The following is a 72,089-nucleotide window of genomic DNA, read 5'->3' as shown; positions in this document are numbered from 1 at the left end:
GTATCAAAGCACCTCACAAAAATAAAATTCTGTCACGTATCAAAGTGAGAAAGTGTGAGAAGCATCAACCTGTCGGTGGGGTGAAGGGAGCGAAGGTACGTCCCCAGGAGACTTTGCTGCTCCCTTGAATATTCACTCTCTGCCTCCAGGATGTTTTGTAGCACCTATTGGAAATGAGATATTACAAAAAAGAATAGAATATCATGTTTTTACCTTTACTTGCTTTTATTCAGTTTTTATTTTATATCAATGTATTGTTAAGTTCATGTAAAGCGTGTAAATTATGTAATATTAATAAACGTGCATTGCCTTAAAAAAAAATAACATTTCATAATTGCCTGTGTTTTCTAGGAGTCTAATTATGAAAATCTACAAAAAGCAGCATTAAAACATTAAATTTCAAATCCTCCCTTCGATCTTCTAGTCACCAGTGAGAAAACAAGCATTTTTCATATAAAATGCAAACAAAATGTGTGCAAGGTTTAACGCTTTAACGCACCTTTATTATGCAAAATTCTTTTTAGAAAGATTTTGTATCTGTCATGTCAAAGCTGTGTATGAGATTCACAAATGGGGGTGGGGGGAAGAAAGCATCTCTCTCAATGCCTTTCTCCACCTCTTGGCGAATTTGAGCTCAAAAACACTATTTCAAAATCAGCCCTTCCTAATGTCTTTTGGGGGATCCGCATTGCACAGATATTGGCAGATTTTCACATGACTGTCTATCAGGCCGTCATTATGAAAATAACCAATGTCAAGCATGGATTTTTTTATTGATGAGTTTTTTATCTGAGCGGACATGTATCTTTTTCCTGCAATTGATCCATTTTGGTTTTGGTCAAAGTCCCCAAAACAGGGAGACAAGTCAACAGGACAATAGAGGGAAGGGGAGACAGCATTTTGAGCTGGAGCCTAGAATCCACAGGGGTGGATTGGATCTACCTTATCTGCCATATCTGCATTATAAGGCAGCTCAAGAGGAGAACAAAGAAGCAAAGCCAAAGATCTGATGAAGTCCCACCGAGGAAAACAAAACGATGAAGTCGGGTTAGAGGTTACTAATAGGTGGGAGTAGGGCAAAGGTACATTTGAGAAGCCCAAAATGGGGAAGCTAGTGGCTGGGCGGAGCTAGCATTTAAAGGCTAACTACTGGAGGTGGAAGAATGACAGCTGGGGATCAGATGAGCCTACTGGGCAGAGCAGGTGGCAGAGCAAAAGAGATAAGGCGACTTCTGGTTGGTGTCTGCATTGGAGTTAGGACCACAAAACAGACTTTCTATGGCTAAATTTAAAAGGCATTTTTAAAAGCCAGTCGCAATTATCTTAGCATTCCCCTCTTTATCCTTTGTCATTATTTTATCGATCTTCCATTCTGATTTAAAAAGCTCATCTCAACTGCCTCCTTCACTAAAACATTGGTCAAGTCATGATACTTTTCATCTCCTATAGCAGGGAAACCAATTAAAAACCAGCGGGGTCCGAATAAAGAAAATCAACAACCAGTAAAGGTCCGGAGACATTTTTTATTATAATCCGTTACTTTAAACAGCTCTTAACACTGAAATAAAATCCAGATGTTTATGCATCCATGTTTTGCATTGAATTTAAACAATATATATATATATATATATATATATATATATATATATATATATATATATATATATATATATATATATATATATATATAAAAAGAACGTTTCTCCATTTTAAAATCTATGTTTTTGAAGTAGAAAACAGCAATCTTTCAGTTTGGTATAGAGACAATTTCCTGGCTCACTTTTTAAAAAAACACCTGAACTGACCTTTTTTTTTTTCTTTCTTTCTTTTTTATGGCCTAATGAGAGAAGTGGGCTTTAGGCTGCCCTGCAAAGAAATCCTGGTGGGCTCATTGTCAGCAGCTTTTATTTTCAAATGTAGAATAACATGAGACATTAAAGAATCAACTAACCCTCCTACCATTAAAATGTAGTGATCTACGACTAGTCAGGTAAACAGATCGATCTATACACCAACCAACAGGACTAGATGAGATAAGTAGAGTGGTTCTCTGGAAGCTGTTGGATTAGCTCTTATAACTCAAAAACATAGGTTAAAGGAGAAGGTGATGCTGAAGAAAAATGGACCTAAAGCAGCTCATCTTTAAACTGCAATCAAAACAACTTGGACAATGTGCAGGCTAAGTTTATTTTTATATGTTTTTAATTAAGATATATATATATATATATATATATATATATATATATATATATATATATATATATATATATATATATATTTGGTAAACAAAACAGGGCAGGAAAGTTTCTGTGAATTTGAGAAAATAAATGAAATAAAAATGCCCAAAGCAGACATTTTTTACCCATCTAAGCTTCTTTCCTGCTGTTGCATTAGCGTCTAGGAACAGTTTTCACTTCAGGCTCGACCAGTTTGCCTGTGTATAAAGAACACTCAGGAACCTCGACCATAGATAGCACGGTCTGCATAGACTGCAACATCTTGCTACATTATTAAAAACACTCTCGCACCAGAAAGAGCCCACCCCGAGGCAAGGCTGCCCCAGAAACCACTGGGATGGAAGGAATAACCTACATTAGAGTGGCCGCACTCTGTCACACAAAGCTGACGATGCCATGTGGACTCCACGAATCATGCCATGCTTATACGCACACACAGACATGCTTATAGGATCAGTGATTAAAAGTGTAAATTAAAAATAATTGATTGTGGCAATCCACAATAGGAGAATCAATCTTTAGCTGCCTAAAGTCCAAAGATGGACCAAAAAACAAACAGTTTTTTAACATTAAATGAAAAAATGTAATGCTTTTAGATTTAATGTTCAAACCAGTTCTTAAATGTCCCTGTTTGAGGCTTTCAACAGATTTCACACTAGATGTTTGACTTAAAAAAAACATAAGGAGCCAACAATAGCAACATAAAAACACTCACCACATTATAGTAGGTCTTGGAGATGATGGTGGTGTCAAAACCTTTTGGTGGACTTTTTAGAGTCCCACACTTTTGCTTGTCTGTTTTGTCTGAAAATACCAAAAAATGCAGTTCTTATTTTTTGTAATTGAAACAGAAGATGTGACGTGTTTAAGGCTAAATAGATGCATCCTCATATATAATACATTAAATGAAAAGTATTTTTTTCCATTCATTTCATTAAATTAGAGAAACTCCTAATATATATATATATACACACTAATTAGACATAGTGTGATACATTTAAAGAGTGTATTGCTGCTGATCATAAGGGGTTAATGAAATCTCCAAAACTTATTTTCCCAGAATATCTAAGTATGACAAAAGTATATGTAATATTCATTGCAAAAAGAAAAAAAGAAAAAATTGATCCCCATGTCCGGTAACCAAGCGAAACAATGCAGAGTCGAGTGGAAGACAAAAGTGTGGTAAAAATAAAACCCATCACAAGAAACAAGAAAGACAGAGAAAACTGTGAAGAGGAGCTAATTGAGCAATCTTTAAACTAAATTCTCTAGCAGTAGATTTGAAGCTAATAATTTGATTCATTGATTATTTAAATAATACAAAACTAAATTAGTAATCATGTAGAGACTGTAAAACATAACATATGCTAAATTCAGACATGAAAACGGGTCAGGAATGAGAAAGATGAGAGGGATTAAAACCCTTTAGGAAGATCTGGGGAATGCTCACCTGGATGAAAATGTTGTAATTTAGAAAAAAAGTCATCAAAAAGCACCAATCTACAAAAAACTGGGTAAGCAAATCGAGCGCGCCTTAGACCTTAGAGAAGGCGCGCTCGATTTGCTTACCCAGTTGTCCACGTTATACTTATTGCGTGGCCACGAAGTAGTATTTCGTGCGCACGAAATACTACTTCGTGGCCACAATTAAAATTTTTTTTTGACCATGTCATCAGAGGGGCTCCGTACCAATCTAGCAAACTCTAATGGATTAATAAAGCAATGTTACAGGGCAGTACAACTGTAAAGCATTAATACATAATCAGGGCAAGCTATATTGTTTTCTAACTCCCTTCTAAAATAATTTCTTATAAATCTAGCATTTCCATTTTTTTTGTTTTAATTTTTAATTATTTAACAATAAATGCCCTGTTAAAATTACTACCAGGAATAGTGATTTTTTTTTTCTCAATTTTCTTTTATTTTATTAACTCTATCTTTGCTTGGTACAACACTGAAAGAACTATTTGTTGAAAGACAAATGTAAAAATTAGCACTCTGGATGAACAAAACTAAACTTTCATGGTTGCAAATTCAAACAGAGTCTACCTCATTGTTTTGGACTCTGATAGCAGAGCAATTTGGACCAGCAGTTAGAAAAGTCATGAAGGACAGAACCAAAGGTAAGTGTGATCAGGTAAGTTTCGTCTCTATTTTGGTGCTTATTAACTATTAGCTTACTTTGCTCTGGTGTTTATGGGGAGCTTAGAAGGCTGTAAAGCAGCGATCTGAGGCAATAAACCAATTCAGCAGTAGACCAGAACCTTAAAACAGCAGCCAGCACTGAGCAACAATATTGCCCAAGTGCTAAATATTGATCTGAAAAATAATTTAATACAGCTCTGAATAAAATAATACTTGGTAAACTTTATGTAGTATGGCTTTAATCAATGAATAAAATAATCAACAGCTGGAGGTCTAATTAGCAGCAGCGTTGGACATCAAAAATCGATAATCGGTTGGAACCGGTTCTAACCTTTCACCCAGGATAGTTCAATTCTATAGTTTTTTTAATGCTAGTTTCCAAGCCCAGTCCACAGACTCAAAAAACAAGCTGCCTAATATCAGTGAAGAAAACTCGACAGGAAAAGTGAGCAACTATCGGTTTGAGCGGTGGCATTCGAAAGTTCAAGCCAGCGACCTGCAATGCTGACGATGGGATTATATTATGTAAACGACAGCGCACGCCTGACATATTTAATGACAACTGGAGTCAGAATGAGAGCGTCTTCTGGGCTGCACTGGTGTTGTGCTAGCTAGCTTCCCTCCTCTTAATTCATAGCACACATTCTGCAGGGAGAGCGTTCCTTTTCATTTCTTCCTCTTATTTTACATCTTAAAACAATACCTGCCTTGTTTCCTACGCATTCTGGATAGAATGTAAAGCACTTTAAGGTAGAGTTGCCAAACTTATGAATATTTTAAGCATCATTTCATCTGTTGTTTATTTTAGTTCATGTGGGATTCTGTTTTGTATGATAAAACCTAATAACTGAACAATAGACAGGGAAATCTGGTCTTTCCGCAGTCCACAAAATGAAAAAAATCCCCACTTCCAAGTATAGCTGAGCTGAACTGAGGTGCAAATAAAAAAAAGAATTGAGGATATTAACTCTCGTCAGGATGCCTAGCTGCTGTGCCGCTTTATCCTTCAGTTCAGATAATCAGCCTAGAACCAAACCAGGGTCAGAATCAGGTAAATAAATAATAAAATAGTCTTATACGGCTAAGGGACCCGCAGCATCGGAAGCTGGATATGGGTAAAAGTGTTTTAATGAGCTTTAAAACAATAAAGCTCCATGTTCAAAAGTAACTTTGTGAAAAGAAAATTTATAAAATTATATTAGAACTGATAAGTTTGATTTTCCTATACTGGTTAGAATGAGAATTAAAACAAACAAAAATAAAGACAATAATAATCCTTCTGTTTGTAATAAATCTTTATATTTAAGTGAATTGCTGCCACAACTTTTAAGAGAGTGAGCTGAACCTGTACATTTAAACTCTTAAATTGGAGTCAAAAGCCCCATTATTTCCCCACAGCACTTGTCTTTGTAGATGATATCATGTTAAAAGTAGCTCATTCCATGATGTCATGATCTTTCAGAATTATTTTGGGTTTTACAGCTAGCATGCTGTCTTGCAGACATTTTGTTATGTTTATTCCAGCTAAATGTTGAATAAAACCATATAAAGATGGATATACTTTCTAAACAATTAGTATCTCCAATACAATAAGAGAAAAAAAAAGCTCAAACTAAGTATAAGAGTTTCAACAGATATGTATCCTGCGCCTGCTGTTATTGTAGTTGTTGTTTCTGCTGAGATGGAAGTCAGGAAGTTCTTTTTTAAGCAGCAGCTCAGGAACTTCCTTTCTTTGTGTCCATGTGGAGCTTCCCGTCTCCCCTTATCCAGAAGCAACACAGCAAACCAAGACGTTTGACAATGACTGCAGAAGGCTGAACAGAATCACTAACAAGCTCAGTTCTCACACTTTCTTTATGCCCGATCAAAGTTATGAAGAATATTTCTGACAAAGGAAACTATTTATTTAATAGTTACCAAGTTAGAAAGTGTGAATACATATACACTGGAAAAAATTGAAACTAAATAAGTGATTTTTTTCTTAAAATAAATGCTTTTGTTCCTGAATTGAGGAGGAAAGTGAGACACTTTGCCAATGGAACAAGACAATTATCTTATTCTAAAAAAAAAATTCTAATTGCATTGGCAGATCATCTTATTTACCTACTCAAATTAAGGGTAAATACAATTAATTTAAGAAATGTTCACATATTTCTTGATAGTTTTTGCAATGTAACAACTTAAAAATCCCAGTATGTTTACAGGATAATTTCACCATTTAAGTAATATAAAAAACAAAAGAGTTTATGAAGTAATTATAAGTAGAAACATCATTGCAAGATGCCAACTTGCCAATTGCTTTTATTACTGCTTAAGGAATAAAACTGTTTGTAAAGTTTGGTTAAAAAAAATATGTGCATACAGCTATAAATTGTTTAGTTTTAAATTTTTATGTTAATTTCACAGCATTTTCATTTATAACCAACCAATATTAACACTTTAAATAGGTGTGACACAGCTGTGGAAGTTAAAGATGACACTCTGAAATACAGAGAATCCTGACAAAAGTTGCACCCACCGCTTCCTCTCAGCTCCCGAACATAGTTACTGGGGAACCACCCAGTCTTGCCTTTCAGTGAGCCTTCCCACCAGCCCCCCTCCTCCTGCCTGGTCACACAGATGATGTCACCCTTGGAGAAGGAGAGTTCATCCTCATTGGTCGCCTGGAAGCAAAAACGCGCTTTGACCAGCAACTGGCCACACACGCTGCCATCGGACATGTCCTACGGAGGAGCAAACATGAAGACATGACGCTTCTGTTATTGTAAAAGATGAAGCTGTGATGTAGACACTGGTACTGTGACTCACCAGGCTGCGGTACTGAGGCTGCTGCAGCTTAGACGAGCGACTTTGAGTGTTCAGAGAGTCAAACGATTTGATTCTTAAACTTGAGGAGTGCGGCGCGCACACACCGTCTCCAGAGGCGCCCAGATCTGCATGGAAACAACAAACTCAGACAGGGGTTGCAGAGATATTTGCCCATTTTGGCCCTAAACACCTCACTCCTACCTTCAGTAGCTTTGTTAAGAGCGACTAAGGAGTTCAGTACTTTGGAAAAGTTCAGTCCCTGCAGGAGGTCGTTCACTTCAAAAGGCTAGGAAAAAAACATAAATAACTTTTATTAGTATTTAATACTTAAAAAGAATAAAGGATGGAGCTAGAGAAAGAAACAAAATTAAACATATACAGTTGTGCTTGAAAGTTTACATACCTTTACATTAAAGAAAAAAAAAATCAGCTGAAAAATAAATAGTAATTGGTTAAAAAAAAAATTAAAATGGAACTCATGATAACGATTTTGAATATATAAAATTTTCAGTAAGACTTTGTCACTTGTTGACAGGCATGTTGGGTCACTGTTCATAAGCAAAACACTTTAATTTGTCTGGGACCGTTTTTCTTCAGGGCTGTCCTGTCATCGTTCCTGTTCGTAACCTTTATGGACAGGATTTCTAGGTACAGCTAAAGGCTGGAGGGGATCTGATTTGTGGACTAGCAGACTTTGCAGATTATATGGCTCTGCTGGCTCCCTGCTGCCAAGAACTACAACATGCACTGGGTCGGTTCACAGCAGAGTGTGAAGCGGCTGGATGATAATCAGCTCCTCCAACCAGAAAAAAGGTTGCTTCTCCCCATTCAGGATGGAGGAGAGTTCCTGCCTCAAGTGGAGGAGTCATCTATCTTGTAGTCCTTTCTACAAATGAGGGAATTATGTAGTGTGAGAACAACAGATTGATCAGTGCAGATGCTGCTATAATGTGAACTCTGCAGCTGTCTGTTATGGTGAAGAGAGAGCTGAGCAAAAAGGCAAAGCTGTCAATATAACTGTGGGTCTACGTTCCAACCCTCACCTATGGTCCTGAAACCTGGATCATGACTAAAAGAACCAGATCCCAGATGCTAGTGGCTGAAATGAGCTTGATCTGTAGGGAGGATGGGCTCTTAGAGATAGGGTGAGGAGTTCGATAATTCGGGAGAGACTCAGAGTATAGCGTTACTCCTCCACATCGAGAAGAGTCAGCTAAGGTGGATCAGACAGCTTTTTAAGGCGCCTCCATCAGGAGGTGTCCCATGCACGTTCCACTGAGTGGAGCTCCAGGGGACGACCCAGGACACCATGGAGTATGTCTCTCGACTGGCCATGGAGCACCTTAGGTTTCCCCCAGCAGAGCTGGAGCAGGCGTGGGAGGTTTGGGAGTCTCTACAGAGACTGCTCCCCCCGTAACCCGGTCCAGATGAAACAGGAGAGAAAAAAATTAAAAGTCAGTATTTCCTTTTCTAAAACTTTCATTTAGTAAACTTTTATTTATTGCTACTTTTTCAGTTTTGTGTCATTTGAATGATTAGTTTGAATTTATTATTTTCAGGGTATGTAAACTTCAAGCACAGCTGTATATAAACACAAATATAGAATCTGACCTAAACACGTTTTAAGTTTTGCTTGTGTGTGTTTGACTGGTGAAAGATTTTGATTGGTTTTATTTATGAGTAAATGATTTTAAACCCTTGTGTTTGATCGCACAGATACTAATGGAGATTAGTTCCAACCATCCAGCTTTACAACACAGACTAGGAACTTATCACCTGGTTTTGTGAACAGGATGAAAGACTTGGATTACCCACCTCTGTGGACAGAGAGGGCTGAGAATCAGTATTTGTTCTTTTTTGTGCCACACTTTTAGATCATCAGAAAAAGTCATATTAGAAGTTGATAACCTCATGATCATCCACATCATATGAACTGGTGGGAAACTAACTGCCAAACCTTGTGAAATAAAAGTATTAGCTTTTATTTAACATTATTTTTAAAGGATAATTTAAGGAGGAACACCAAGGGCAACCTGTTTTCTAATCCTGGAGAAGTCTGAAAATAGTGTAAATGAAGCAGTTTAAATGTTTGGTTTTGGTCAGTCTGCACTTAAAATCCTTAAGATGCTGTGAAGTGATGATAAAACGAGTAAATATTCAACAACCGTCTGAAGAAATTAAACTCTAAATTTAACAGAGGTGTGGGGAAAGAGTCATCCAAATGAAAAAAATGAATTATTAGTTCCCACAAGGTGGCACAACTATTATTACTGGGCTGGTATGAACCTTTTTCATGCTTTTTCGCGTTCACATGGATAATGTCCTCCCTTTGAAAGTGTGGGTAGATCTGCAACCAATGCAAACACCATAACAAAAAGAAGAAATCTCCACCGAGGCAGAAACCTTTTCTCTGCACTCAAACTCTCAAGACAAATTTGTCTTTACAGACTGCTTTAAAAGTAATTGTTTATAATGTTGCTGGATTAAAAGTTCATCTCCCTATAAATCAAGCAAAAAACAGAGCCAAATGGAGCATTAGTGCTCTGATCCAACTTCAGCTGGAAGGAGGATTAAGTCTGAGCTGCCTCTTGTAATCGCTCAATCGCACACGTTACTGGAAACACACAGAGCCATGATCCAAACACCTCAGAAGCTGCTAATCCTGTGTAAACCACACACTCTAACAAACGTCTGTATTTCTTAGTGTGAAGATGAAGCCATGTGGGACTTTAAATTACTTATTTATGTCAGATCTGCAGACAAAGTTTTTGGTTTTTGCAATTTTTTTATACTTATAGTTTAATTTAAACAGCTTAAAGCATCTACTGTGTAAGGCAAATTAGATTTTCTCGCACAAAAACACAAAACCTGGGTATAACAAGTATGTGGCTCTTGACTGATTGCTAATCGCCATGGTAACGCTCTCTCTTTAATATGGCTCTGCTGACTTAATGTTTGTCTATTTTCCCTGATAGGAACCCTTACAGATGCAGATTTGTTTTCAGGATGGATTTACTGTGTAATTTCTTCTTTATATGACCTTATCTGCAGATTTCCAAATTAAAGTTTTGGAATACAACTGAGAGAAAACTAAAAAACTAAACAAAAACAAAGTGCATCCCTATTTTTAGTTCTAGTTTTAGTGGTAAATATAAAAAAATCTGTTCCATTTTTGGTAGATTTTTTTATAATATGTCCATGCATTAATGTTTATATTAACAAATAATTCAAACACCTTTGTTTGGATTTTCTCTGAGGTCGGGTTCGTTGCAATTGTACACCAACAGATCCAATTGAACAGAATACTGACAAAGAATTTCATTAACTGGGAATCAGTGGGAAAAAGAGTTTGTTTATTGTGCCAGTGCCTGGTCAAAACTTTTTTCTTCAACTTATACTGCATATAAACTGTCAAATGTTGTTTCTAAACAGCCTGTTTTTTACTGGGGATCCATTAAAATCAAGAGGTGCTGCTTGTTCACTATAAAAAAATATACATAAGTAGGTTTTTCTTTTGCTATTCTAGCTTTGTATAGATTAAAAACAATGCATGCAAATTATATTTACTCTTTTATTAAACATTTAAAGATAAAAGTTAAGTGACATTTGTGTGCAGGAAAAAAAACTCTCTGAGCTCATACCAAAGCTAACTCAAAACTCAAAGGAGAAGCTAGACTTTCTAGTTGAAGGTGAGCTATTGAAAGCGAGATAATATTAAGTAAAAGTGGAATTTTACCAAAATAAAGAATTAACGGCAAAGAGATCTCAACAACTTTTAACCTTTATCTCTCATTTTTTCTACAGTTCAAATAGAATTGAATACATTGCAAACACTTATATGAAAAATGGCTCGTAGTCTAGAAGGCAGGCTGCTTGTGCAGCCATTGTTAATCGCAGCCTGAGTCGCAGACGCTCTCGCCGCCTCTGGCCGTCTTCTCTTTAATCCTCTTCAGTAGGACTCTCAGTCTGGCCTTTTCCTCCGCCTGCTTCACGACTGTCTGGGCGAATTATTCCTGACTGCTCGTAACGGAGACCTTGGCTTCCACTGACATGGCTGCCATTCCTCTAATCAACCTGATTGGAAAATCCACTGGATGCCTGGCAGAGTACATTACATCAGCCCACCCTTCCCTTCCCCCTCAATTCATCTTTTTTATGCTCTCACCATTACTCCTGGAAGAGTCATTTTTTTTTTTTTTTTTTTAAGACCATCTATCTTGTCTCAATTACCTTTCAAATCCAGAGTGAAACCTTTTTTAGAAGTGCAGCATGATCTCTTCCATTATCATCCCACTGCCTTTTTCCCACAGCTAAGATCAATAAAGTGTGAGTTTGTGTGTCTATGTTGGTCTTTCGTACAGTATTCACCAGATCTCCCTGCACACTCACTGAGAGGGAGGTCATAACCTGTCATGACCTACTTAGAAATGCAAACAGACGCAGAAACACGCCCTACGTTGAGCTTTTGAACTCTGATAGAAACACAAACACTGTGCTGTCCTTGGATTAAAAACATCAAACTGCACTATGATCCTCTTCAAAACATAAACAAGACCTGATTATTTGATAATCAGCTCCACAGACTGAATATTTCTGCCAAGTAAGAATAATAAAAAAAAAAAAAAAAAAACATCTATCAAAGTGAATCTGTGTCTCCTGTTTCCATAACTACCATGAACCACAGGCAGTGCATACATATTTTGGGAACAGCCAAAGTGAGGACTAAAATAGTCTTCCTCGCTTGTTTTAAATCAAAAGCAAGAGCATTTGCTTCCCCACAGATTCCTTCTGTTGTTTTTTTTTTTTTTTTTGGTCACACTTAAAGGTTTCAGATGAAACGATAATAAACAAAGGTAAACTTAGTTAAAAACCCAAATGTGTTTTATATAAAAAAAACTGAAACGAATAAATGGTAATGCGTCTTTCATATTGTGATTATTCGATTATAAAAATAATAGTCAACTAATTGAGTAATCGATTAATCGTTAATTTGAGTATAAAAGCTAACTAATGCTAATAGCTTTAAGAGCAACCAAATCAGAGCAGGGATGATGTCAAAAAAAAAAAAGAATGATACAAACACTTTGTATTTAAGATATGATGGTTATGTTTAATCCAGAACTCATCATTCACTTGATTTAAATTCTGCATAAAAGCTTCTTTAAGGCACCTTCTGCTATCTAACTATTAATCGAAAAAAATAATAAACTAGTAAAACAATCATTAGTTGCAGCCTTAATTTTGAGCCCCTCTTCTCTGCAGAACTGGTTTAATTATCGACATTAGAAGGTTTTTGAACGTGAAAAGTCTGATGAAGGTCACACACCTAAAACTTAAAATAGGATTTAAAGTCTGAACTTTGACTAGGCCACTTGAAAACCTACAGTTTGAGTTTGTGGTTCCAGTCATTCAGTGCAAATGACTTTCCTGCTCCTTTACCCAAATTTGCTTCATCTTGAAAACTTACATTTGCAGATATTTTTGGTTTTTCTGCTTGACTTAATTTATGATCCCAATAGAATAGAAAGTCATCTAGACCCCAAACTTAAAAGCAGGCCTACCATAACACCACCATCAGTAAGTTGGACTATGTCTATTATTTCTTTGGTTTGATTTTTTTTTTTCCCAAAATGCTGGTATTTTATTAGCCTGAAAAACCAGACTAAATCTGAGATTAAATGTGTAATTTAGTCTGGCCCCGATGAATGAGACATCGGAAGATTGTTGATGAGAACAACCAGTTGTTCTTCAAACCTTGTCTGTGCCTATTGGCCAATGCTCTGACCAATGAGCGCAACTGACTGTGACGTAGTAAGCGCAACAGAAAGCTGGTGGGGAGTGTAAACAAACAGCCTGTCGGTAAAACGCCAAATACGTCCTTCTCTAAAAGGAATGAGCGAAGTCTAATCCTTCCAAAACTGATTCCAAAGCTGAGGCAAACGACAACTGTTCAAAAGTTGTTGCCATCTTCCTTGTTGTGCTTTCTCCAGCGTCGCGCTGCTTTGTCATCATGCTCTCAAAACCCACCCATTTCGTATCCGGAAATTTAAAACACATCTCTGCATTGTGATTGGCCCGCCAGTTATAGGGCCTTGGGCATTGACTGAGGCTAGACTACTCGCAGGCAAAATTATTTTAGCCGCTGGTGGGTGGGGCTAGTTTACTAGACTAGTAATTTATCCCAATTGTAAGATGAATACCTTCAAACAAACAAAATAAAAAAAGAATATTTTTGAAAAGTTAGAGAATACTCTCACTGTTTTCTGGGTTCGTTTGTGAGGTCTTAGATTGGTTGTTTATTTACCTTTATAGTAATTATTGGCTGGTAAACTTCCCCACTTTTTTTTTTTTTTTTTGCTTTCTTTAATAGTGCATCATGGCTCCCTGTCTTAAACTTTTTGAAATCTCACCCACATCCTTTCCAGATTTATCAATATATACAAATATATTCCTTCACCTTCACTGTCCTGTTGTTTTCTTAAGTTTAACACCTATTGCTTTTTAAGACACTTTAGCCTACTTTGGACAGTTTCTCGCTTCCAAAAGTCTGGAAACCCTTTTTCAAAAGGTAAGTCTGCTCAACAACGGAGCAGATGTTTTAAAAAGCTTTGATGAGGAAAAAAACAACAAAATAAAGCCTGAAGTACTTACTGGGACAGTATCAAACCTCTACTTACACACATATTATTTTCCAATGGTGCCTTTAGAAACATCTGTGTTGTTTTTTTGAGTTTTGTTTTGTTTTATGTAAATCAAAGTGATTAATAAAAGGCAAACCAATACTAAGTATACAGCGTAAAACTAAAAACATTGATATATTTCCAGAGAAAAAAAAACTCCCGTTGCTGCAGTAACGGCTCGCGCTCTCACTGCTCAGTAGCTTGAAGACACCATGAATAAACCCAAGAAAAGTCGTTTTAAAGAAGGGTTAATACATAAAAAAGCAGAGTTAAACCAAGTATCCCGTTTAATGAATAAATATAACTCACCTCCACACCGAAAGCTCCGCAGCCGTTTATAAACTCCGCAATGTTCCTTTGACACTCGCCGTCGCTCCTTGGCTCCTGGAAAAACTATTCATTAAAGAAAGGGTTCAGACTCAGATATTCCTTTAAATCTTTAATTAATTCAAACAATATATTTCAAACAGGTTTTTTAATTTAAAAAGTATTATTTTTTTTATTTATTTTTTACCCCAGGCGTAGTGGGTGCACTTGCCACTTGCTGCTTTCCAGGATCAAGCAAGCTAATAAGGACAACTTCCGGTTTAAATTTTAAGAATAAAAGTACAAAAATCCTAAATAACCTTAAAACGTGATTTTTGTTGTTGTTAAGTAATTAATACATAAATATTTCAATGTATCTAGTAGTTAAATATGTATTATCTACAATAAACATAACAGGAAATACTATGGTTTTATGAATAAGAAGCGGTTGCTTCTATTGATATCTGGTAAGATGTTTCTCGGGATTTTATTTTGAAGGGCAAATTCCCGCACCCCGTGGCTTAGTGTTGGGGTTTTTATTAGCTGTGTTGTGTTGACAGAAGCTACTTTAATTCAAGTCTCCAGCCAATAGCTCAAGCGTATCTTTACTGCAACTGGATAAACTGGAGGAGGATGTGACGTTGACAGGTTCATGGTCCATTGTTCATGAGTTTAAGAGGCGTGGTTAGATATAAAGGTTTGTTTGTGTAATATATACATGCAAAATGCAAATTCTTTTATTTTTTTCCCCCTGCAGTTTATTTTCAGAGAGGTTAATTTACAAGACGCTGTATTTCCTTTTTAATGATTATTCATGCAGCTCGTTTTTGTCTCTATCATGGTGATTTTTCAAACTAATTTAAGTTTAAACAGCTGACCTCCATCAGGAATATGTGTTTTGCAAAAAACATGAACCATTAAAAGCTGACAGCAATTAGAATAATAGTCAGCTGGTCATCACTGAATTCAAGAAAATCATATAGGGTCACATGCTCTCATGCATAAACAGAGAAAGTCTTGTACGTCTTTCATTTATCTGTTGGATTTAGAGATACAAGCACAAACCATCTTCTTTTTTCACTTCTATATATGGAAGAGGATTAGGGCCACTGAAAAAATAAAAAAGTTAACTGATTTTTAGATTATATTTTAGTTTAATATGGGAAAAAGTCAGAATTCTGACCTTTTTTTCCTCAGAATTCCGACTTTAATCTCAGAATTCTGACATCAATTTCAGAATTCTGACTTTTTTTTCTCAGAATTAGGACTTCAATCTCAGAATTGTGACTTTTTTTCTCAGAATTCTGATTTTTTTCCCCTGAGAACTCTGACTTTAATCTCAGAATTCTGATTTTGATCTCAGAATTCTGACTTTTTTCTCAGAATTCTGACTTTTTTCCCCATATACAACTGAAATAAAATGTAAAAATCAGTTAACTTGTTTTTAAGTGGCCCTAATCCCCTTCCGTATATACATGGTGGAGTCCCTGATAGAAAAAGAAAATAGGTCAAAATTGGATGCGGCAGGTCAGACATCATATTAAGGGGTGATCAGTGTATTTCTAATAAAGTATATATTTTTTTCTTGTTTATGTATATATTTGATTGTTCACACAGTGATTCTGCATTCCTTTTTTTTTTTTTTTTTTTTTTTTTTTTTTTACCTTTTTCGTCTTTCTTCCATATTAAATAATAAACATATAATGGAGGCTCGTTTTCAAAATAGATGCCATTAAGTACCCCCACAACAAGTTAACAGTGATCTGAACGATAATTGTGATTTGTATCGTTTCCTTTTTTGTTCTGCAAATGTAAAAGAAAAACTCCCTTTTTTCCTTATTCAAGCCCTAGATTTACAGATAAATTTAACTTATTTTGCTGCATAATGTTTTATTTTATTTTTTCCAATCTCATTTTTTTCCCAAAGTAGTTCATTAAAAGCCAACCTATTAAAAAAATAAATAAATCAGCATGTTTAGATGAATCACTCCCCCTTCTCTCTGTCTTACTTTGTCCACCGTCCCAGGTCTGAGCCGCTCCAGCAGCTTGCACAGCACGGCTCCATCCTGCAGAGACGCCTGGAGGAAAGCCTCAGGATCCGATACGCTTTTCTTAGGAGACTCCAGGACCCCCAGAGTAATTAGCCACGTTACCGTCTGCTCGGTCGAAGTCATGTTATTTTTTTCCTTTTCTTATCAGATTGTCCTGAACCAGCAGCCCTGATGATCCAACAGAGGCTCAGTCCTCTCAGCCTCTTTTAAACATCAGGATGAAATAAAACCTCAGCTTGTATCCAGAAGGACAGAGATGGAACTAAGAAATAAGATCCTTTCTGCTTCCCCCTCCTCTCTCTTCCTCTCCCTCCCAGAGGATGTTGGTATCACCTTGCCTTGTGGACAGCTGTAAAAGCCAGCAGACTCACAATCAAGCCAGAAGCTGAAACCAAGCCTCTCCTTTGGCAGTTTACAAAATAAAAGCCTCCAAGCAGCGATGTGAAACGCTGTACTGACTGATTCATATTTTCTTTTATAACAGGAGGAAAAGAAAGATAATTTTTATGTTGATTGATCCAAGGAATAAAAAAAAATTTAAAGCATATGTCCTGCATACATCTTAAAGCTCCAGTCGGTCCACCTGATAATATCCACTGAATTACTGGTTATATGTTGGAAAGACTGCAACATTTTGTCAACAAAAAAGTTGGTCAAGCATTGCTGTATACTTAAAGAAAATCGATTGTGCAAAAAAATAGCTGTCAGACAATAATTCAAATAAAATATTGGTATGTCTTGTATAGGCATTTGCATATCTTTAAATAAAAATATGGTATCCTTTAAAAGTAATCAAATTTTCTGAAAAAACAAACAAAACTGAATACTTGTTTTTTTTTAAAGCTGCAGGAAATTATTAAAAGTTTATTTCAAATAAACACTTGAAATAAATCACTCCTTATCTCACAAATTAGTTTAAAATATGACTTTTATTTTTCTGATTGATTGATTTAGATGCATAAAACCAATAAAATACAGATCCTTTCTTGTTTTAATTCGACATACAACTTACAGCTCGCAAGGGTGTAATTTGCAGGAGGGCAAGGAGTTTATGAGCTCCTCAAAACTCTGACTCAGTCATTATAATATCGAAATAATATCACTGCATTATTCAGTTATAAACAAATCTTGCATGAATGATTGGTTTTATTTTTATTATCAATATACCCAAAATCTTGGTAACACCCCACCAGTTTAGCAAGAATTCACCATTAGCTGTATTTTTGACACAATTACTAGTTCCAATAGCTGCAATTTGAAAACATGAATGAAGGCTTAAAAAGCAAGCAGGATTTTTTATATATATATATATATATATATATATATATATATATATATATATATATATATATATATATATATATATATATATATATATATATATATATATATATATATATATATATATACATATATATACATATACATATATATATATATATATATATATATATATATATATATATATATATATATATATATATATATATATATATATATATATATATATATACTTTTGGTTGCTTTTCTAAATAGCCCCAAAGCTCATGGAAGAGGATGTTTTACAGAATATGTCTCTAAAAAGATCAAATAAGCCTAAGTTTCTACTTTGATCAATTTATTACTTTCCTCTACTGTAATCACTGGCTGCTTGACCAAACTTGAATATAAGTCAAACTAAAAAGAAAACAAAACAATGGATATTTGCAAAACACAGAGAACTTGACTTTGTGTTCTTCATAAATGGAACAATGCATGCCTAACTACTCGATTGGTGGACCCAAAGGTCCCCCGCTGAACACAACAGATGATTCAGTCGAACATAAGGATTTAAAAAATTATCCATCTGAGGTTGGAAAACTCCAACTTCACCTGTAAATGTAGTATGCACTGCAACATTTTTTAATCTAAGTAAGTCATTTTTTCTTAAAAGAAGTGTATTTTATCTTGAATTGAGGAGGTAAATGAGACATTGGAACAAGACAATTTACATTTAAATTAGAAACCAAAAAAACCTAACTGCATTGTCTTATTTCAAGTTCACATTATCTAATTATCTTATTTTAAGAGTATAAAATCTCACTCCATTGGCAAATCATTTTTACATATTAAATTAAGAGTAGATGTACTTAATTTAAGACATTTTTTCTTATTTCTATATCGTTTGGGTCTTAGGGTCTTTAAAAAAAAAAAAATTAAAAATAGCTTTGTGTTCTTTCCCTTTTTAACAGATTTTATCAACCTAACTTAGGAATAAAAAATATGACGATATGTTATTTTAAAAAAATGAAATCTTTTATATTCAAAAACTGTTTAAAATAGTATTGCACAATTTTTTTGTAGCTACTTTTATTTTGAAATTAACTCCACCCTGTTTCCGCTCTGCTCTGTAATTATGACGTTTGGCAGCGCAGACATGGAGATACAGAAATGTGTATGCTCTGATGGATTATGTTCTACAATTGTTCCATCAAATTACTTTTGTAGCATTTATAATGTTAACACCAAAGTTATAAATAAACAGCAAGAAAAATTAAGCAAAAGAGAAATTGCTTTGGAGCTCAAACCAGCAAAAATATTAGTGGGCATCAAATGTTTTAATAATGACTAACAGGAATTACAAAATGATGGGATGTGAGGAAGTAATGTATCAGCTGGGGCATTGAAAGCGACTCTACTGCCCTCTAGAGGACATTTTAGAAGTTTCCAAGCCCTAAATCTGATTTCATTTTTCACAGTGATCATGGTAGGTAGAACTCCAACTCAGTCTGAAGTCTGTTGTAGCCTCAGACCATTTTACTCTAGGATTTCACAGTTTATGGCTCCACCAATCTTCTCATTGACTTTGACAAATAAAAGCAATGCCCCCATCATGATGCTCCCACCATACAGTGTCACGGTGTGCCCATGGTTATGCTTAGTGTTGCTTGCCTGACACAGTGTTTTGCAGAGAGATAAATAAATAAATAAATACTTCATAGTTTGCTAAAAATATATATCTTTTTTTTAAAGTAACAATAAACAGAAATTTTATTCTGTGATGACTTTAACTGCATAACTGCACCACCAACCCCCAAGAATTGAGAGTACAAAGTGCTGAAATAGATGTCAGGAACATTCAGAAAGTGTTAAAACACCCAACTTTGTTTTACAGTATGGTGTGATATCCTGCGTGAAGAAATATTTCAATTCTATTCATTTTATTTATATAGCGCAAATTCACAACAGAGGTGGCACTTCAAGGCACTTTACAATTCAACCAGATCATACAGTCAAATTGATTAAAAGTCTTCTATCTAAGGAAAACTTGTTGATTGCATCGACTCATTGACTCCAAAGCAATCCCTCACACTAAGCATGCTTGTAGCGACGGTGAAGAGGAAAAACTCCCTTTTAACAGGAAGAAACCTCCAGCAGAACCAGGCTCAGTGTGAGCGGCCATCTTGAGGTCGACTGGGGTTCAAGGAGACAGAAGTAGAGATACAAAAAGCAGCTTTAAAAGGCAGCCCCGTCCAGGAAACACACAGCCAGGCCGACGAGCTCCGAGCTCCCATGTCAGAGGATGAAGAGAGCACATTCAGCCAGTCACGGTCAGAAAGAGAAGACTACACTGAAAAACAGGCCGATCTCCAGCATCTATAAACAATAGATGCTTACAAACATGATACAGAGTCTTGATTAGAGTATTAGCAGTTCAGCAGTCTGATGGCAGCGGGGGGAAAGCTGTGCAGAACCTGCTGTACCTGCATCAAATGCTGCGAAGCCTTTTCCCAGAGGGGCGCAGGGAGAACAGTTCATGGTGAGGGGTCGCTGATAATGTTACAGGCTCGGGCCATGCAGCGCTGGGATGACATTTCTTTAATAGAGGGCAGAGGAGCCCCAATGATCCTCTTTGCTGTTCTCACTACTCTTCTCACCTTCTTCCAGTCTGAGGCGCTGCAGCCTCCACACAGCATGGTGAGACAGCTGGTCAGAACGCTCTCTATGGTGCTTCTTTAGAAGGTGGTGAGGATGGGTGGGTATATGTGGCCTCTCCTCCTTCGCAGGAAGTACAAACACTTCTGTTCCCTTTTGACCAATAAGGTGGTGTTTACAGTTAGGGTGAACGCCACCTCAAAGCCTTGCTTTGAATATCAGTGTACAGGGGATCTAAATACAGCTTGCAAAAATTGTTTCCATTTCACATTTGCACACCATCACAAGAAAACAAATGTAAAAAAGAAAAAGCAATTTAAAAAAAATGATAGCTAAAAGCAAATGAGAACTCATTTTTAGATCAAATGTACAACTTTTTTATAGGAAAAAAAAAAATGTTCTCGGTGGTTTATAATTGCAATTTCCAAAATTAAACCAAAACATACACTTTTTACATATTTGAAACCAATCCCACAAGAAGATGTTAGATATTTCATATAAAACTAATAAAGATTTGATTTACTCGACTCCAATCTTGATGTCAATAGCTAATGTGTTCTAAAATGTCTTAAACGATCTGAAAAGAAATCTCTAAAAAAGCAAAAAAATAAATAAAAATAAAAAACAGTTTAAATATCATAAAAGCTAATGAATGTTTACAATTTGATGAACTCGAAGGAATGATTCAAAACAACATAAAGGGCAGAGAAAATAACACAGAAATGTAATTGGAAGCACAGCTGGCCAATTTAAAGCCAAAGTTGGGGGGAAATGTTTACGCCGCCTGGTGGTAGAAAGAGGAAACTATCAATGGCTGCTGCCATCAGGTCTCTGAGGAGGCAGGCAGAAAAAAACAAAAAAAAAAAACAGATCAATGCCAAAAGGTAGTGAAAAGCTCAAGACAGGTTAACTGCAGTTTGTTAAAAAACTAAAAGTAGAAACACACCAAAGAAGAAGGATTTCAATAATGAAACAAAACGGGAATGTTGTCGTTAGATATTTGAATAAAAATAAATGTAAATGTCCTGTACTTATATGGCACTTTTTCAAGTCAGACGACCTAAAAAAAAATCTGATGAAATCTCTAGGGGCGGTTGTAGCAGGTAAACGGAAATACTTGGAGGCCTTTGCTCATTAGAAGTAGGACCAAGATTATTTAGGAACCGTGTCTGAAGAATCACTGCAGCAGGTTATCACAGCAACTAAAGATGCTTGTCATGAAGAAAGGTAGGAATTACAGGTTGGGTTTTGCATCTAATGTAGAGAAACGACGTGCTCTATGCATTTAGTTAAGGTAAAATAACCATTCGTTGATGATTAATATATTGCAATCAGCTTTTACTTTGTTCCACTCAAATCTAATTTTGTGTGTCTGAAGCAGCCCACTCAATCATACACTCAGACAGCCACTGCCCCCTCCTTACCAAAGGTGAATAGAAACTATGGAGGTGGAACCTGGTGTTTTATCCAAACACAAAAACAAACATTCATTTATTTTCAAAACCAAGTGCAGGTCATAATTTCCCTGTCCTGCAAACAGTTGATTATGTTAAATAAAACCGGGTTTTTTGCTGTTATTTGTAATGAGGTGAGATAATAACAGCAAGTTACCTATTTTCAAAACTTTTACAAGAGGAAGTGAAAGTTCTGTGGGCAGAGCTGTTGTAGGTATGATATTTAACTGTGACACTGCACGAGAAAACAGGCGTTGACACAGTGGTTTCATCAGTCATGTCAGTTTTTTCTGTAGCTGCTCCTCAACTTCCTTATTTAGTCCCTCGGTACGTTTCCTCTTTCGACAACTGATAATATTCCTCGTTAGAGCTCTGCTTTTTGATGATTCTCTGTCTTGGAGCTGAAAAATACGTCTCAGATCTACATTTGTTCAGGGGATGTTAGAGTCTGTGTCGTTGGGTCTACGTTTGGTCCGGTTTTAGAGCTCCAGAAGAGGATCTTTGAGGCGTGGGAGGTGAGGAAGGCGATTGAGAACAAGAGGAACGCAGCAGAGACTATATAACCTGCTGACATGTTTTTTGAAATCTTCTGTGCCTTCAGATCTGATGCTGCCGTTCAGGCTTTCCGTATGAAAGAGAAGGAGGCCTCAGATTGAAAAGTTTACAGTTATGTGCGTCTCTCTGCGGTAGTCTACATGTTCTGTGTGTCCGGTTCTCTGAGCACCATGTCAGATGACATCAAGACTTTGACGTGGAGGAGCATGTCCCCCATCGGCCGGTCGGATTCCTCAGATATGTCCCCCACCACTCCTGTCGGCAGAGAAAGCATCTTCACAGTGAAAATCATCAAAGTCTGCTTCCTCAGCAACAGCTCCAACCTAGGGAAGAACTTCAAACTGGTCCGCTGTGAGGAGGGGTGGACTATCAAGGTATGCTCCTCTTTGACTGCTTATTTTAACCTCTTATAACTACTGCAAATAAGATGGAGGAAATTGCTTAATTCAGCTGGTTAGCTAAGTCTATTTTAATCAACAACAACATTCCAAGATGTTTTTTGCATATTTCTGTTTATATAAAGCTGCTTTGGACTTGACCTTTTGACGTTTACAGTTCTCATTCAATTCAGCTTGCATATTTAGGCCCAACTCTTAACGAACCAAAATAATTACAGTTAACCCTCCAAGAGAAGTAGAAACAATTTACATTTAGAAATGTACAATAAAATCTTTGCTTTTATATGAAAAGGGACAATTATGTAGTTACATGCAATTCAGTCTGAACCATATTCCGGTAAAGTTTGGTTACGACACCAAAGATAAACAGAATTCAGAACTTCACAGCAATTCCTTTTGGTAAGAAAGCAAAAGGCGAAAGTTGAAAGAAATGACTCTCTTTGAAGAGGATGGAGAAACTCGCTGTTTTTAACAAAATAATTAACGTAATATTCAGAAACTTAAGTTTCCCATGAAAATGTTTTGATAGAAACATGTCTTCAATATGAATATCAACATTTGTCAGCCAACTTTAGGCAACCTGAATGTCTATATGATTTCACATGCTTCGCATGTTACACTGGAAAAACGAGATAGCTTGCCAATGGAATGAGTATTTTTACTCTTAAAATAATATAATTAGATAATATCCAACTGAAATAAGACAATGCAACTGTGCTTTCTCATTTTAAGTGTAAATTGTCTTGTTCAATTGGTAAAATGTCTCTTTTACCTCCCCGATCTGAGAACACATGCAGTAATTTTAAGAAAAAATGACTTATCTAGATTTCGATTTTTTTCCAATGTAGAGATGTGCTTCAGATTGCTTGGATCCTTTAGAAACAAAAACCTCAGATCAGAAGAGGTATTTTCCTCCAACAGTCAAGATGATATAGAAGCACAGAACACGAACACATGTGGGTCCATGAAGTAAACGCCTGGTCTGATACAAAGTAAAATCCCTCCCCGCTCTGCTCCTGGACTTCTGGCCTATATGCTGGTCGTCCAGCCTAAAGGTGTTTAGGTCCTCCTCTGCCTTATCCAATCTTTACATCTAAATGCAGAAATATTACCTGTCAAATTATATTCCTCTTTTAAAAATATCTTAAAAATATCTGTTCTAACTTTTAATCATCAACCCCTGTTTTATATAATTTATGTTTAGTTTAGTTTTGCCCTTCAGCTAATTAGAATGGCTTTGTCTAATTATATTAAATCAGTTAAAGAAGTCTAAATCCAATATTCAGGTAGACGGATCAAACTAAAGTCTGAGGAAATTAGACAGCAGGTAAAAAAATCAGGGCATCATTTAATTTCTGCTTATATTATACCTCATTTAGATGACTAAATTAAATGACTAAATGTTAATGATCTTTGATAAAATGTTAGCAAAAACTCAGAAGAGCACATTTCAAGTTTTAGGAGCAATTCATTGCCTACCTGATCACTTTTGGATTGATGTTTATAGCTTTGCCTGACTGAGAATCCGTCAGACCTGCTAAATCTGGGGGTTCTTTTTCACTCAGAATGGCAGATCAGCTTGTGTTAGTCACACAGAGTGCAGTACGGAAGCATATTGCATTCACCAAAGAAAAAAAAAATCAGCTGCTTAACTCATAATTACGAGATTAGTATTTCATAATTGTGAGATCTTGTCTAATAATTACGAGATAAGATCTTTTTTTTTTTCTTTCAAATTTCTTTTTTGTGAATGTTATGTAACATGCTTCCTTTTGTATTTATTTATGGATTTTTTTAATGGCAGTGTTTTTATGTGTGAATGCAATGTGAGACATAGTTTGGAATATGTAGCAGCCAGAGTCTGTACCCAAATCAAATTTTCTTTGGGACAATACAGTTCATCTTATCTTATCTTATAATTACGAGATACTGATCTTGTAATTATGAGAAAAGATCTCATAATTCTGAAATAAGATCTCAGAATTACGAGATCTTATCTATTTGGTCATAATTACTTGAGCAGGTAATGTAGCATCTCTCAGAAATGCTCTTTATGATTACTTAAGAATATGTGCATCTGTTCCACTGAACAGTTCTCTGTTCCAAGTTCTGAACTGATACACGTTGGAGTTCAGCTCCCGTTTTCCACTTCATCAATAAAGTACCCAGCTATAACCCTGGGATTACTACTTGTGGAGTAAGCATGCAGCCATATGACTAGACACGAAAATCCATTAACAGCTCTATTAATACAGATCCTGCATGGTTTTAATTTGTGGTATGAATCAACATGCCACATGAAGTTGGGGGCCGGGTTTCTGTAGAGACGTTGTGCTAAAGCCTCAGCTGTACTCCGTGAGGATCTAGCATTTTTGAGCAGGTACCGAACAGTTCTTTGGGACACCACCTAGCCAGCTAGAATGCATTTCAGATGCATTAATTTATAGCCATAAAGCATCCCGTGCTGGTTTAAATGCTCCTGCAGGAACAGTGCAACCTCCAGAAAGTCAGAGGGGGCTTTTTCGCCGAACAAATTCTAAGGACTTACTGTAAGCAGTGGCGGCTGGTAGCTTTTTCTCTACGGGGGGTATAAATTCAAAATAGGACAAACTAAAACTAATTCCATCCATATTGAGGAAACTCAGTATTTCCCAGTGTTGCATACCTAAAAGGAAAGAAAAGCATATAAAATCCGACAACCCGCTCATTGTTCATGTTTCATGTAGCGTAGCTCAGCAATGACCATCCTTCCTGGTATCCTCAATATCACATGTTAGTTCAATATTATGAGATTATTTCACAATTATGAGATCAGGATCTCATGATTAGATTAGATCAGTATCTCGTAATTATGAGATAAGCTGTCAGATTTTTTGTCTTTGGTGAATACATTAAGCTTCTGTAGTGGAGAGAGGTGGCTGAAAAAGAATTCTGTTAAGTTATCTTCATGCATCAGGTGGGATTATGGGCCACATGGTGCTGCTGTTTGTAGCCTTGCAGCTGTAACCTCTGCATGCATGGGTTCTCATTAGGTACTCCGACTTCCTCCCACAGTCCAAAAACATGACTCTTAGGTTATTTGGCTTATCTAGATTGTTCTTGGGTGTGAAAGTGCATGGTTGTGTTTCTGAGTTGAGTTGCAACAGACTGGCGACCTGTCCAGGGTGTACCATGCCTCTCGCCCATAAACTGCTAGAGTGAGGCACTGGCCCCACTGTGACCCTGACAGAATAAGCTGGGAGGGATGGGATGGGATGCACGGATATCAGGCAGGTTGAATCTGTTCCCATTTTTAAAAACCTCTTCGCAGTGTATAGCACTGCTGCCTTGCAGCAAGAAGGGGCCCGGTTCAATTCCCCCCCTCCGTAGTCTTTCTGCAAGCCTATGCAAGTGTGTGTTCTCTCTGGCTTCCTCCCACAGTCCAAAACCATGACTGTTAGGTTAATTGGCTTCTCTATATTCTCCCGTGTGAGTGTGAATGGTTGTTTATCCTGTTTGTCTCTGTGTTGCCCTGCGATTGACTGACAGAGTAAATCGGAGATAGGGACCAGCACCCCTGGTATATATGATAAGTCTGACTAAAAATGGATGGATTGATAAAACATGGGTCATAACCCAGGTTGAGATGTTTGCTTTTTGTGGTTTCATAGAGTTGCTTTTACTTTTATTTTACTTTTCGTTTTAGCTCCGACTGCTCTAACCATCATATTTTGAACACCTTTTTTTTTTTTTTTTTTTTTTTCAGTTTTTACATAAAGCGCTTTGTCAAACTGAGCCGTATCCTAAAGCGTGGTCAAAATAAAACAAAGTCAAAGAGGTTGTCACCAGTGATAATCCTTTACTATGTTACAAAATTAGAAATAGTTTACATAACTAAGTTGATATAAGCAAGAGGTCAAAGAGAGGTGTGGCATTATGGAGGTGCTAAGGGTTTGTTAACTAAACCATTAAAATATTTCAGCTAAGTTGTCACAAAGATACATCAGTTATCCAGCTGTTATTCCATTAATCATCCCCAGAAAGTAGTATTTTTAGAGCTGTGGTTATGTTTCACAATTAGCGTCATAAAATAAATACGTTACATTACCTCCTAAAGTATGTATTTGCTGAGGTCTTAATACATTTTTATACATAATAATAATAAATGCATATTTGGAATAAGCAGATGTAACATTTATTTGTTTAGTATAATACACGATTCAAACATGAAATACACAATTAAATGTTCAAATGCATAATTAGAAAATTACATATTCCATTCATTAATTAAAAAATACATTTGAATGAAGAAATTAAATTTAATTTAAAAGTATTTAATATGTATGCAAGTCATTTAATGTATTTTAGGGGGTCTCCAGTCTGTTACATAGATATTTTAGGGTTAAAGGCGGCTGCATAAAAAAAAAAGTTAGAACTGTAAATTTACAGTCATTTTTACTATTTTTAAGCTGCACTTTTAAAAAGATGAAATTGTCCAGTGAGCTGTTTACAAACTAAATTTTGTTTTGTTTTACAATTGTGTAAACAAAATGACAAATAAAATCTGTCTAAAGTTTATTATTATACTAAAGCATTGGCACATCATTATGTAAAAGTTATTTTTGGAGTGTTACAGTACCGCCTTATTTATCCTCTACCATGTGATCAAGATAGCCAGGCCACAGAAATTGCTTGCAAGGCTTGATTTTCTTCAGCAATTTATCAGTGCAATGAGAATTCTTTTAAATTTTTTACATGCTGCCCAATCAAATGGGAACTATACAGCAGGATCTGAAACAACATCAGTTCCCCGGGGAGAATTTAAATTTATTCAGCAAAAGAAGTGAAATCTTTTGTTGAAGCCCACATTTGTTTTTACGGTCATATTTGTATAATGCGTCATTTGGTTTATTTTCCTTTTTTTTTTTTTTTTTTTTATGAAAACTCATTAAGAAAATGAGGTTAGCTATATGATTGGATGGCCTCTGGACTCAGTGCGGGCGGTGGGAAACAAAAGGATCCTAACTACATTAACATCTGTGATGGATAATGTTTCCCACCTTATGCGTGAAGTTTGATGAAGAACTGAAGAGCTCCTTCAGTGACAGAATGCTACTCCCTTATTGCACCAGGGAGCGTTATCACAGATCCTTCCTCCCAGCAGCTGTAAGAATTTATAACCACCACTGTTCACAATAACCTCAATGAGTTGTTACATTCATGCTGATTTTGCAAAGTTTCTACCTTTGTCAGTTAAATTAACATTCTGCTGTCATTTTTAACATCTCTGATGTTTCTGCAATTTTTTTTAAATATCCATTACTGTAAAAATGTCCATAGCTGTATAATGGTTGTTTATTCTCCAGGTGCACATTTTTTCATATTTTCAAAACACTTTACAGCATTGTATTTTATGTTATTCTCATACACTAAAGGTCTGTAATCTTTTTGCTGCTTTAACACCAGCATTTCCCCATTGTGGACCAATACAGGGATTTTCTATTGTATTCTATTCTAAAATAAAAGCTTAAAATATGCATATAAGTTTATTAAAACCTGCAGTGATTATTAGACAGAAACTATTTTAAAATACACTTTTTCTGTTCCGCTCTTTCTCAATACAAAGACTTGTTGCTGTAGTGTAAGCACTATAAGGGCCTCGACTTAAGAGCAAATTGCTATAAACTTGACTCCTATGACCCTCAGAAAAGGAAATCCTTTCACTAAATAGTTCAGATATAAATAAATGCACTCGCGGAGAGTACATGTGGCCCCTGTATTACCTCTGTGAGCCCGCTGTAGGGGTTAGCAGGAGAGTTACGGTCACAATTGACATGAATTCATCACTTAAGAGGAACAGAAGCTGTTGCACTCAATGGAAAATACATCCTGGTGATCTCAGCCTACACGTGTAAAAAGCTGCTTTCTAGAGCACTTGGCATATCATCTTCCTCTTGTGCTTCTGTTCAAAGCAAACTGATAGTATCTCTGTCTGCAGCCACGAATGGTTGCAGCTAAGGTGCATTGATTAAAGGTGAAAACCTGTCAGCACTATCTGACCACTGGAGGGCTTTGTTTTTCCTGTACCTAATTAAGTATAATGGTGCCTACAAGACTGACTTTACTATTTTCTGGGCCTCTATTTATGCCTAATACATTTTGAATCTATCAGCTGTAAGTATTGTGTCGATAGCACTATTGAATTCCCTGGCTTTGGTAAATTGGGTTTAATCTGTCAAATCGAAGCTCTGGCTTAAAGAAAAAAAAGACTTTAGTAATAGGAGACATGCAGTCCTTTGCAGTACTAATAACCACTTCTGCTCTAGAATGTCATCCATACGGTGCTGTCCAGCGGCTGCGTGGGTCCAGACATAAAGCACAGCCTCTGTTACGGCCTTCTTCTCAAACACCTCAAGTCCTCAGAGATGCACTGGCTGCATCCAGATCTGACTGTGACCGAGCTCACCCAGCGCTACGAGCAGCAGCATGTGGAGGCCGAGTGGAGGTCAGTATCTTCTCTACTTGTTCTCTTTTGTATCGTTGGTTCAACTCAGGAGGTACAGAAATAACAAATAATTTAAATTTCTTAGATATTTTTAAATCCGATTCACCTCTCCACCAGATCTTAATAATGTCAGCTACCAGGTTTCATAGTACTATTTTGAAAAAAATAAACACACTTAATCCAGGTTTCCAACAATATATATATATATATATATATATATATATATATATATATATATATATATATATATATATATATATATATATATATATATATATATATATATATATATATATATATATATATATATATATATATATATATATATTTTTTTTTTTTTTTTTTTTTTTTACGATTATAGATATATGATTCTAAAACATTTAGCTAGTTCGGGATTCTATTCATTAACTCATAACCAGTGATGTAAAGACCTTTTTTTTTATTTTTTCTCATAAAACTTGGTTTGGCTGAAATATATAATTATTGAAATAATCTGCTAATGATTATTATGGACTGAAAAAAGCTCAGTCCAGCACAAGCATTACATGCATTTTACAAAAAAGCAAAACAAAAATAAGTAACTCACAGGCTTTGTATGAATTATAAACGGAGTCCAGTGTAAAAATCTTAAGTCTGGTTTTAAATAGAAGCTATAGTTTTAAATCTAGAACTTAAAAATTGTTGTCATTTTTACTGTAGAATCCATGTGTTAAATCAAATCCTGCACCGTAGGTGCACAAAGGAGTTCTATCAAAATCCTTCCTCCCAGCTGTTGTTCGACTTTATAATCTTTGCTGCTCCCAATACATCCAAATGAGAGTAGTTCTATCTGCTTAAAAAGCTTCTTTTCATCAATTGCTTTTTTTTTTTGCTCATTTATTTTTACATTCATGTTGTCAATCAAAAAGTTTTTACCTTCTCGGTTTTTTTTTTTGTCTTCTAACATTTTTCAGTTTGTTGTTCATGCGCAGAATTAACCAACTACATATTTTTTCTTTATGAAGATGATGAATTTTACTTTTTTCTATTTTCATTTTTTTTCCCGTCCTATTATATCTGCGTGCTTTGATTGCCTATTTTATCTTCTATTGACTGAGGGACAACAAAGGATATTTCTTTTCTTTTCCCTCAGGGAATAAAGTAAATTACAGGTTGTGAAAAAAAGAGCCTTAATGATTTAAGATAAAGAAATAACCAAAAAAAGTCTAGAGATTCAAACTTTCTCCATACTCCCATTTCAGTTCCTTTACTTGACAAATAATCACATTTCATACTCCATATGAAATCTATTTGAACTGAAATCTAATTTCTCGTTTTTAAACACAAACTTGATCTGATAAATGTGGATCTGTCTTTCCTGTAAGGATTAAGAACCATCTGAAAGATATTCCCTTTCCATTACGCTAATACAGATGCTTGTCTCTACAGATATGACCTGAGGATCAGATACATCCCATCAAACTACATGGAGACCTTTAAGGAAGATAGAACAACCATGCTCTACTTTTACCAGCAGGTCAATGACCCAACAGAGAGTTTATCTTTAATTTAATACCCATTTTTTCGTCTTTTATGAACTTTAAGATTACTATTTATATAAGCGGAAATTGTCAATGTGTCGAGTATTCTTTTAATATTTTGGTCAATTTCATAAGAGGGGTGTTAATTTACTAATCAACAGGTACGAAGTGATTATATGCATAATTATGCCTCCAAAGTCAGCGATGGGATGGCCTTACAGCTCGGCTGTCTGGAAATCAGGTGATCATCTTTGCTCAAAGCATAAGTCAACAATAAGTAATGTTGATAGTGACAGTTGGATATTGGTGTAATTGCTGCAGGAGGTTCTACAAAGACATGAATCCAAATGGACTGGAGAAAAAGTCCAACTTTGAACTGTTAGAGTAAGTCAAAACTTTATGGTCTTTTGAAATGAGATGCTATGTTCAAACAGAGAAAGGGGGATTCATTAGTCTGCTAATCCAAGCATAAAACTCTACAAAAGCAGTTTGATCTAGAAATAAACTTTGTCAATGTAATAATACTGTTTTTCACTGATTCCACTCCTTAGAAAAGAAGTAGGGCTGGACTTGTTCTTTCCCAGAGAGCTCATAGAGAGTATGAAGGTACATAGAGCTACAGAACATATATCCATTACTTTTTGAGAACTAAATAAATTTTAAGTGATGAAAGATGTCCTCTGTGTGGTTGCATGCCAGCCCAAGCAGTTACGCAGGATGATCCAGCAGACGTTTCAGAGCTACTCGACGTTTCAGCAGGACCAGTGCATGGAGAAGTTCTTCACCATGTTGTGTCAGTGCTACAGCATCACCGAGGAGAGCTACGGCTGCCAGCTGGTGGTGAGCCTTTCTCATGACTGAGCTTTTTTAAAATAATCCATCTGATAAATTTAAATCCAAAGATCTGAAAAATAGTTGAGGTAGCCTGATTTATAGAAGGAGATTTTCGGGGGAGTGGTGGCTTTGTGGTTGGGGCATTGCGCTTAGCTACCGGAGGTTCTGAGTTCAAGCCCCGCTCCAACAGACTGCCACTCTGGGTCCCTGAGCAAGTCCCTTGACCCCACACTGCTCCCTGGATGCCGCACAATGGCAGCCCACTGCTTCCCAAGGGGATGGGTTAAATGCAGAGAGTTAATTTCGTTGCTTTGTACTTGTGACAGTGTAATGACGGTAAAGTTTAATTCTATTCTAGAGTCTTAAATCTAAGAGTCTGGAAAAGGTTACGCTGTCATTTACAAAATTTTGGGACATGTCCGAATCACAGTGCTAAAACTTATCCCAAGTGTCCCAGTTCTAAGAGGGTTCATCATCAAACAGTAAAACCTTTTTTTTTCCCCCCAATCTTCCATAAACCACCCTTGATGCACATATTGCAGTGTTAACTATTTTAGAAAGTAACACTTTGCCCAACCCAAACTGCACCCACCACTTCGTCCTTTTTCACAACTTCCTGTCAGATCTGAGTTCAAGCACTGCAGGCATCACTTGCCAAAGTTAAGGCTGCTTTTCATTATACAACAATACGAAAGAGGGAGCGGCCTCCATGAGTGAAAACCACGAAAAAGGAACAAAAAGACCTTAAAGCCCTACAATACATTTTCCCTTCCAAAAAAAAAAAGGGTTTAAAAAAGAATCAGAATCAGAATCAGAAATACTTTAATGATCTCAGAGGGAAATTACTTTTGTCACACGCTCCAGTTACAGTTTTATGTATAGATACACACAACCAACTACACAAGATAATAAAGATAAAAATAAAAATAAAAAAATAAAAATTAAAAATAAAAAGTCACATCTTTCAACAAATGTGGGCCTTCACATAATGTGAACCTCTAATTACATTAGCTATAAAATGAAGTCAGCATTACATTTTTAAAAAGTGATACTTCTAAGAGACTTACACGATGATGGTGTTGTACACTGGGTCTGCTTTGGTGCTTTAGGACCAGGATGAATTGGGGATAACTGATTGGCTGTGAAGTTGCCCTTTATTCTAGTGACTCTAAAAGGTCAAATAGTTTTAGCACTATTTGGCTCACCAATTTAAAAAAACTTGTTAATTAGTTCTTGAATTCATTGCATTTCCACATCCTATTATGTTGGATTTTGACATTTTCTGCCCCTTGTAAACAAATAACTTTTTCTATTTACAAAGGTTATCTTAGTTGAATTTTGTATTGATTTATTTATCTTAATTTCTGTAAAAGTAGAAAAGTGTTTTTTATAATGCAAACCTTTTTATGTTATCCCTGTAGCATGGCTGGAATCTAGCCATAGACTTGGTCATAGGGGCAGATGGGATCAGTCAACAAAGCGATAACGCTAAAGTAAGTAAATATCTTATATATTTTCATCTATTTTATTGGGTGCAGGTTATTTTGCCTTCATTTTTTATCATTTGATTTTTCACCCAAGCTTTTCTGAAGTACACGGCTTAGCAAAATGGAAGTAGGTTGAGTTGAAATGGCAACGAATTGGGTGGGATACGAGTTAGCAAAGTTAACTAATTTTGCTTCATCTCTTCGCTGCATCAACTTAACTATTTTTTTTTTTCTAACTTTTTTATTTTTTCTGTCTCACAGCCCGTCTGTCTGGCCAAGTTCTCTGATGTCCGCAGCATCTCCTGCAGTCTCGAAAGTGATGGCCGTGCCCTTCTAACCGTGCACATAGAGGGCTCCAAGCAGGTAGAACTATCCCTGCCTACTCTCAAGTTACCAAAATAAAGTAGCTTGAGGAAGTTAGATGGTTTTATCACCTGAAACCCACAGATTGGGCTTGCAAACCTACCAAGGTAGTTTTTTTCTCGCAAATGTTTGGCTTTGAATCAAAGGTGTGAAACCCATTTGTTTGCAACCATTTCCAGTCAGTAAGTTGAACAAAAACACACTGGGACTTAAAGAGACAACAGGATATTTTTAGAATTGGCAGATGTAGGCATTAACTGATCTGGAAGTGTAGGTTAAACCTGTATTCATCGATAACAATTGGGAGATTAGTTGAAAATATTAAGCAAGTAAGTTAAAGATAGGCTTTCTGTGTATGTACCTTGATGCTCTATCTCTCCGGTTCTTTTTCCTGAAAAGAGATCACTTGAGAATAACTCTTTAAATAACATTTCATAACTTATATGTATTAAATAACCAGGAGACACGACAACAGATTCTGATAGAAATTGTAATCTCACTCAGATCAGATACATTTCTTAAAAATATACAGAAGGCAGCTGCTCACCTCTGGGCTCACCTCTCAGGAAGTAGCCCCGTTTAACATTTAAAAAGGCATTTTATACATCTCCAGTCTGCCATATCATCTTATTTTACATCATTAGCAGATGATTAGACATCCATAGCTCCAGCCTTATCAAAGTAGGACACTTCTCTCATTCCATTTCCAAATCCTTGCCACGTACAGAATGAAGCTGAACAAATAAAATCTACTTATTTAAGTTTAATCTCGACTTACTGGAGCTTTGAAGGATATCTACAGCCTTACTTAATGTGTCAGTGATGCTTCTGGAGTGCCAAGATTAAGATTAATTCATCCTGTCACTCATTAAAACTCGATATCTTGTACAGCTTCTTCAACAATTGACCAACTTCTCTAGTCGTACCAAGAAATGTTTGCCGTTCTAGGAACTATAGTCAATTTCTTCCTTTTTCTTTGTAAAGTAACCTTTGTCTGAGGGCATGGGGGTTAAAAAACAAAAAATTAACAATTTAATGAAAGACTGATGATCTTGTTTTATCTTCTAGCCGCTCGCGGTGAACACTTCGTCTTTGTTTGTGGCAGAGAACATGGCCGATTTGATCGACGGCTACTGTCGATTGGAGGGAAAACCCGAGAGTTTATACATAATTAGATCAAACAAAGGTATGATCTCTAGAGCAATTGGTGGAAGTAGCTCCTGAAAAGTTAGAAATGTCAGGTTCATTTATATATAAAGCCATTAAAAGTATTAATCAAAGTGTGTTTGTTTTTTACAGGAAGAGACACAAGGCTAAAACTTCCTGACATACCTCAACGGTGACTAAAATGACTCATCTTTTCTGAATGTTCAATATGACGCTAATTTTTTTTTTTTTTTCAAATCTGCTAAAAGTATAAACTGTGTAGGTGTTGTTTGCTTTTCTTTTCCTTCCTCCTTTTTGGTCTCCACTTTAATAGTTGTTTTCCTGTCCACTACCTGACTTACACTGCAAAAACGATCTAGAAATAAGCAATAATGACTTCAATTAAGTGTATTTGCCCTTAATTTGAGCTGGTAAATACAATTATTTGCCAATGAAATTAGGTATTTTTAGTCTTTAAAGAAGATAAATATCATATGAACTTAAATTAAAACAAAGTATTTGTTTTTTTTCTTATTTTAAATCTAAATTGTCTCGTTCAATTGGCAACCTGTCTCACTTACCTCCTTAATTCAATAGAATATTCACTTATTTTTAATAAAAAACAAATTTGTTTTTTTCAGTGTGTGATTTTATACATACCCTTATTTCATCATTTTTAAAATGTTTCCATCATTTCTTGGGCTTTAGATGCATTTTTTTCTCAATTTTTTATTTTCTTTTTTCCAGAGTGAATCCTACTGGTCCTGATCGAGGTTTAGGTAAGTTGGCGTATTCATTCATAAATCAAATAGGCTTTGTTATCAAAAATTTTCAGTCTGATTTAGTCATTTTTAACATCAATTATAAAGGAATAAATCTTGAGTTAAACTCTTGTTTTATCTGTTTTTCTTCATTTTAGGTTCTGATATTTATGCTGAGATTCCAGAACATACAGCAATCTATGATGGTGAGTGGAACATTAAAACCTCACATAGACCAAAGCTAAATCATTTAACCCCTTAACACCTGCATTTATACACAGGTATATAAAGACTTTTGCCTTTAAGTAGTTGCAAAATTGAAATTTTAAAACTTTACATTAATAGAAATGTAGGTATATTACTAATTTGTGAATACATTTATAATAGTCAATGGTGGCTGTCACTACAGATCTGTCCCGGAAGCAGGATCCGTACCATCATCTCATTTGCACATGTGCAACTAGATATACATCCGGGTTTCCATAAATAATGTCATTATGGTATTCAAGTTAATTATTTCTTTCCTTAACTCACTAAAGAATACCAATTTACATCTTTAAAAAATGTTTTATGACTTTTCTGAGACAATGTTGATGCTTTTTACATTTTCTCCGTTTAACTGCTTCTCTGACGTCATCATCGGACATCCTCAGAATGCAAAATATGATTATGTTTATCTGCATTTTAGTTGTTTCTTTCTGTAGTTTACGCACTGTCTACCATAATGTTAACATAAAGGAAAACATAAAATTCAAAAAGACTTAATAATGTTTAAATCTAAAGCGATACAGATCTGGCAGAGAGTGATAAAACAGAAAGAATTTTAAGGCATTTATTTTCTCAGGAAATACATTATTAACCTTTAAAAAGGTTTTTCACATATTTGTAATGATCAAAAAGGTTAACAAAAATAGCAAGTAAAACTTAACAGATTTAAAGAAAAGTTCAAAATCTAAATTTGAGGTAAATCATAAATGTTGCGTATTTTGAGAAGCATTTCTAAGACATAGCCCTGTTGAATTACTTTACACAGTTGAATAAACTGAATTGAAATAATTAATTGATCTTCAAATGTGGCTCTATTTTGATTTAAAGGAGCTTGTAGTTGATTTTTTTGCGATATGTAATTTTGCCAGAAATATGTTCATGGAGCTGCTAAATTGCGAAGCATAAACTTTTTGGAAACCAAATGCTCAGCAAGAATCATTGGGGAACCTCTGGGCTGAGGAATTTTTCAAAATATTTTTTATTGATAATTTCACATTATAACAAATGTGCAGTGCCGAATAGTTGCTACAGAGACATGAGATGGATACATGTCAACCACACCATGCACAAATTAAATGGATTAAATTAACAGAAACAAACAAAACCGGAAAAAAAAAAAAAAGAAATAAAGAAATACAAGAAAGGGGTGAAAGGAAATCAAACAGTGTGCAGCTAAAGTCTCTTTATTTAACAGTGTTATTGTACAGGGTATTAAATAGTAATTGCACATTAATTATTGCACAGATTATTGCAGTTATAGTGTGACGTTGCAAAGTCTGATAGCAGCAGGGGTAAATGACCTTCGGTAGCGCTCCTTTTTACAAACAGGGTGTAAAAATCTCTCACTAAAGGAGCTGCTCAGCTCCTTTACAGTCTGGTGCATCTGGAAGTTACAGTATGGATGTTTTGGCTTTTTCAGGTGATGTGTTATTTAAGGTTATGTGGTTTATCTGTGCTATCTAGCACCCAGATGATAAACCTATAAAATCATCTGATTTTTTTTATATTTTGTTTATTCCCTCTATGATGTTTATGTGTTCAGATAAACACCGGATCTCCAGAGATGACATTGTTGTAGGTCGGATCCTGGGGGAAGGTTTTTTCGGGGAAGTGCATGAAGGAGTTTACAAAAGCCCAGTGAGTTATGTCTTTCATCTGCTTTTCTTTCTAAGCTGCATTTTAGATCTTTCTTAATATTAGGGCTGAAACACTTAATCAAATTAATTGTGATTTATCGAATATCGATTTAATCATCAACAAATGTAGTAATCGATCAATCGTTAACTGGAGTATAGACTCTAAAACAAGTAACCCACTTAGAGCAGTAGTTATATAAAAATTGTGAAACAAATACATTAACCTTTTACATTTAAGATCAAAAAATGTTTTCGTCTCTCAGTCTATTCTATCTAGAACTCCTCAAGTGGAAACGTTTTCCTGTCAACTGGTTTAATTTAATAGAAAATCTTCTTTAAGGAACCTTTGGCTACCCGATTATTAATTGAATAATCGAAAAAACATGACATTTTAATCAATGTGCAATGTAATTGTTAGCTGCAGCCCTATTTAATATAGTGAATGCAAAGCAGGAGGATGCTTAAGGTTCATGTGTTTGCAGAGTGGAGAAAGAACACGAGTGGCAATCAAAACATGCAAAGACTGCTCGGGTGACGTGAAGGAGAAGTTTCTAAGTGAAGCTGGTGAGTACGTATGCGGCTAATGCAGTGATTGCTTCCTGAGAACACAGAGAGGGCCCCTGTTACTTACATTATGATTAATGTTCACGTCAAAGCTGACGACTTGACTCAACTTTTAAAACCCAAGTATAAGAAAACTTCTTTCATTGCTTTCAATAAGGATATTTTATATATTGAGTAAAAGAAGTATGAAAAGAAAAGAGAAACAGCTGAAAGAAAGGAAATTGGAAGTTTACTTTTGGCTTGATTGGACGTTCCGTGTTCTCGATCAGAAAGCAGTCTTTGCTGACTTCCTGTTGCCTGCCTGCGGCTTTGTGCAACAGCTCAGACTGAAACCTGTGGTGACAGCAGGGAAAATCTATACAACACAAAAATAATAAGCCACATTAGAACTTTTTTTTTTTCATTCAGGTTTCAAGATTTTTGTAGGGAGGAGTTTGATTACAAAACATATCTAAATTTTTTGATAATTTTATGTGACACATCAAAACTAGTGGAAATATATGAAAAGGGAAATGAGTGTTTTCAAAAAATATGTCAAACATCTGAAGAGCGCTGCATGTATCAGGATAAAATGGACCTTTATGGAAAAAATGTGTTATGATAACCTCAACATACCGTTGTTTAAGGTGAAACTAGGCAGTGAGAGCATCAATCTGTGGAGGTTCATCTACAGCAGAACGACTCAAAATTTAAATCAGAGCATGAATAGTTTAGATCTATGATTATTCAACAGTTAATTCGGCCTAGTCAAAGCCCAGACCTCATTCTAATTGGGTGGTAAGACTTCAAAGTTAGTTTCTTTTTAAATAAAATGAATGGTAATCCATTCTAATTGAGCTTAAGTCTTTATAATAAGGTTTGAAATATAAAAATATTTGGATTGACGTTAAAGGAAAGCATGCTAGATCCTTTTTTGAATGACGGTTCTATTTCTGCACTTTTTAGAACCAGACACCGCTGGCTATTAATAGGATATCCTGCTGTCCCTCTTTAGATGCAGACTAGTTTATCTGTTTTTTTCTACTAGTTGATGTTTCTCTCTCTGTTCTCGTTCTGGCAGGAAATAATAATTAAACTGATCATCATTCCTATGATTATTCTCACTCATTTCCTGTAATTACTGAATTTATTCAGGCTCATTCTATTAATTCTATTCACAATAAATGCATTCAAATGTGGCATTTCTGTGGGCACAAAATGCAATAATCGTCTCATGATGTGTGCTTAGTTAAATCATGCTTTATTCTGAATAGAAGTACTTTGAGATACGAAGAGTTGGCAAATTTCATCAAACCAACCATAGAAGACGCTAAAAACGCAAAAGAGAGTGTCTAAAATAGCCTGACTTATAGAAACACAATTATTAGCCTTAGATGTACATAAGTCACCTCAAATTTTTGCCCTATTTATTTATTTTTATCTCGATCCACAGTAGTTATGCGGACGCACTGTATGACTCACAAGGTACATACAGTGGACACACTGTCATCTAGTACTGTATGTACTGTACTGTATAGTTGTACAACGTGTCATTTCGATGGTTTACATCTTAGAATAATGGGAAACAAAATATGTCAGATAAACATCCGTAGAACACGATGGGTGAAATTTTATTCGTACGATGCCCCTTAACAATAGAATGAAGATAAAATAGGATGTTTGCAAACTTCAAGGACTGGAGTGTCTTGCCACTTTTATACCCTGCTGGTTAATTTGCTTCTCAGCATTCAGCAAAGTTCTTTATAGTCCTGCTAGTGACCCAATGTTTGATTTAGGTGTATCAAAGCAACAACAAATCACGGAAACTTAAGTTTGACACCCCAGGTTTAGGTCCTTTGTGTTTTTTGGTTTAAAGGTTTCCTTTCAAGTTTCCAATCCAAGTCACTTTATGATCTTTACGAGTTTTCTTTTAAGCTTCGGCTCTATTCTTTTTTGAGCCGAGTGGGTTTAGGTCACTCAGTTTTTAGTGTCTGGCATAAAGGAGGTGGTTTAGTGCTATGGTTTTAAAATTTGTCATTTATTAAGTGCAGTGAATTCTTCCCAAACTGCACCGCTGTGTCTGACTGTTAGGATGTTCTCGGGGTAGAAATTCCACAGAATTGAATCGCTTTGAAAATGTGTTTCTTTGTATTTAAAGTTCAGTTTGTGAATTTTCACTTTCATATTTATTCAATTTTAGTTCAAATATGTGGTTTCTTTGCGTCAAACATCCGAGTCCTTTACCTGAAGTGGTTATTATATTATCATACCGATATCGAAAGATCCGGAAACGGCCTATTTTTTGGTATAGGAATTGGCTTTATTTAAATGAAACCTCAAAAGGAGAAAAATAATGCTTTAATAACTTTTCCTTAAGGGCAAAAAAAAACATATATGTGAAATAAAAATACATCAGACCAACAAAAAAAAAAAATTTCATTCATAAATATGGGCTTCATAAAAAGTATCCTTAACACCTGCTTAAAAAAAAGGCCCACTCTATCTGACAAATATGCCTCATCAGCCCATATTCCAATCTACGTGGTTGTACTTGTAGGTAAAATGATCTTATTTACATTTAAGCATTAACATAAGGCATGTTGAAGTGATCTGTGTTGATCCCTTTGTTACAGATCTTATGAAAAACCTGGACCACCCTCACATTGTGCGCCTGATCGGAGTCATCGAGTTTGATCCAGTCTGGATTGTCATGGAGCTTTATGAACATGGAGAGGTGTGTCCCTACATTTAAACTGGCTTCCTTTCCATCTGATCCGATTAACAAAACCACTATAGTTGGTCATTGTGAGGTTATCTCCCTCCATTTTGCTAAAATCTATGAATTTGTGTATCTGCAAGCTGGGAAACTACCTTGTGGAGCAGCAGTACATCCTGAGTATAGCAAGGTTAACCCAGTACTGTCTCCAAATCTGCAACGCCTTGGCTTACCTGGAGGGACTCAACATGGTACACAGGTAACCTATCTTCATATCTGCAGCGTTTTAACCACTTAATAAAAATTGTTTTTGAATGCAATAGCATAGACTAAATGAAAAAATAGAAAACAAACCTGAGTAGCTAAGATACACAAAATCTAGATGGAGCTTATTTAATTAGAGCTTTATTTCTCATTTTTGAGTCCAGGATCTCTTCATTAGTAATCGAATCCTCCAAAAAATCCACAAAGTGAAATCCAAATGCTAACTAGACTTTTAAGAGGAATAATCTACCATCACATATTTAATGAGTACAGTTTGATAAAGAAACAAACATTCAGAGTTAGATAAGGTGGAGGACCTATGATGGTCTGGGCTCATTTCATCAGTTACAACATTTTACCCCGCTTGATATCAAGAAAATTTGTTTTTACATTACTGCAATAAAGCTGTGTTAATTTTATCCACCGAGAGCAAGCATTCTAATAGCAGTTGAGTTAATTTCAACTATTTTTTTTAACACATTTATGTTCTTGTCTCAGTCCTTCTAAAACTGTTTGCTTTTGTAGAGATATAGCAGTCAGGAACGTCCTGGTTGCATCTGCTGAATGTGTCAAGCTCGGTGACTTTGGGCTGTCTCGCTACGTTGATGATCAGGAATATTATAAAGGTACATAAACGCACACCTTACCTGCATGTTTATTTGTTTATGCCTCATAACACAATATATGTCTGGCCTCTTCCTCTGTGTGCAGCCTCAGTTAGTCGATTACCAATCAAATGGATGGCCCCTGAATCCATCAACTTTAGGCGCTTCACCTCAGCCAGTGACGTCTGGATGTTTGGTGAGAAATTAACTCATCCTCTTAACAATAAATACAAACTTTAAAGGTTTATATGCATGCAAGGCTACTGTCAAGATCAAAACTGAAGAATTACATATTTTCTTAAAACATTGAAAATAAAAAGTGGTTTATAACAACTTAAGCTGCATTTTGCTCAAACTTCCAGAGACCATGAAAGTTATGATCTCTGAAAGATCTACAAAGAAATCCAATAAAGGAAATAAACATAAAATAGTAAAACATAAGAGACTTAAACCCCTACTTTCCTAATGAAAGTTGTCATGCTGTGTCTCGTCGTTTATTCTGTTACGTGATAAGCTTTACGGTTCTATACAACTGTGGTAACGGCATGGTCTGAGTGTTTCCTCCCTGCTAGAGCTGCATGAAGTGCTTTTGTCATCCTTTATCCTAAAACTGTTTCCTAATCTTTGAGGAAAAGTGCTTTCACATCAAGGTTTGTTTTGTAGATGAAGAGAAATCAACCATTTTTTGTCCTATTTCCTGTACAGCTTGTGGCCCAATCCCAAACCGGCCCCTAGGCATTAACACTCCGTTTGCACGTCACACGGAGGGTCCACCACATTAAGTGTCAGCCCAAACCACGTAGTGGCTAGGGCCAGTGGAACGTTCAAGCCTGAAATAGCGTCTGCAATTAGCCGCAAGTGTAACAAGGAAACATAAGTTCCAGCGGTTTGCCGGATCTTCATCACACTGACAAAAAAGTCACAAGTATAAGTAAAAAACATAATTAATTCCAAAAGGGAAGGTTGTCTTTGAAATAGTTTGATTTGACTGTATACATTTGTTTTAAGAAAGAGGAAAATGTTTTATTTTATGTCACCTTCCGCCACAGAGCTACAGCCAAGCACATGGGATGTCACTGTGTTGCCTCAGCAATGGCTGCTTTATTTTTCTATTGAAGGGAAGAGACCATCCCATTGTCGATTATGACCCTCTACCTTTAATCGAGGCGCCCTCCACAGCTACGAATCAGAATCAGAATCAAGTTTATTGCCAAGTAGGTTTGCACTTACAAGGAATTTGACTTGGTGTTGTTGGTGCAGACAAAAAAAAAACAAAACAAAACAAAATAACAAAATAAGATAGAATATATATAAATATATATATATATACACAGAAGCTATATAGAAACAGTAGACTTTGCGTTAATGTAACGCAGAAATCCTGAATGGGGGAGAGAAACATTGTCCAGTGTCACGGGCGGGTCTCGGCCTTGTTGATAAGGCCGATAGCAGATGGGAAAAAACTGTTTTTGTGACGGGAGGTTCTGGTCCTGATGAACCGCAGCCTCCTGCCAGAGGGTAGTGACTGAAATAGTTTGTGACTGGGGTGCGAGGGATCAGCCACAATCTTCCCTGCACACCTCAGAGTCCTGGAGGCGTGCAGCTCCTGGAGAGATGGGAGGTTGCAGCCAATCACCTTCTCTGCAGACCGGATGACACTCTGCAGTCTGCTCTTGTCACGAGTGTGACTTTATTGCGAGTGAGACTTGATACTGTACTTGTATTACTAAAATGATTGTGGTTAGGGACCGGTTGGGGATTGGGCCTTAGTTTCAAGATCAGTGGTTCTCAATCCTGGTCCTCAAGCACCACTGTCTCCTTGGTGCGACACACCTGGGGTGATTAGGGGCTTCTGCAGCTCTTGATGGCTGATGATGAGCTCATGCAATCCTTTGAAGCAGGTGTCCTGCAACAGAGAGACATCTAGAACATGCAGAGCAGGACAGAGAACCACTGGTATAGATGAAACGGCATACTTCAGCATTCTGCCATTTTCTGTGACAAACCAAATCCCATGTCATCTCCAAATCATCTCTGACTCTTCATCACCGACATTAAAGATGCCAGTATTTAACTGATTTATCAGTGGAATTTGCAGATTTAATGATTAGTCTAGTTCATATTTCTGGTATCTATTTAAAAATGATTTAAAAACTTCAGGTTTTAGAGACCCACATAAGAGTTAGGATAATCTTTTTCCATTAATTTTTTTTTAAATAATCCTACCCCAGGTTAGCTATGAAAAATGACTCCCAACAACAGAAAAGGTATTTCAACTTACCTAAATAAAATATGTACCCCTACCATGTTTTTTTAATTTTTTTTTCACTAAATGTGAAGTTTCCAACATGCTTAGGCAAATAAATGTTTAAGTGTAAAGGGGAAGGAAACTAAAACATATTTAACAGCTGCAAAAGCGGTGCATAGTTCAGACTAAAACCCTTTTCTCTGACACACCAACTTCAGCTCAGAAAACACTGGTCTATGCAATATTGTAAACATGAAAGACTTCCCACAAACCCTGATACATCCTGTCGCCATCAGCAAACAAAGTAAAACTTCCGCTGCTGACCAATATTAAATTGGTCTAGCTGATCTATTATTGTTGGATTTTCAAACCAATCATCTATGGGTCTTTTCCGTACTTTCAAACCCATCTTCTACATTGAGAATTGGTCTTTTGCATAATCATGGCATAGTGTAACGTACGTGATCGGCTCCAGTTGTCTGTATCCATCATACGTTCCTTTTTGATAAAGCTTATAGTTAAAAAAAGACTGTGTGCTTAGCCGCTGTGAACATAGAGAGGTAGGTGGGAGTAGAGCGTTAACAGCCCGATATGGCGGGTGAGAATTTCAGTTCGGACAGACGTTCTCCTTGGCTCTACCTTGGCCACACTGTGGCTCTACCTTTCTTATACCTCATCAAAAATACTTTGGTTATCCTGAGCTATTTTCTTCATTTGTGCTGCTATAGGCTTAGACTGCTGGAGGACATAGGGACCCCATTTCATCACTCTATTCTCCCATTTTGCAGTAATTGTTTGTTAAATCTATAATGTTATGCTCTCTCTTCCTTTTCTCATCATACAGTAATAGCTTCACCCGATGTGTTCCTCTTTGGCTGTGACTCCAGTTATGCTGCTGCCACCAACACCTTTGTTTTTGCATGTTAGAGCTTGGCCTGTTTTTCAGTGCAATCTTGTTTCTCTGACTATGACTAACATCTGCCTGGCTGTGTGTTTCCTGGACCGGGCCGCCTGTGGAGCTGGTTTACAGTTGCCTTCTGTATCTCTGCTTCTTTTTCTATGTCTGCTTCTGTCTCCTTGAACCCCAGTCAGCCTCTGGAGATGGCCGCTCACACTCAGCCTGGTTCTGCTGGAGGTTTCTTCCTGTTAGAAGGGAGTTTTTCCTCTCCACCGTCGCTACAAGCATGCGTGGTGTGAGGGATTGCCCTCGAGTCAATGATTCGATGCAATCAACTGGTTTTCCTTAGATAGAAAACTTTTGATCAGTTTGACTGTACGATCTGATTGAATTGTCTCCATAAGGTGCCTCAAGATGACCTGTGTAATGAATTGGCGCTATATAAATAAACTGACTTGAATTGTATTGTTGCTAGGTTATACACCTTCTGAGAAGGTGTATAACCTAGCAACTTTGTTGAGACGAGTGGGTTTAGGTCACTTGGTTTTAAACCTAGCAACTAACTTGGAAAGTCAAACCGTATACTTCTGCTTCTTTGACTATGGTCGTCTCTTTAATCAGGAGTGTGTGTCTGGGAGATCTTCTCGATGGCCCAGCAGCCGTTCTCCTGGCTGGAAAACGGACAGGTGATCAACCTGCTGGAGTCGGGGACTCGGCTCGGCAAACCCCAGAAGTGCCCTCCCACCATCTACAGCCTGCTCACCCGCTGTTGGTCCTACGAGCCACACAGCCGTCCCATCTTCAGAGATCTCGTCCTCTCCTTCAGGTGCAAACTCACAAATCCTCCAATCTGTGCCTCATTAGCAGTTCATTTATATTCAGCATCAAGAGTTTTAAAGTTTCCTGTTTTGACAGAGAAATTCACAAGATGGAGCTGGAACAGGAAACAGACTTTAGAAGAGTAAGGTCACACTCTCTGTCTTGCACCTTAGAGACCGGCCGCACAGAGCCTCCACCAAAGGTACCAAATTTATCAACCATGTCAACATGAATAATTGTTGGTGGGAAATGCTTACTCAAACGGCATCACAGCTTATTGCATGAAAGTACCTTTAAATTAGACTGCTTTTAAATGTCTGACACTTTATCACTTTGGTGCTGCCTGTTTTAGAAAGAAAAAGAAATAGCTGTGGTTGCATTACCTAGAATGTTAGGTACTTTTCTTAAATTCTTTATAAAATAATGTTCATGAAAAGAGCATTTTTTTTCCAGATTTTCCATTATCCTCTGTTCATATCAGATTTGTTCAACATTTAAGATCAGTTTTTTTTCTCTGCTTCTTTATTATCATAGCCCTCCAGAAATCATGGTAACACCCTTGCCCGTAAAAAGGTAAGCAAACATGCACAAGCAAAAAATATCTAAATTTCTTGCATACAGACTTTTACTGTGCACTATACTCTATAGATATTTAAACTCTAGGTAAAGTTGTGCATTACAGTGCCGTAAAAATTGTATACTGCAGCTGAAATCTGGGAGATGTTTTTGAATCTCTATTTTTATCTTTTTTAAATAAAATCGATCAAATTATTATTCCAAGTGTTAACTATTGTCAGATTTATGAATATATGTATTCGAACTATGTTCTAAGGCCATTAGAAGAGAAATAGCCCAGGGCATAAAAGATCCTTTACTATACTTAACAGTGTTCAAGTGGTGCTTTTAAATGATTTCTCTTCCGTCTTATTCTCTACCTACCTAGAATATTCATAGACAAAATGCTAATTTTTAGGGCCCAATCTTGATAAGGGTTGCGTAAACAAAAACACATTAAAACTTTTTAGCAAGTGCAAAGCTGATCTTCATACCAGGCGCAAGTCAAATAACCAGAGCTTCAATAATCAATAATAAACCAATCTTTTTCATGTGTTCCATCTGGGATGTCCGAATCACAACAGTGATAAATGCAAAGAACAGTTATAAATACACAGAAAATGATCAAACCACTAAACTAATTGCAGGGGCAGTTTGAAAGTTAGGTGCAAACTTACATGTGAAAATGTCATTGTGGCTACAGCGACACAGAAAAGAGAGAGAGAGTCTTTGTGCATGTCATCATATTTGGACTTTCACAAATAGCAAAAGTAAAATAGTATTACAAAAGAAAAAGATCAGTGGTGCAGGAAGCAAACAATGTTTATGCAATTAAACGAAAATTCGTAAAAGTTTTTTTTTCTCTCTCTCTGTTTTCTTTGGCTGGATCCACACAATGAACTGTTATGTTGTATTTTAGTTATTATGGACATAAACTGGTCTTTAATATTTTGGTCAAATGGGCGTGAGTAGTTGATTGACACAGTAAAGGCCATCATATACTCATCTATTGCACCTTGTGTCATACCGATAACAGAAAATGCACCAGCATGCAAAAGGGGAAGGAGGAGGAAAGCAGAATGCTTTATATAAATTAGATGTATCATGCAAATTTTAATTTTTTTGTATCATCTCACTGCCTTAGATTCGTGTACGAAATTTCGACACATACAGCTTTCCGACAGTGAATGAGCAGCAGCTTAGCAGTGAAATGAACATTTCCATTTATTAAATGAAGCAGTGATCAAAATATAAACAGTGTAGGAGAGACATGGTGCAAAAGGCATTGATGTGGAAGATTCAGAGCAGTGCAAAAAATAAAGGGACATGGAGCAAAATGCAGTAGAAATACTGAATTGAGTTTTATTTTGAAGATTCACCCTGTGGTGCAAAGTCTAATGTTTAAAGTGTGATGCTGTCTCGATTTGTAACCTGATTGGAGTTTTCAACGGTTCCACAGTCTGATGGCAGTGGGAGGAAAAAGCTGTTACAGAATGTGCTGGTTCTGTGTTGAATGCTGCGAGGGCAGTTTGGGGAACTGGACAGTGGGAGTGTGAGGGGTCGCTAATAATGTTACAGGCTCGGGAACAATTATTTTGTTATATACTTCTCATGGAGTATGTAGCAGCCTTAAGTCTGACCGTGGTTTTGTCCGGAAGTTTCTGACAGAAAGATGTCTAAGCGGGGATCTGATAAATTCAGCTTTTACTCCGACAAGTAGGTTGTTAAAAAGGTGTTTTTAGTACCATGTCAGCCAAGGTTGTTCCCCGATTCATGCTTAGGCAGTAGAAGAGACTCATAGCTCAATTTTAAATTCCCTGGGATATTATATCTTACACATCTGTACCAAAGGAAAAATAATAGTCAATAACATAGCATGGTAATAGTAATGCCAAATAAAGAAAAGGACAGGAAAACAAAAGCTTAATGAAAAAAAAAAGAATATGCAAAATAGTTTCTGAGAAAATGAACAAGAGTGTGGTAAACCATGCGAGGTTTGAAGATGTGCAGTGGAGATTAAAATCATCTTTTCAAATGCTGTGGCGTATCTGTTGTGTCTGCACGTTTTTTAGGTTCCGGAGAAAGATGGCAGGAATCTGTGGGCGAAAGAGCAAGTGGAGGACACTTTGCAAAGACAGAGAAGAGAGATGCTGATGGACAAAGAGTGGCTGGAGCAGGAAGAGAGGCAACTGGTGAGGGATGCTTCTCACTAAAACATACACTTGCCTCCTTATTGGGTGTGAAACACACAGAGACGAACTGATCATCACCATGATATACATATTTTAAGAAGAAATAGTTTTTTTTCACACAGAAGCTTCATGTTGGTTCCTTTTTTGTCTTTCGTTAATAGGATCCTTTTGTGAGACAAGATTCACAAACCAAGGTACATTTTGTTCTGCTTCTCTACCATTTTTACCAGCCGGTGGAAAATGAAACCATCTATTTTTAGCAGTGGTACTGTTATAAATGGTTTATAAACCAATTCACACAAGTTGTCACTTTATGAGGTAAAATATATAATTCACATTAACTAATGATTGGTTACGACCCCTTAGCAAGTTGCAGAACCACAATATGCTGTTTGTGGCCATCAATAAGGCCCGGGCAAGTACTTACTAGATGAGTTGTTAAAGCCCATTTTAGCACAGTGGTTTTCCTGGAAGAGATATAACTTCAACAAGCTTAAGAACCGATTCATTATAGAAGGTATTTCTGTTCCAAACCAAGAGCAGATGTGTTGTAGATTACTACTAGCTGTTGATTTAGTCCACTGCTTTCATTATTTTATCAACTTCCTGATACAAAGCAGAACCACAGCATCACCAAAGCTTCCTCAACCATGCCTAGCAGATTTAACTGTGCTTTTAAGGACTAAAAGATGTAACTTAACTCCCCCAAATATAATTCACATCCTTGTGGCTATGCTATTCAAGCTTTAACCTGTATATTGCAAGTTCCGATGCAATTTCATCTAGATAATTTCAATTTCCATGGACTACATTTTCTCTGATGAACTTCCTAGACTTTGTGGAGGATTTTCAGTTCATCCCTGTAATTATTTAGGGCAGGCATGTCCAAAGTCGGTCCTCAAGGGAGCACAGCTGATTGCCTGATTTAGGGTATGCAATGAAAGGACAATATTGGAAGTAAGGGGCAAAAGTGGCAAAATTGGATTTTCTCAACTTTCTGTGACACAAAAGTCAGCTTGTAAGATGGAAAAATCAGTTTTCCCAAATGTTTGGTCTAAATAGGTTCATATCCAGCTCAGAGATATACTTTAGTGAGATGAAATCCAATAGTGAATGTTTATTTTTGTGTTTTATTCATCACTGAGCAAATTGGTTTGGCTGAGAGTAAAGTTAAGCTTTATAACTAATGTATTACTAGAGAGCTTTGTGTAAAAATGTAAAGGAAAAAAATATACTTTAATTTCCTCCTTCTGATCTATTTCCAGCTTCCGGAAAAAAGGCCCCAAAACGGTGAGTCCAGATCATACATTTTGATCTTTTCTAATGCCTCCGACAGTAAAATGGAAAACTAGAGCCCTAATTTAAATTTTGGGGATTTTAAATACAGTTTTTGTATTTTTAGTTTGTTATAAAAATGTATATATTTCAAAAAAGAAGTTTTAAGATGCATTTATCAAAGATGTATAACAAAAAAAAAAACCATATGATACTATCATTTAGAGAAAAATGGATTAAATCTAGATAAGGAACTGCTTGAATCTATAAAGACATCTATAACAATAAAAATAAGGCTTATTTCTATACCTTAATCTGGGTTCTGCAACCTGCCACTGCTTAGGGCATACATGGTGGCTCTGAATATTTTACTCTTTTTTTGTGTGTGTGTCCTGAGTGAATTTTTTTCTTAATGCCAGAAAGAACCAAACAGATTTTACTCTCACAAGTGGAGCATTATCGCTCTCACCATAGTGCTCTGCTTGATTTATATGTTTAAAAAGTTTTATTATGATTTATGTAGGGAATAATTTATGTTACAGGGTTTCTGTAGGTCATTAAAAATCATTAACAGTCATTAAATTATTATTTTTTAAATTAAGGCCTTAATTTGCATTAAAAATCATTAAATGTGTTTATTGTGGCATTCAAAATGCTTTATTTAAAAAAAAAATGTTTATAAGACAATTTTGTCAGACATATTATATCACAATATATTTGTGTGGAACTGCTTCCGGTTGATCGCAAAGCTCTATGTACAGAAAAGAAGAGTCGGAGAAAAAGCTAGAAAATGGGGGAAAAAGCACATTTCAACAAAAGTGGCTGGAAAACGAGAAATTCAGGACATGGCTGCAGCCTGTCAACTGGTACCTGTTGGTGGCATCAAAATTATCTCTAAGAGCAGTAAAAGAGCCTTAAAAAGCATTATGTTAGAGTTATTCATTCCTGTATAAACCCTGTGTTATGTGGACATAACAAAAGAAAAGGGAGAGAAAGTGAGAGAAGGAGAAGACAAAAGAGAGATAATGACAAAACATCTTCATCACCTTAAAAGAGAGATATAAAAAGAGATATATATTTGACTCAAGTAATAGTAATTGTAAATAAAAAACTGAGCATAGTTCTAAGAGTTTGTCTTATTTATTGTAGGGAAAAAACATCATTGAGTTTGTGGTTCTTTAAATTGATCAAAAAACAAAACATTTGTCACATTTGTTGAATTTATTCAATTAATCGAATGACTGTTTCTGTATTTTTTAACAGCTAGCAACTATTAATCTTAATCAAATTATCATTTCAATCATTTTTTTTCTTGAAGAGTGGTTCTTATTAAGGGATGGTGGCATAAATCCCTCTCTGGATTGATTACAGTTGCTGATCCTTACACTATATGTATCTGTATTGCATTCATTTTTCTTTAACTCTTTTTTTTTGTTCCCATTTGATTTTTGTTGCATTACAGAGACAGACCTCAGTGTATTTTAATGGTCTTTGGTGTGATAGAAAAAAAAAGAAAAAAAAGTGGTACGCATGATGAAGAGGAAGGATTCAGCACCCTTTGCTCCAATACTCCCAAATAAAATCCAGTGCTCTCAACTATCTTAATTAATGAGCAAACAGAGTCGTGAGGATAAAGAAACATGGCCAAAATATCAGGGAGTTTTACAGAAATATAGAGTTTGGTAATAGGATAATATGACAAAGTAGGAAGCGCTAACTGTAACACATCCAAACAGAAGACGTCAAAAATCTAGGAGGTAGAATCCATCAATTGGGCTCTATTAGTTGGTGAATTCTACAAACATGGCCTCTCTAAAAAGGCAAAAAACTAAGCTAGAGTATTTTTCAGAAAATGTCACAGGGGGCTTCCAATGTGGAAGAAGGGGTTCTACATCCCAGTAATTGTTCCATTCCCCATAAAACATGGTGGTGGCAGTGTCATGCTGTTGGGAAGCACCGTTTGAACAGGAAGGCTGTAAAAACAGGTTGAGAAGATGGACCATTCTGAGAGGAAAACAAGGGCTCCAGAAGACAACACTGAATAGCTAAATAAAACACACTTAAATATATATTTTCTATTTTGTTTATTCAGAATTTGGGCCGTTTTGCTCAGAATTATTTTTGTTTCAAGATGTGCAAAGCCTGTAGATACAATCAAAACAATTTCCAGAGATTTCTGAGTAAAACGGTTTAAAAATCCAAAGATCCCAATAAAATATATTTAAATTTACAGTTAAAACATTGCAAAGATGTGACTCAGTTAAGGAGTTAGTGAAACTTTTGCACATTTAAAAACTAACATAAAAAAGAAACTTTCCATGCCGTTGAGATTTTATTTAAAATACTTTTTTTATGTGTCAGGTCCCCCAGAGAAACCACCGATGCCTCCAGCTGCCTCACAGGTAAAATCTCTTTCACCTGACAGCTCATATATTAACCAATAATCTGTTTTCTTTATTTGGCAAATTAATTGAGATTGCCTTTATGCTGTAATGATAAAATGCATACACTTGGTCTTGCCCTTGCAGCCTCGGCCCACAGCTGAACTGGACCGGTCTGGAGACGAGGTCTATACTGCCGTCATGGCCATGGTGAAGCAGGTGGTGCAGCTGAAGAATAACGTCAACATGCTTCCTGCCTCGGAGTATCCCACCGCCGTCAAGGTACACCCAATTATGCGTCTTGGTTACTCCGTACTCCTCATCAGCAGGAGTATATCATACAATCGAGTGCTAGTGAAGATTCTCAGCCATCCAGGTCATAGTCATTCCAAAAAAGAAAAAGAAAAAAAACAATCCACTGGACTTTCTCCCATCCAGGAAGCTTTTTTCAATTTAAAATGTCCAAATTAGCGCTGAGTTCGAGGCTTTATAGACTGGACAAAAACCAACACCTTAGGAAACATGCAAATTGAACCAGAATAACAAGTCTTAGGAATGGGGAGCCGTTTGGGTTGTTTGTTAGCCTGCAATACCAAATACGGGCCTACGCCTCTGAAAGGGGGTTGTTAGGGGCAATTGTTGGGCTGGCTGAACAGGCGAGATGTTTTGGGCACCCGTATGGCGTTGGGGGTTGCAATGATGCCCTATGGGTCATACCTGTTCTTCTGGTTCAATTTGCATGTTTTCTAAGCCAAAGCAAGGTTTTAGGCTTCTATATAAAGCTTTGAACTCATGCCATTTCCAACATTTTGAATTGAAAAAGCTTCCTGGATTGGAAGAGAAAAGTCTTCAAACTTGGAAACAAAGTCCAGTTGATTATTTTATTTTTTTTTTTTACTTTTTTTGGAAAAACATTCAATTGGTGCACTAAATCATCATCTTATTCCTAAATTTGTTCAACGCTGTCTGCAGGCTGTAGGAATCACTCTGCGCAGCCTGATTCAGAAGGTTGATGAGATTCTGCCATCTCTTCATTGTTCCATCACCACAGAGGTAAGCAACTCACACCTCTTCATTCCGACCTCTCATCTATTAAACCTGTCTGCTGTCATTTCAACAGCTACAGTCTGGTTTTCCTTTGGGCGATGGTCACCTTTACTATGATAAGTACTTTAAGAAAAGGAGGTTTCGCTTTGTGCTGTAAGCATGAAGGTGCCACAACTGTCTATTCTTAGCTGAAGTGGAAATAAACATGCAAAGTGATACTTATGTTCCTCAACTAAATGTTAATCCTGAATAAAAACAGTTCTCTCTTCTCTTAAGTAAGTGAATGTAAAGAACTCAAATAGGGGGATATTTCATGAGACAATTGTCATTGGTCATCTTAAGACTCTTTCATGAGAACCAAAATATCAAGTGAGAAATCTCGGGGTAATCATGGACTCAGACCTGAATTTCAACTGCCATATTGAGTCCATTACATCAGTGGTCTACTACCATCTAAAAAACATTACTAAAATAAGAACATAGTGTCTAAAACAGACTTGGAGAGATGAATCCATGCATTTGTCTTCTGCAGGTTAGATTATTGTAACGGCCGGTCCTCTGGCTGTTCCTAACAAGCGGTTAGACAACAGCAGTTTATCCAAAACTCTGCTGCTCAGGTCTTGACCAGAACCAGGAAATACGACCATATAGTCCAGTGCTGTGGTCTCTAGACCTTTGGATTGATTTTTATTGATTTTTATTTTTTTTTACTTAATTGAACTGAAAAAGACCAAGTTGGAGGAAAAGACTGCATTAGTTGAAGCGATTGTAAGTCTTTGCAAAAAGGTTGCTACATTTTTGTGTCTTAAATAAATGTGGATGTTTTTTTCAAAACTTAAAGTTAAAGGAAAAACTCTTAATACTAGCTATTAATGATTGTTTAATTGTTTAAAGGTAATGCACATGCACAACCCTGTACCCGCTCCCGAGAGGGAACATGTAATTTTTTCCATGTAAATTCGTGCGAGAGCGTGCACAATCCCATTTCTCCTCATGCACGCTCTGTTTAAAATTAGCTGTTCTCATAGATCATAAAGGCTTACTGTTCCGGAACGTCCGTCCTAACCCCTAAATCCCTCAATCACTATATAGAGCACGGACTATATAGTGGACTTAATAGTGAACTCAGTTAACTTACCGGGCATGTAACTCCTCCTCCACTTCACAATGCCTGCGCCATCTTTTTTATTAGTCGCCAGCAAATCCCATAATGCTTTGCATTCCGGGATATATATATATATATATATATATATATATATATATATATATATATATATATCGGCCTGCTCTGCTGCCTTTTTTTTTCTCATAAACTTCATAAAAACTTTTTCCTCTTACAACCCTCTGCCATTTTCAAAGAACCGCAGTGAGAAAGGTGAGCTTCAATGACTGTCTGAAACTGCAGCTCACCACAGATGTATGCCTGAAAGTGCGCATGTGCAGAAAAAGATAGCTAACTGAGGAAAAGTACATACACTGCAAAAATGATGTAGAAATTAGCAAAAATGTCTTAAATTAAGTGTATTTACCCTTAATTTTAGCAGGTTAATAAGATTAATTGCCAATGGAATTACTATTTTTTACACTAGAAGTAAGATAATTAGATAATATGCACTAGAAACATTTATTCTAATTTAATTTTCTAAGTTCCATTGGCAAAGTGGCTCACTTACCTCCTCAATTCAAGAACAAATGTTATTGTAAGAAAAAAATCATTTGAGATTTCGGATTTTTGCAGTGTAAGACGGCCTTACGTAAACTTATCACCAGAAAGATTGACAATTAGGAGGACCACTTATTTAGATGATCCACCTGGAAATAAAAGATCATCCTCTATACCTTTTAACATCATATAAGCTGACATTTAAACAGATGTGTGTTGAGTTTATGAGAGCCACTGTTAAAAAAAAATGATACTAATATTTTAGAGTATGAAACTGTCCTTTGATTTCCTCCTGGCTCAGATTGAGGGCACCAAGAAGCTGCTGAACAAGGATCTGGGGGAGTTGATCAACAAGATGCGGCTGGCCCAGCAGAACTCTGTAACGTCCCTGAAGGAGGAGTGCCAGAAGCAAATGCTGGCAGCTGCTCACACGTTGGCATTGGACTCTAAAAACCTGCTGGATGCCGTGGACCAGGCCCGGGTCAGAGCCAACCTGGCAAAGCCCAAACCCAACTCACAGGACGCAGGAGGAGAAGATTCTCCACAATAAGGGAAAAATTCACATCCCAGCTTGACGCAGAGTCGATTTTTTAAGAACATTTGGAATTTATTCTGCATAGGCTTCGTAAATACAGACACACGCCCACAAACTTAAACTGAAGGAAAAAATATTATAGAAAAATGTGATATTTTATCTAGAAGCAGCCGTTTTATTCTACATTTCGTTTTTAAATTTTGAACACTGTGATAATGAGCACCTGTTTGACTTATCAATGAAAAAATATTTCTTCAATACTGATGTTTAACTGCATATGTTTTTCTGCAGGCAGAGTTGTGAATGGAGCATTTTGTATATACATTGAATTAAAGAAAATTGTATAGTGTTGCCTTTCTTTCAGTTACTTTCATACATTTTCGCTCATGAGACATTTCCTCTGCACAGATGAAGCCAATGCAAAATTAAGTTTAAAAAAAAATAAAGCGAACCACATCTATTCTTAAAGTACTAAAACAAAAGATTTTTAATAAATGTTTAATATAATATATATATATAAAAAATTTTTTTGCCTTAAATTGAAAATACATTCAAGAAAAAATATATCTGAAAAAAATTTTGTTAAGTTAAATAATTTGCACTGTAATTGTTTGCATCAATTTTTTTGTATATTCTGTTTTTTTTATTTTATCCAATATCTAGAAAAAAAATTGTAAACCAGTATTGCTTTTAGCAATTTTCTTTTATAGAAAAGAGGGGATAGAGATTTATAATAAATTAGATGAATGAATCAACAGTGTTTATAACAACAAGACAAGTAATCGGAAGGAACGATTTTTAAAAAAGCACGCATTCTTTTATGTCAACAAATGAAAAAAAAACAACATATTAATACCATCTCTGGAAGAAAACAATATTATGCATGAATAGCGGATAATATGTCAACAACTTCCTGTTTCAAAGGTAAAGTAAAAAAAAACCTTGTGGTAGTCCTTCAGATATTTCCACTGACAGCCCACCAGTCTGTGAAAGGGTTATACGCACAATTCTAATGATAGGAGACAGATTCCAGTTCTGTCTCTACCAAAGCTGAAAGAAAATATTAAAACTAAATAGGTACTTAATTAATCCCCTGAGGAAAATGTAAAATTAAACCGACATAAAGCAAATAATACAAATCTATAACGTCGAATATAAGCTGCTAAAGGGGGAGGGATTTATCATTTAGCTATTTTATTGTTTGGTTTTAGTCTCTACTGGCCTTTTATTTTGAAATTTGTTAAGCAGGAAACTAGAGAAGGAAAAAAATATGCAGATTATTTCATGATAAAATTGCATTAAATGCAAAAGAAAATATTATATTAATGCACTTTAATGGGAAGAATCAGTCTCTGGTACTACTTTATTTTGCAATAACAACTTTAGTGAGATTTCCATTTAAATCTGAGCCAGTTCAATGTGTGGTTCCAGCTTTAGGTGTGATGCTACAGTATCTGAGCAGTCCACTCATGAAGTTGAAAAACTTTAATGTTGGACGATTAAAAGAAAATCAAAGGCTGAAACATCTTCGATCTTTGTGAGTAACACTTTTTCTCCTTGAGAGGCATGAGCACAACCTTCTTTTTGAATGTTTTTGTTAGTCTTTGCAATCCAGCAGATACTAGAATTTCACATTTAAACCCATGCTTATTGCAAGTGTGTAAGGTACAAAGTGAGACCTTGTGGTGGGGTGACTGTGGTTGGCAGCCGCATCACTTCGGCATCTTCATCATAATCATAGTTGCTGAACACAGTGTGCTCTATAATCAACACTGTAATGTTTGTTCATTCTTAGATAAAATCAATACAATTTTCTATTTTCCACTGAGGCCCGGCAATAACTTTTAAATGTGAGAACCAAGCTACCCCTGGGTCATTGGTTTTCTTTTTGTTTTTTTACGTCCCTGAGTGATGGTCGTCTGCTTTAGGAGTTTTCAGCATGCTTTGGAAAGACAGATGAAATAATCATCTTATTTGAAAAAAAAAAAAAAAAGACTTTTCTTTGGAAAATCTTTTTTTTAAATATCATTTAAAAATAGAATAAACTGAAGCCATACCAGGATGTACATTTTTTTGTGGTTATCAGATGATGGTTATTCTATTCCAACCTTTAGAAGCCAGAATAGGCCACTTTTATCCCTTTAAACACGTTTAACTCATAAAACTGAGAATGCAAGGAAAAAGTTCATACTAATAGAAATACCAATTTGAGACCTAAACTCATAAACACGGTTATTCAACAAAGATTTTACTATAATTTAAAGCCAATTTGTCGAGGACTTTAAACAAAAAGGAAAAAAGCATCATGAAAGATCAGAGCCTGGAGAGGCAGAAAAAACCCAAGCCATTTTAAGTTTTCACATCTAGTGAGGATGTGGGGAGCAATGCCACCTGCTGGTGAGGTAACAACCCCCCACCTACCAGGGTATTTCAGAGCATTTCTTGCTTCCAATACAAATGAACAATACAAATTAACTAAAGGCTGCTATTAAACAACCTGGGTTTCTGTTATACCTCAGCAAAACCACAGACTGAACCCTGACCTTTCAAGATGTGGTACTAAATAAATACCATGAGAATATCCAGTCATATAATCATCTTTAAAGGAGACCAATTCTGTGCCCCAGAGGACAACAATTAGGAAAAGACTTAATTAAGCAGCTGGATTAAGCTGGTAAGACAGCATTATTCATCTAATTTGAAACCAGTCTTGTATTTTGTTGAGAAACACCTTCATGGTTTTTCCCCCGGGTCCGTTAATTCGGGTGCAGGTAACTTAACTGAGATGGAGTGTTATTAAAAGATTGTGGAGAAAGAAGCTTCGATTGGCCTTTGCAAAGGGAAAAGAGCATCAGCAGTATGCATCTGCGGACAGCAACTCTGACCCCCCCTGCAACACCGGCTCTTTTTATTATCTTAATAGGGGAACATCTTACAGTTTCACACAGACAGTCCCACAGAATGATCATACTCTCTACTACCTATCTCCATGTATGGAGTTGCTTCCTGCCTTTCTGGTTCGTTCTGTGTGTGTCGGAGCAAGGTCATTCTCTGCCTTCCCATCTGCACCTGTTTTTTTCTACTCTCTGTTCTGTAAATCTGCCCTGATACATATCAACAATAAGTTTTGCTGCAGCCTTTAACTTAGCTCTTTACTTCTTTTAGCTTAAAACATGTATATATATATCTTCAGTTTACATGGGCAGACACATCACTTGTACCCCTTTCCAACTTGCAGAAAAACCTGTTTAAACCCAGGAACAATCGTCTCTTAGTAGCAGTGGGAACAGCTCACTGATGTGTGTCTACCCGGGTTGACCCACTAAATGATGTGATACCACTGAGCTCAACGTACGGATGTCAACACACAGGGCCAGTTACTTCTGAACTAACAGCTTTTATTAGTTACTGTTCTTCAACTGTCATTTTGCTTACCAAAAAAATAAATAAAAAATACTTTTAATAATGCATATAATTTATCTGGGAACTAGGAAGTTGGAAAAACATAGTTTCCCAAATGAAAATCTAGTGTTTTGCATGTGGGCGTTCATATGTCATTGTTGGTGTATGGCCAATACATCCACTATTATATAACTCATGCAAGGGGGGCGTTGCCACACCTTGGGACCCAATTATTGAAAAATGCATGCTAAAGTCACCTTTTGGAAGCCAAAACACATGCTGAACTGCCCCTTTGGGAGAGAGCCAAAATCTATGAAGGTTATTTTGTTTCAAAACTATTTGTGCAATGTAGGTGTGGCATTTGAAGGTGTAGAGAGAGTTGAAAAAGAAGGATGCATTTGTATTCTTGGAATCGCCCTATGACATAATCGGCCTTCAAATCTAGCCTTCGGAGGACACAGCCCATAAATTGGAACGCATCCACTGTCACTATCCAATCCATACTGGTAGCACGATCCATTCCATCGGCTCATTTGCTGATAGAGGGCAATACTTCTTACTTTTTTATTCTGTTGTCTTTTTGAGGGGGTTTCTTTTTGTACATCTTATATTTGCTTAAGTATTGCATATTCTAAAAGGAAAAAAAAACACAAATTTTACAATCGCCTTTCAATCATTACTTTTAATGCTCTGAGGATGCAAATATGTCACACACTGTATACATTTAAATTTGTTAACATTTTTGATTTTCAGTGCAACAGCACTGATCACACAATGGATTCATTTGCAATCTTTTGTGACCTGCAGTTTTTCATTGAAAAGGGAACATTTCCCAAAGATGTGGATTTTTATTCCAGAAAAATAAAATAAAAAGGATGTCTCTACATTTTATACAAGTAAAATGCAGCAGATTTGTGCAAATGTATTCACTGATTTGTATTTGTGTGAAGGATATATAATATATATATATTTTTTTTGTTTGTTTGAATTTGTTTTGCACCATTTGTTTTAGATCAACTGTAGCAAAACTGAATGGAGGACATTTTTGATGTGCAACTCACATAACACAATTTATGTACTTGTACTCAAGAATTTGAAGAGGTGTAACTTTTTTGTAATTGTGACAGATAAAAAAAACTACACTTACAAAACACCAATGTTACACCAAAGTTACAATGCACAAATCATTTTGCAACAATAGTTCTGAACTATCTGAAGCAAAACTGAGAATGTAAGAGGTTTTTGATGTGCAACTTGAAGAACAGAGTTTGTGTACTTGTACTTAAAATTTGAACAGGTGTAAAAATAATTTGTACCTGTGATTTTTTTTTCTTTCCTTTTTTTAATTCTACAAATACAAAACTTGAAATGTAACTCTCTCTACAACTTCAAATTCACTCTTACAATGCACAAATATTTTTGAAACAAAATAACCTTTATAAAAATCTAAGCTACAGTGCCCTGTTGGGAGCCAAAATATCTGCTAAAGTGCCATCTACAGTGGACGGGCTATATGTGCAATCAAATTCAATTTCAAATCACAGCTGCACTCCATTTTGGTGGCTTAAAGTGGGTTTGATGCCACCAGGAAATTAAGAGAGTTGCAGCTAGGGTGCAAAGCCATACAGGCGAGTAGAAGTTGGCACTTTATTTACATTACAATGAAGTCCCACCAAAATTAGGTCTGGAAACAAATTAAGGTCATGAAAACACAAACGTTCAAGGTGGTTTATCCAACTGTTGTAAATCTTACCTATTCTTTTTTATTCATACATTTAGTCAGTTACTTTTCACCATTTTTAAGATAAAACAATTCAACATTGCTTATATGCCCCAAATATCAAATTGAACAAAGTTTTTGTCATTGCAATTGTTATGATACTAGCAGTAGATGACATTTATTAACATTGAAAAATATGAAGAAGGGAGAAACTGAAACTCCCATCTGAAACTTGGACGTAAATGGAGTATAACAAAAGAACATTTTCTGGTGGTGGTTGCTGACAAACCAGAATGCTAGAATTTCAATCACTACAAAAGACGAAGATTGGAAGATAAGAATGGCTTTAAGTTAAATCGCATAGGAATGTCTCCAAGTAAATTCACAAGCAGTTTTGAAACTTAATTCTCAACCAACTGTAGTTTAAACTTAAGCTTTTTTTAATACCTAGAGTTCAGAAGCTAAATTTGGAAAAGCTCAAAACATTGGCCATGGCTTCAAGATTGCTCAAGAATCACTAAAAACTGAATTAGATACAAATTAAGGATCATATTAACGCAAGTGGGTTTAAAGCTGTATAAGTCTGTATAAAGCTTTAAATATCTTAAAATATCATTATCATGGTTCTAATTTAGTCCTGATTTGTTTATATTACTTATTGATATCTACAAGGCTACAACTATAAAACAAAAATTTTAAGATTTAACCTTACCAAAAAGTAGAAATTAAATTTATTAGACAGGAAAGCAATGTCTGCCAATTTTTAAGGCCTTGGAGGCTTAATTTGTGAAGCAATTAAACATAAAATTCTGACAGTGAACAGAACTGAACCAGCAGGTTCTATCTTGTCCTCTATGTATATTTGACTCACCTGTGGACATGGTGTACTTAGAGGCATTGGTATTTATTTTGATCAACATTTACTGGCAAAAGAAGGAAAACATTTAGAGAGGCTATACTTCTCTGATTTCTGCCTTTACAGGTTGCACCTTTTAGGTACAGGTTCAAACAGGTTTTTCAAAGCAGAAAGCTCACATTTTTTCATGCATAGACTGCTCCTTAAAACACGTTGAACTCCAAAAAAAGAAAAACAACCTTTTGTACATTCTGTCCCCTAAACATGAACGTAGATTGATTTGGGTGTTTTTCACCCTAAAAATATGACAAAAGCTTTAAGGCACGGTTCAAACCTTAAACTCTGACAGGGTCTGCAGTAAAAAAACAAAAAAAAAAAAACATAGAAGCTGTTGCTACATCTATGGGGACCTGCAGGCTGCTCGGTAAAAAAAAAATGTGACAATAGGGCTGGAAGATTTTACAAAAAACTTTTCCTTCAATAAGCTTTAACATTGATATCAATATGAATAGAATAAAAGCCTCAGAAATAATGCCAACAATCCCCAAAATAAAAACCTTTAGAAAACTTATGACTATATTTTTGCTATGTTCAAAGAAAGTCTAATTATTAATTTGAGAAATATTTGCTTTTAGAAATAACACAAAGAACTAAATAAAACCCAAAATAAAAGTCAGCGAGAAATACTTTAATCATAGAGTATGTTAAAATACTGGAAATGACATATTAGCACTAATGAAAAAAAATATACTGTCAAATATAGGGAGATTTAACGGTTAAATATACTTGATTAATTTCAGATCAAAAGCATATAAAAAAACATGGAAATAAAAGGAATCATATTCAGGTTTTGACTTCATTTAACTAAGGAAATTGTTGAAATGACCCATCTCAAAACATGAAGCGAAACTAAATGATCTAAAGTCGAACTGCGTGAATGACTGAGCCATCAACTCTACTCTCAACCAGAATATTAAGGGGAATATTCAGTTATTAGTATTAAGCACAGATGCACTAGTAAGCAAGTGGCCTAGTGAAAGCCCAGATGTACAGTATTTAAAATATTTTCGCAGGACCATAAAAGGAGCTGTCCATGGTGGAAAAATCTTCCAATGAGGCTTAAACAAATACAAACGCATAATAAATGAAGTAATTTGAAAAAAGAAATTAGATTTTTATCAAATCATAATTTTCTGATATAAAAATAAAGAATTTAAGTGTAATTAAACTTTTAAAACGGGCGATTTTGGAAGGTGGGACAAACTATTTCTACATCACAGCATTGCGGATCCCAACTTAATCAAAGTCTGCGTTCCTGCAAGTGAGTTAGAATACAGCACATTTCTTATTGCGCAGCAGTTTTCAGAAAAGAAATGCTGCATAACCCAGTAAACATGTTCCATTGAACCCTTGTCAGTAAATTGCATGTTGTTGCAGCTAAAGAAAAACTGTTCAGCTGCATGTTTTTACCAACACAACAGAAAACAGGCCACATCCTCTTCTCTTAAAACACAGCAGATTTTGACGAATACATATGGTGAATTCCACAAAGAGGCAAGGCCTGCCATAGTTACGAAACACTAAATGAAGGAAGGGTTTGTAACATCTGGGTTTCACCTTACACTGTCCTCAGGGTTGGGTTGTTATTTATAAAACATACGCTCAGCTGCTGCTTATATCCCATTCCTCACTCCTCATCTGAACACTTCGCAACCTCAGCAGGTGAGATTCTTCTTGAATACTTTTTTTTCTCCTTTTTTTTTTTTTTTACAAACTTTAATAGGCATAAACATTTATTACAGTAACATCTTAATTTATTTGTTTTGAAAAGTACAGAATGTACCAAATGCATGTGCTTGTTGTTTTTAGACAGATTCTTGCATTGTTAAAACAGATAAACACTGAAAAAGTTTGCTTTCAAAAAAGGATTAAATAATTTTGTATGCTTAAATTGTGCAAAACTTATGCAATGCCGCAATTTTTAAGTGTTACTTAATGAGCCCTGTTAGAATACAATGAGGGGGTGTTGGAGATGAGTTCAGTGAGTTTTTTGCCACTTGCACAAAGGAGGGACAGATTGTTCCCATCAAGCAGTTTGACTCCAGACTTGACTTCCAGATTTCTCTTCCTTTACTGTTGGTTATTTTCATATACTTTTTTTTTTTTTTTTTTTAACCTATGTTTAGTAGAATAACTTCTTAATTTTAGCAGTTTTAATGTTGGATTCCATCCAGCTGATAATATCTGAGATTTCCCTTTGATTGCAACTTATTTAAATTTATAGGTGTTGCACACCAATATAAACTTGCTCTGCATCTACATGCATAGAATTAGTAAAAAAAAATAAAATAAAAAAATCCAGAACAACAATGAGGAGGCTTTCTTCGAAATTTAAATGTGTTCTTTTATCATTCAAATTAGCTTTCAATATTTATGAATTGAGTTAAATGTTTTGAGGATCTTCCCAAAAGCTTCTCACAATAGATCCTCTGTAGTTTCTTCCCTTGGTGCAGACAACCTGGATACGCCTTCCCTTTTTTGTAGATGTACCTATTTAACCTGTGTAACTGGGTCATGTTTGCACAAGAGTTGGCCAATATCCATTTCCAGCATTCATTGGCTTTCTAAGAACAAATAAATTGCAGGTACAGGTGATATTATCTCCTGCCTTGACAGGCCTGTGAGGTATAATTACTGTATTGGTATTTTTTTTTTTTTACTTAAAGCACAGAATATTAACTTGACAATGTTTTTGTTGCAAATCATCCTACCTGCAAAGTGGCCTCCAGTCTGAGTAGGCTGCAACTTTTCCAGCTGAAGATGTATCCATGATCTGCATGAATCTTGGTCTTCATATTGTCTGGTTGGCCTTTTTTTCCCCTTGTTCCAATGCACTAAACTCCCACTGCCTTCCAAAGTTGCAATCTATAGTAGAACTCTACTTTTCTGAGAGTTTTCCAACTAGGGTTTAGCCTTAGTTATGAGATGAATTATTAGATATGCATGGATGATACACAGAGGAAGATTGGTCACATCTGATCTCTTTTCATCTAGTCCACTGTTGTTCTCTTTCTTCTTTGTACCTTTTAAGTTCCCTCCACCAGCATGTGTTTCTTTAATTGTTTACACCTGTAATTGACAATCATTGCTGTATTTTATTGACCAAAAGATGACGCTGTAGAGAGGAAACACGAAGCAACAGGAGGTACTTAGCAACAAACAAAACCCCAAAAAAAGAAATGGAACTCACTAAGCAAATGTGCAGAAGACTTAGTGATTGTGTTTCAACAGTTTGATGCAAATTTTAACTTAAATACTGCTCAAATAAAATGACTAATTTGCATTTTAACTCTACATGCCAATCTGGAGATTCCTCATATGAAACTTGGACTAAAACAAATTTTGATTTAAATTTGCTTTCCTGAAAAATTTATCAAAGCGAAGTCATTAAACTATGCAGATAAATAGTTCCCCTTTCTGTCAGTCATGCAGAAATGCATTAAATATGGACATTTTCTGCTTTTCAGAAGGAGGATGGGCTTAGGGTCTCAATTTGAATATGAGGTTCAATAAAATCTAAATTTCAGTGAACATTTTCAGTTGAATTTGTAAGTGAACAGTTGCAATATTTAAGTGCAAAGGTACACATTTTTATAAATTTTTCTTTAAAGAAATATATATAATATTGGTATTATATATAATATTGTTTTCCTGATCTTGAATAACAGCTACTTTCAATAAAAGTTTGAAGCTCTTATTTTGACCTGGAAAAAGCCACTAAATAGATCCTCACAGTCAGATGTTCTGACTTAAACTGTGTAACTTAAAGGCAGAGATGGCAAAAGTACTCACTTTCCATACTTGAGTAAAAGTACAGGTACTTGTGTTAAAAAATACTCTGGTAAAAGTGGAAGTACTGATTAAACTTCTTTACTCAAGTAAAAGTAACAAAGTACAGGCTTGTAAATTTACTTAAAGTATAAAAGTAAAAGTAGAAACCGCTTTTATCATGCCGTTGCCTACATTTTAAATGGATGTCTGCCAATAGGACTAGATCTCCGTTGTGTTCATTTTCAATCATCTCGTCGTCCATGCTACTATGCTAACGCCACCGCCACCAAGCTGCAATGATTTGCCGCCAATGAATATCGCCGAATCTGTCGATTCATCTTGTAGTGGTGCATCAAATGCAACGTAGATTCCCATCCAATTAGATTGAATTTGGTATTGATGACATGAAAAATAATAACGGTAACTCCATTGAAATGATTCAAAACTAAAGTAACGAGCCAATTTTTTTAAATTTAAGGAGTAGAAAGTACAGATATTTGTGAAAAAATGTAAGGAGTAGAAGTAAAAAGTCGCCATAAAGATAAGTAGTAAAGTAAAAATATCAGAAAAATCTACTTGAGTACAGTAACGAAGTATTTGTACTTCGTTACTTCCCATCCCTGCTTAAAGGTAGTAAGTAATCAAAAGGTGCATAAAAAATGTATGGTTGACTCACAAGGTAAAGCTGCTAATGGCTGCATTTTCCAAACTCTCGGTCAGTAATATGTCATTTTCGTGTCGTTTAATCAATTCTATGCATATTTTCTTTTTTGTTTTCCAAACAGCCTATTTTTTTACTGCAGGATGAAGAAGCTGATTCTCGACGTTGACATCGGAGTTGATGATGCTCAGGCCCTCATGATTGCCGTCACTGCTCCAGATGTAGAGATTCTGGGGATCACCTGCTGCCACGGCAACACTTCTTTGGACAATGTCCTTAAGAACACCCTGCGTGTCCTGCAAGTCTGCAACCGTCTGGATGTAAGTCAGTTTGCTTGTGTGGTTTATTCACAATACTGGATATTTTGCTTACAGACGTTCTGTTTCACAGATTCCAGTCTATAAGGGTTTCTCAAGGCCTCTGCTGGCCAGCAAACAGCATGCGTCTGATTACCACGGGAAAGATGGACTGGGGGATGTTCCAGATCCAGATGCTCCCGGTCTGGATCTGCTGCAGAAGAAGAAAGCTGCACAGGCGATGATTAAAATTGCAAGGGAAAACCCTGGAGAGGTAAGAAACAATGTTTCTAAAAGACAAACAATTATATGCCCGCTATGAAGGAAGGAAAATAATATTCTGAATAAGACAAAGCTCTGACAACTTGATTAAATTATCTTATAAAAACATTTTTTTGAGTCTAAACTTTTCCATCTCCTCAAAAATCTTTGACATAAACAACTAGATTTTTAATGTAGAAATGTAAAGTGAGACGTGTTACAAGCCACACAAACATAGGTACAATAATTCAAAAACATAGCTACAATAATTCAACAACATTGAAACCCCTCAGAGGAATAAGCAAATACAGTTATTGCTAAGAAAAAAAAAAGCTGGCTGTTGGAAGAGCGCTTTATAAATGTAACAGGAAAATTAGGTGGAAGGAAAACAGAGATAGGAGCATGAACCTTGAGATAAATATGAAGCAAAGACTATTCAATTATTGTCAGTTTTAAGTAAAATTCATGATTTTTCATGACAGTAAAATCCTTTTTGGTCAACAAAAGGAGCAGAAGACATCTCAAATTTGAATCACTCTGTAATGCAATTGGAGCTGAAATAGAAAAACATTTCTATAACATTCTGAGTCATACAGCTGTCATTTTCCAAAAAAAAGGCATTTTTATTCAAAACGGATATTATTCGCTGCTAAATAAATAAATGTAAATCAATCACAGAGAAAGGGTTTTCTGTTTAGCGGGAAGGCAGCAAGATTTACAGTTGGCAGAGTTAATTAGCAGTAGCGCTGACACGAAGCTGCTTTAAATAGGAGAACTGAAAATTATGCTTTCTTCCTCATTATTGACCCAATCATAGAACAAAATCTATCTTAGATCTCATCTTTATGACTTACTGTTAATAATTGCAAGAAAGCTTATTTTTTTAAAGCAAAAGCTCAGCTTATAAAATCTACTCATACAAGCATATTTATAATAAATGAGGTGTATTACTCTGGTTAGGGCTGGGCGATATGGAAAAAATACTATATCACGATATGGATTATTTTATATCACGATAACGATATATATCACGATATACCACAACTGATGTTGCATTTTATGTTTTCATAGTCCGTCAGATGGACAAGGTTTGAAAAAAATCTTTCATCGCCTATTTTTTACCCATCATCTTGTTTCCTAATATGAGAATCCCAACCCCAAACCAAGAACACCAGTTATGCAATTTGCGGCCATGACAGTGAACAGTATAGAATCTTGGCTATTGCGCTGCAGTAATTAATCATTTAATATTCATTTGTTATTGACATTTTATAAAATTCCAAGGCCAGTTTTTTCTCTTGTCTTTCACTTACCTTGTTTTCCACTAGGAGGCGCCTCGCCTATTTAAGAAGAAATGTGTCTGCACTGGTAATACATTAATTAAAATGCCCACATGTTCTACTGGATAGGAGTGTCAGTGTAGTTAAAAATGTGATCCATCATACGACCTGTACCACAATTATGCGTGTTTCAGTTGTTCTCTTTATTTTTCAGCAGTCACAAGAGAAACGTGCTGCACACTTTAAAAACATGGAACACAACAGTACTATACAACAAACTATAACAAACAGTACACACTAATACACACAGTATGATTTACTCTGAAGGGGAAAAAGTGAATGCTACAGCACCTTTGTGTGTAAACACAACACTCACAGGTGCAGTAGCCTTCACTTTTCCCCCCTTCAGAATAAATTATAATATCAGTGAGGTCCAGTAATGGATGCGTATGCTGTAAAAGCACACAGTTCATTGGTGTAAGCATATTAGTAAAACCAATAATAGTAAAACTAGCGAACGTACAAAAGTGCATAGCAATGTCAGGCTCATACCTTGGGCGAGCATCACTCCGGTGTGGTCCTCAGGAAAGTACACGGTCTGTAGACACCGAGCGCGGAGGGTCCAGTCCGTGATAAGGATGGTGAGACTCATATAAGGCTGTGTTGCTCTACTCATCCACATGTCCGTAGTCAACGCATAATGCGTCGCACCACTGCGTACCTCTCTCTCCACTTCAGCCCGACAACTAGCATATAAGCCAGGCAGCTCCGCTTTAACGGTAAAATCTTCTTGGGTGTCCATCATTCATTTTTTTTCAAGCCAGAAAGAAATTTCACGGGCTCTCTCCATCAGTAATGTCGCAAACGTATGGTGCAAAGCCGCGTGACGTAAAGCGGTGTAGTGTCGCAAAACCACGTTCTCTACACATTATCTTTTTATTCTCTTTTTTTTTTTCGTTATATACACTTAGAGTTTGCATAGCAAAAACGCAAAATGTTATATTAACAGATTATATTAAAATGTATATTAGCAGTAATAATAATAATAAAGAAGTTTATCACGATAGAAAAAATAGAGGAGAAAGGTCACGATAGACATGTTTCTCTCGTCCTCACGATATATATCGCCATATCGCCCAGCTCTAACTCTGGTATTACTGTCTTTCAGGTGACTCTTGTGGCTACTGCACCGCTAACTAACCTTGCAGTGGCTGTTCAGTTGGACCCTTCCTTTCCCAAAAAACTGAAGGCCCTCTACATCATGGGAGGAAACACTGATTGTGGGTGGATTTACTTTTTATTCAGGCTGTAGATTTTTTTATTTTTTATTCCAATGATTAAAGTGATATTGAAGACGTTTTCCTGTCTGCTGTGTATGTGTTTGTAGCTCGGGGTAACACCACCGTGTGTGGCGAGTTCAACTTTGTGGCGGACCCTGAAGCGGCTTACATCGTGTTGGACCGCTACACCTGTCCCACCTACATCGCTGCGTGGGAGTTCTGCTGCAGGAGCAGTATCTCATGGGTGAGGACTAAATAGCAAACAGAACAAGACGTACAGGCTTCACTGATCATTGTTAATACATATATTGATAAAATATCTCAAATATTCCAGTTTTAATTTTATCAGATGCTCACTGCTCTTTTTGGAATTTAAGGGGGTTTAACTGGCCAGAATTTTCAGTTTGGGATGAGGGAGGAATAAAACAAAAAACAAAGATCTGATCCCTTAGTGATGCTAAAAAACATCATAGGTGTGGAAGAAAAACTTAACCTTGTGGACAATCTCCATAAACATTAAACAAACGCATTAACTTGTTGTAGAACCAAATCTGGTGGTTTTTAGTTGCTTTTCTGGTCCCATGTCTCTTCATGTTAATATCAGATGCCAGAAATCTGCAGGGTATTGGCCAATCAGATGCGACTTACGAAAACATGCAGCCAGTTCATTTCATTAAAAACAAAATGATTCCTATTCTTAATTAAATAGAAATTATATTATGTTTCAAGCTGAGTATTACAGTTTTTGAGACTTATTCCCTGATATTTTCTGTTTTTTTTTTTATATTAGCAAACAGACAGCACTTCATAAAACTTCGGGGCCTTAAAGACGTCCAGATATTTTGGGATGATTGGCAAATAAATCTTAAGGGCTTTGTCGAAAGCATTAAATGGTGATTTTAAAAATGTCTGCATTGGTTTAATATTTGAAAAAAAAAAAAAATAAATACTGTAAGCGATGCAATTAATTATGGGGTTCAATTCGATTATTTCTAGATTAATTAACTTATTTCCTGAGTAAAATTCTTCTTCTTTAGACATAAAATAAATGTTTTCTCCTCCCCTGTACGTGTCGTACTGTAGTTCCTAATACCTGCCATACTCTGAAAGAATTTCCTATTTTATAGCCACTTTATAGAGAATGTGCAACTAAATTTTAGATTTTAAAAGAGCAAACCACGCTAGATGTTTATAACCAGAATGGCTTCAACCAAACAGCAACAATTAATAAAAAATATTTCATATAATTACTTATATTGTCTTAAAAGTGTCCGAGAAATAAATTCTGCTACCATTTAACAACAGCGCCATTAGGATTTAATTGTTGGTAAGTGGTCGTTATCGGAGCCTCTGAGAGCACAAACATTTTTTTATCAGTTAAAATATACTTCAACAGATTTTGTTTCTTTGTCCCATTCAGATTTACAGTACCTACAAAATGTCTCGACCTACTGGAAAACATTAAGAACTAGAATTCTGAAGGGAAGCATTTCAAAAAGAGGAAATGAGGAACGTTCAAAACTAGATATCAAATTGCAGCAGCAGTGGATCTAGTAGCAGTGGTCTCCAACCCTGGTCCTCAAGATCTACTGTCCTACAGATTTTAGATGCATCTCTGCTTCAACACGGCTGGATCAAATGATTGATTACCTTTTCAAGCCCTTCATTTAATTAAGCTCTGTTGAAGCAGGGATGCATCTAAAATCTGTAGGACAGTAGATCTTGAGGACCAGGGTTGGAGACCACTGATCTAGTGCATTTAAAAAGCTTAAAAGAAAGAAAAATAAATCAAAAACACACAACCTGAACTAACCATAGCTATTTGTGTCACAATAAAGATGATTAAAAAAAATAACATTTAAATTAGCGTATTGTACTCTGACATAAAAAAAGTTTGGATGTAATCAAATATGGATTTTTATTACATTTTACCTTTCAGTCTTTCTGGGACGAGTGGCTGTCTACAAATACAAAGAAGGCTGCCTTCATCAAGAAGATATCAACTCTTTCAATGAAGGTAAGTTCATATTCTAATGTATTTTTACTCCTAGAAAAATGTCCAGCCTCTTAGAGACTCCGATTTACGATGTGTGCAGAAAGCTCGTTCAGCAGAGTACCAGAAGGAAGTCGTAGCTGGAAAAGGCTTCAATCCCTGTGACGTCTTTGCGCTTGCTGCTGCGGTTGATGATGGATTCATAACTGAGAGTGAAGAGGTGAGCTTTTTTTATTGTCAATAGCGTCAGCTTGAAGGCGGAGTTCAGTTTAAAAGTGATTTCTCCCACAGGTGGCAGTGACAGTAGAACTGGATGGGAGAAACACCCGAGGCATGATGGTAATGGACCACATGGAGCAACTGAAGAAGGACCACAAGGCTGTCATCATTAAGACTGTTGACTTGGAGAAGCTGAAGAAAATGTTGTTTAGAGCAGTACAATAGAAATATTACCATTTGGCATGTTCATCGTGATAAGTATTACCTGAATGATAATAAAATGGGCATCAACACATAAAGAGTTTTGATATAGCTTTATTTCTTTGTTTTTCTTTCAAAGTACACTTTAATACCTAATTCTGTGTCAACCTGTGTTGAAGTTATGACCACAGCAACCAAGACCAAGGAGTACAGAGACAAGACCAAGACCTAAAGAGGCCAAGACAGAGCAAGGCCAAGGCCTTTAGAGACCAAGACAAGGTGGAGATCTTTAGAGACCAACAAGGGCTAGACTTTTAGAGCCTGAGACCAAGACAAGGTCAAGACCATCAGAGGCCGAGACAAGGCCAAGATTTTTAGAGGCTGAAACCAAGACCAGGACCTTTAGAAGAAAAAATAAAAACAGAGGCAAGTCCAGGACCTAGAGAGGCCGAGCCCAGAACAAGGCCAAGAACTCTAGAGACAGAGACAAGGTCAAGTCCTTTAGAGACCAACAAGGCTAGACCTTTAGAGCCAGAGAACAAGACAGGGTCAAGACATGGCCGAGGCCTTTAGAGACCGAGACAAGGTCAAGACCTATAGAGACCAACAAGGGCTAGACCCTTAGAGCCCGAGACCAAGTCAAGGTTAATACCTTTAGAGGTTGAGACGGAGACAAGGCCAAGACCTTTAGAGGCTGAGACAAGACCAAGACCTATAGAGACCACCAAGGACAAGATCTTTAGAGGCTGAGACAGAGACAAGGCTAAGACCTTCAGAGACAGAGACAAGGCCAAGACCTTTAGAGACCGAGGCAAGGCCAAGACCCGTAGAGACAGAGAAAAGGTCAAGTCCAAGACCTTTAGAGACACCAAGGGCAGGATCTTTAGAGGCTGAGACAGAGACAAGGCTAAGACCTTCAGAGACAGAGACAAGGCCAAGACCTTTAGAGACCGAGGCAAGGCCAAGACCCGTAGAGACAGAGAAAAGGTCAAGTCCAAGACCTTTAGAGACCGAGGCAAGGCCAAGACCCGTAGAGACAGAGAAAAGGTCAAGTCCAAGACCTTTAGAGACCGAGGCAAGGCCAAGACCCGTAGAGACAGAGAAAAGGTCAAGTCCAAGACCTTTAGAGACTGAGACAAGGCCAAGACCTTTGGAGGCCTCTGAAGGTCTTGGCCTTATCTCGGTACTCCTTGGTCTTGGTTGGTGTGGTCTTCACTACAACACTAACAAAACCCTTCATTGAAAGTACTTTGGAATGTACACTTTAAGGAGAAAAATAAACAAAACACAACTGAATCCC

The 72,089-nt window shown here is 36.2% G+C and overlaps 3 protein-coding genes and 1 long non-coding RNA gene across 6 annotated transcripts in view; 2 read left to right on the top strand and 2 right to left on the bottom strand.

Moving 5' to 3' along the window:
• The window catches only part of arhgef7b (Rho guanine nucleotide exchange factor (GEF) 7b), a 25,117-nt gene extending 8,767 nt beyond the window's left edge, over window positions 1-16,350 (bottom strand). For 2 of the 3 annotated variants that reach the window (XM_038305358.1, XM_038306148.1), the window contains exons 1-7: window positions 16,186-16,350; window positions 14,180-14,263; window positions 7,392-7,476; window positions 7,191-7,315; window positions 6,901-7,105; window positions 2,953-3,041; window positions 70-164 (exon numbers count right to left, since the gene is read on the bottom strand). In XM_038305358.1, coding sequence (XP_038161286.1) covers window positions 70-164; window positions 2,953-3,041; window positions 6,901-7,105; window positions 7,191-7,315; window positions 7,392-7,476; window positions 14,180-14,263; window positions 16,186-16,350 — 848 coding nt within the window. Of the gene's footprint in view, window positions 1-69; window positions 165-2,952; window positions 3,042-6,900; window positions 7,106-7,190; window positions 7,316-7,391; window positions 7,477-14,179; window positions 14,264-14,384; window positions 14,528-16,185 lie in introns of those variants that run through there. The other variant, XM_038306904.1, reaches the window with a different exon arrangement.
• Window positions 16,351-21,862: 5,512 nt separating this feature from the next.
• Window positions 21,863-55,140, top strand: LOC119793630 (protein-tyrosine kinase 2-beta-like). Its single transcript, XM_038301207.1, has 30 exons — window positions 21,863-22,111; window positions 22,198-22,525; window positions 28,855-29,033; window positions 30,462-30,549; window positions 30,715-30,794; window positions 30,875-30,937; window positions 31,105-31,159; window positions 31,253-31,393; window positions 32,809-32,880; window positions 33,136-33,237; window positions 34,306-34,423; window positions 34,537-34,576; window positions 35,131-35,162; window positions 35,303-35,350; window positions 36,955-37,049; window positions 37,531-37,612; window positions 40,225-40,325; window positions 40,451-40,566; window positions 41,097-41,197; window positions 41,283-41,372; window positions 44,944-45,148; window positions 45,238-45,343; window positions 45,676-45,714; window positions 47,769-47,888; window positions 48,050-48,082; window positions 49,154-49,178; window positions 51,525-51,565; window positions 51,692-51,826; window positions 52,517-52,597; window positions 54,556-55,140. Exons 2-30 carry the CDS (start codon window positions 22,292-22,294, stop codon window positions 54,802-54,804), a joined length of 2,871 nt encoding a protein of 956 aa, XP_038157135.1. The 5' UTR covers window positions 21,863-22,111; window positions 22,198-22,291; the 3' UTR covers window positions 54,805-55,140.
• Window positions 53,432-71,648, bottom strand: LOC119795950. The gene is made up of 3 exons (XR_005282429.1): window positions 71,001-71,648; window positions 70,177-70,179; window positions 53,432-53,444 (listed from the first exon to the last, which is right to left on the bottom strand). It is a non-coding gene; the product is annotated as an uncharacterized LOC119795950 (long non-coding RNA).
• LOC119794411 (inosine-uridine preferring nucleoside hydrolase-like) lies at window positions 62,335-70,887 on the top strand. The gene is made up of 8 exons (XM_038302325.1): window positions 62,335-62,489; window positions 65,384-65,579; window positions 65,650-65,829; window positions 68,265-68,376; window positions 68,484-68,620; window positions 70,316-70,393; window positions 70,473-70,589; window positions 70,661-70,887. Exons 2-8 carry the CDS (start codon window positions 65,403-65,405, stop codon window positions 70,811-70,813), a joined length of 954 nt encoding a protein of 317 aa, XP_038158253.1. The 5' UTR covers window positions 62,335-62,489; window positions 65,384-65,402; the 3' UTR covers window positions 70,814-70,887.
• Window positions 71,649-72,089: the final 441 nt, after the last annotated feature.

Source organism: Cyprinodon tularosa, unplaced genomic scaffold, assembly GCF_016077235.1.
Source record: "Cyprinodon tularosa strain WSP-4 unplaced genomic scaffold, ASM1607723v1 ctg1, whole genome shotgun sequence".
In the NCBI taxonomy this organism is placed as follows: Eukaryota; Metazoa; Chordata; class Actinopteri; order Cyprinodontiformes; family Cyprinodontidae; genus Cyprinodon; species Cyprinodon tularosa.
Note: the sequence above shows the minus strand (reverse complement) of the source record. Positions and strands in the feature narration are given on the sequence as shown.

Excerpts from the sequence above, each read along its gene's own strand:
- LOC119793630 (XM_038301207.1), top strand. The coding sequence starts at position 22,292 with ATGTTCTGTGTGTCCGGTTCTCTGAGCACCATGTCAGATGACATCAAG. Across the intron at positions 30,795-30,874 it reads CTCGGCTGTCTGGAAATCAG|GAGGTTCTACAAAGACATGA; the intron begins GTGATCATCTTT and ends TAATTGCTGCAG. Across the intron at positions 48,083-49,153 it reads GACAAGATTCACAAACCAAG|CTTCCGGAAAAAAGGCCCCA; the intron begins GTACATTTTGTT and ends ATCTATTTCCAG.
- LOC119794411 (XM_038302325.1), top strand. The coding sequence starts at position 65,403 with ATGAAGAAGCTGATTCTCGACGTTGACATCGGAGTTGATGATGCTCAG. Across the intron at positions 65,830-68,264 it reads CAAGGGAAAACCCTGGAGAG|GTGACTCTTGTGGCTACTGC; the intron begins GTAAGAAACAAT and ends ACTGTCTTTCAG. Across the intron at positions 70,590-70,660 it reads TCATAACTGAGAGTGAAGAG|GTGGCAGTGACAGTAGAACT; the intron begins GTGAGCTTTTTT and ends TTTCTCCCACAG.